Genomic DNA, 72,089 nt, shown 5'->3' with positions numbered 1-72,089 from the left:
GGTTTTCTTAAACATTTTATTTACCTACCGGAGCAGATTAAGATGAGGATGTCTCACTTAGATTGTTGTCGCTGGTTTCATCACCACCCAGTTACCCATCACATTTAGTGAAGTGGACCCAAGCTTTAGCCTGCGTTCTTTCTACCGTGCTGCTCTGTTTACAACTCGCTCTCAGCGACCGACATAACGCTCTTGCGCATGCACAGCTGTCTAGGCAAGTTCTCGTTATGAAGGACGGGTGCCGAAACGAGGCACCGTTTCAAATGACGTGAATCGGTGCTCAGTCGGTACTGTGGAATTCGGTCGGTACCTTAAAACGTACAGAGTTCGGTACCCATCGCTAGTGATGAGACCGAGGAAATACACATTAATCAGAGTATATGCAGATCTCCTACCAAGGTGCAATGTTCCAAGTAAAGTGGAACCCTTTTCAGTAGCTGCTGAGAATTTTGTTACAAAGAAGCTGACTACTTGCTGAAGGAGAAAGAGGAAATTATGATAAAATAAAGAAGTGCTGAGAGTGATTGTAGTTAATGATACCATGCTGCAGTGGTATCCGTTTTTGCTACCCTTGTCTACCCTTGTCCTTTAGCCTAATTTCTGCTGTTGGGAACACTCGGCTTGTTCAGCTGATCTAAACTACTGGTGTTGGTGCAGAGGCAGATAATGGTTCCCAGACCTGCTGTTATGATGAAACCGCTGCTGGTGTAGTTCAACTTTAACACCAACATCAAAGATGTAGCTCTTGTTGGAAGGATTATTTAGAATATGTAGCAGATATTTCTAAATTCATGCCTAACCCAATAAAACATTCCATTTAATATTTTTTTGTTTTGTTTATGTCAATGATTAATCATTAAATAAATGGTGATTTATTTTAAAAGTGCATTGTCATCACTTTGTGATAAACTAGACCTGTTTCCTTCAGGTATTCTTCTTTCAGTCATGACCTAAACATTTAAAAAACAGACAACATTTGTCGATGCCAGTGAGTAGGGATGCACCGATACGATACTGGTATCGGTATTGGTGCCGATACAGATACCGATGCCAGTATCGGTAAAAGTTAACAGATACCAGTAACTGATACCAATACAGTTGCTTGAAAGTGACTTCACTGTAACTTGTCATTTCCGTTCACCTAATATTTTAGTTTTGTGATCATTTATATCAACATAATTTACTTTTTATCTACCTCACAATCTTTTCCTATTGAAAACAGAGAAGAAAATAAAACCTGTATTCTAATTCATTGCATTTTTTTGTATGGTAGAAGTATCTTTATCGGTAATCGGCATCGGCGAGTACCCAGATCCAAGTATCGGTATCGTATCGGTTTGGAAAAAAGTGGTATCGTTGCATCCCTACCAGTGAGTCTGCGTTTTTCTTAGACTAAAATAAGAGGAACTCCAGTATCTTCAGCCACAGAGTTGCTCTTTTATGTGACGCGGCCACGCTGCAGCAAGCATCCCTTCTGTCTATGAATGCGTTACTATGTGGAGTGTCACTAGTGCAGAATAAATGTGTGCTGCGTAGGAAGTAGTGAACAGATAAGCTTTTGAAAGGTGAGTGGAAGTCGTTTGAATGTTAAGCATCGTGGCTTCTGACAGGAAACTCATCATTAGTGAAGTTAGAGAGCCAACAATATAACATAGCAGGAAATGTCTATTTTAGCTTAGTTCAAGCTTAGCTCAACTGATGGCTTGTTTACAAATCCTACCTGAACTCCATTAATGAAAAGGTTGCCCAACCAAATATCGCTGAGTTGCTAAACTCAAATAACAAAATGAGAATCTGTTTTCTATACCAACACTGTCTTTGTCATCCTAATATCTGTGGGTAAACATCACACATTTATTTAATTCTACTGTAGTTATTTATATCTCTGCGTAAACGCTCTAATTATTTTACTACTAGCACGTGTTTTGCTAAAGCAGACATCAGAGGGACGTTATGACGCCGTTGAGGTTTCCTTTGTGTTCAAGAGTGCTTGAAGAAAATTTGGTTTCAGAAAAAATAAGTTTATCATTCAATTGAAGAACAGATGAGTTTTCATCTGACTTTTAGATGTGATGGTTGGGCATAGACAGAAACGTCTCACCTTCTTCAGCATGATTAGCCAATCCTCATTTGTTTATGTTTCAGTGGAGTGAACGGCTCAACGAAACCTGTTTATTGCTGGATAAACAGAAACCTACAGGACTCGACATGTGCGACAAACTGTTAAAATCAGGAAAACAGGTTCAGCGGCAGCCTGTAGGTGTGACTGTAGTCAGATTTAGGCCTCACCCTCTTCAACTGCCTGTGTGTTGGGAGGAAGTGATGGGGTTTCTGGTGCATGTGATGAAGCATGTCACACAGAAGAGATGTTAGCGGCCATTTTCATGAACACAGAAAACCCACCTCACGCTAAAGACGACGTAGCTGTTGTTACACTGAAGGAGATGGTTGGAGAAGCTTTCTGGAATAGAGCTTACCTTACCTTCTCATCTTACCTGGTTTCTCAATCTGAGCTGAGACAAAGGTTAAACCGTCCTCTGGGGTTCCTGTCCTACCAAACAGCTGCTTTCCTCCTGATTTTAATGGATTAACAGGTGATTAAATGAGTAGATTCAGGTGTGAAGCAAGCTGAACACATCTATGTCCAAAACATGCAGAAGCGGTCTGAATGATTTCTGCTGACACCTTCACCGTTTTGTCTGTGATCGGTGTGTGGATGTAGACGCTTTAGTCCCGCACTAAACCCTGAATATAAACAGTCTCCACATGAGTTGTTCACCTACTTTCTTGCTTCCTGGGGAATGCTTTGGAGTTTGCTGAAGGTGTCTGTTATGATGTGAACTGTTTACAGAGCCGTGATGCCGGATTCATCGTGTTGTAACCTGGATCTGTCTCATGCTGCGGTCTGTGTGCTTCAAACCTCTGTATATGTTATCATTATCTAAGGGTGTATTGTGGCTGCGCAGTGGCACAGTGGTTAGAGCTGTTGCCTTGCAGCAAGAAGGTCCTGGGTTCGATTCCTGGCCTGGGATCTTTCTGCATGGAGTTTGCATGTTCTCCCTGTGCATGTGTGGGTTCTCTCCGGGTACTCCGGCTTCCTCCCACAGTCCGAAAACATGACTGTTAGGTTGATTGGTCTGTCTAAATTGTCCTTAGGTGTGAGTGTGTGTGTGTTGTTTGTCCTGTGTCTGTGTGTTGCCCTGCGATGGACTGGCTCTCTGTCCAGGGTGTACCCCGCCTGATTGCCCCCCCCCCCCCCCCCCCCCCCCCCGCGACCCTATGTGGACAAAGCGGGTTCAGACGATGGATGGATGAGGGTGTATTGTGAAAACATGATTATATAAAACTTTGCTGCAGAGGTTCCTCAGAAGGAAGTTGGGGATTTGAAGCTTCATTGCTGGGTCACTAGTACCACTGCTGTTCTGCTTTTTGTGATGTCTGCTTCCTGAAAGCAACAGGAAGCCGTTATGATTTACAGCTTAAACAGGAACTAGTACTCTAGTGTTTTATACTGCTAGACTCCCAAACTGGTGCAGAAATGTACTGAAAGCCATTTCAGAGCTTTGAAGCATTTTATTGAAATGCAGTTAGGCTTAAAGGCCCCAACTTCACATCATTTTGGTGTTTTTTCCTTCAGTAGGTCCCACTCCCACTCCCAAGTTCTTTCTTAACTTCCGCTGTAAGAATTAGATCAGCCCGTGTTATTGTTCGTCCACACATGAGTTAGTTTTTTATAAATAATGCTATTAGCTACAGACCTTAATATGAACTGCCATTAGGAGATTTAGCAGCAGGAAGGAAAGGCTGGAGGGACTCATGAGCTTGTGCTCATTGGTTACACAGTAATGTCAGGCCGTTTAGGCTGGGAGTTGGTCTTCCTCACTTTGTTTTGTTTGTGCTATGAAAGAACACCTAAATGATAAATATCTGGAGAGAAAAGCGGTTCTCTGACATCCATAAATGGAAGGAAGGAGGATTTTCCTCCTCGTGAATAAATCTGAGCAGTGAAGCATCGGAAAGTTGGCTCCAGAGAAACTCTTCATACAACTTTACAGAGTAATCTAAACCTCTTTAAATCCAGGGAGGCTTCATGTTTTCCTTATGTTGTGATGTAAGACTTTAACTCAGTGGGGAGTCCTTCAGAGCTGCCTGAGAATTCACTTAGACCTGTTCTTAGCCCGCACTTTCAGTGTTATGATATTTACTATTTATTTAATCTAACTAATTACAACCCGTCCATTGCTGCACTCCTCTACTGGCCCCGTCTAGGTGTGTAATAAAGACATGGGCCTCGGTCCCTTAGACCTCCTTTAGTTGTGCTGTCCATGTCCGACCTTTATCAAAAGAAAACATAATAAAACCAAACTTCCTTTCTGTCGTTGGCTTTATGTTTTCTACCGTCGTCATCCTGACAGAGAGTCCAGATTCGGTACTGAACAGCATGTTGAATATAGTAGAAATCACTACGTAGACCCTGTACACGAGTGCTAGATAGTGCTCCATTAGGGGACTCCATTGTCCTGCTGGGGGACTTCAATGCTCACGTGGGCAATGACAGCTTGACCTGGAGGGGTGTGATTGGGAGGAACGGCCCACCTAATCAGAACTCGAGCGGTGTTTTGTTATTGGACTTCTGTGCAAGCCGCAGTTTGGCCATAATGAACACCATGTTCGAACATAAGGATGCCCACCGGTACACTTGGTACCAAGGCAGCCTAGGTCACAGGTCGATGATAGATTTTGTAGTCGTATCATCTGACCTGCGGCCGTATGTTTTGGACACCCGAGTGAAGAGAGGGGCAGAGCTGTCAACTGATCACCACCTGGTGGTGAGTTGGATCAGATGGCAAGGGAACATGCCGCGTAGACCTGGCAGACCCAAACGCATAGTGAGGGTCTGCTGGGAATGCCTGGCAGAAGAACCTGTCAAGACGGTCTTCAACTCCCACCTCCGGCAGAGCTTTGACCACGTCCCGAGAGCAGTGGGGGACATTGAGTCCGAGTGGGCCTTGTTCCACTCTGCGATTGTCGAGGCGGCTGTTGCTAGCTGTGGTCGTAAGGTGGTCGGTGCCAGTCGTGGTGGCAACCCCCGTACCCGCTGGTGGACACCAGAGGTTCGGGGAGCCGTCAGGCTGAAGAAGGAGGCCTACAGGGCGTGGCTGGTCTGTGGGTCTCCGGAGGCAGCAGACAGGTACCGGATAGCCAAGCGGGGTGCAGCAGTGGCAGTTGCCGAGGCAAAATCTCGGGCGTGGGAGGAGTTTGGTGAGGCCATGGAGAAAGACTATCGATCAGCTCCAAAGAGGTTCTGGCAAACTGTCCGGCGCCTCAGGAGAGGAAGGCAGCAACTCGCTCACACTGTTTACAGTGGGGATGGGGAGCTGCTGACGTCAACTGAGGCTATAGTCGGACGGTGGAAGGAATACTTTGAGGAGCTCCTCAATCCCACCAATGCGCATTCCGAGGAGGAACCAGAGCTGGGAGGCCTGGGGATGGACTGTCCGATCTCGGGGGCAGAAGTTGCTGAGGTAGTCAAACAACTACACAGCGGCGGAGCCCCGGGGGCGGATGAGGTTCGTCCTGGGTATCTCAAGGCTATGGATGTAGGGCTGTCATGGTTGACACGTCTCTACAACATTGCGTGGTCATCGGGGGCAGTTCATAGGTAGTGGCAGACCGGGGTGGTGGTCCCCATCTTTAAGAAGGGTGACCTGAGGGTGTGTTCCAACTATAGGGGGATCACACTCCTCAGCCTCCCTGGAAAGGTCTACTCCAAGGTACTGGAGAGGAGGGTCCGATCGATAGTTGAATCTCAGATAGAGGAGGAGCAATGTGGTTTTCGTCCTGGCCGTGGAACTGTGGACCAGCTCTATACCCTTGCAAGGGTGATGGAGTGTGCTTTGTGGATTTGGAGAAGGCTTATGACCGTGTCCCCAGGGGCACCCTGTGGGGGACGCTCCAGGAGTATGGGGTGGGTGGCTTTCTGTTAAGGGCCATTCAGTCCCTTTACCAGAGGAGCGTGAGTTTGGTCCGCATAGCCGGTAGTAAGTCGGACCTGTTCCCAGTGAGGGTTGGACTCCGCCAGGGCTGCCCTTTGTCACCGGTTCTGTTCATCACTTTTATGGACAGAATTTCTAGACGCAGCCGTGGTGTGGAGTGTGTCGAGTTTGGTGGCAGGAGAATCTCGTCTCTGCTTTTTGCGGATGATGTGGTCCTCCTAGCTTCATCCAGCTCTGACCTTCAGCTCTTGCTGGGTAGGTTCGCGGCCGAATGTGAAGCGGCTGGGATGAGGATCAGCACCTCCAAATCTGAGACCATGGTTCTCGACCGGAAAAGGGTGGCTTGCCACCTCCGGGTCGGGGGAGAGGTCCTACCTCAAGTGGAGGAGTTTAAGTATCTCGGGGTCTTGTTCACGAGTGAGGGTAGGAGGGATCGGGAGATCGACAGGCGGATTGGTTCGGCGTCTGCAGTGATGCGGACGCTGAGCCAATCTGTCGTGGGGAAGAGGGAGCTGAGCCAGAAAGCCAGGGTCTCGATTTGATCTACGTCCCAATCCTCACCTATGGTCATGAGCTTTGGGTAATGACCGAAAGAACGAGATCGCGGATACAAGCGGCCGAAATGAGTTTCCTCTGTAGGGTGGCCGGGCTCAGCCTTAGAGATAGGGTGAGGAGCTCGGACATTCGGGAGGGACTCGGAGTAGAACCGCTGCTCCTCTGGATCGAAAGGAGCCAGTTGAGGTGGTTTGGGCATCTGTTCAGGATGCCTCCTGGACGCCTCCCTGGGGAGGTGTTTCGGGCACGTCCTGCTGGCAGGAGGCCCCCGGGTCGACCCAGGACACGTTGGAGAGGTTACATCTCCAATCTGGTCCGGGAACGCCTTGGGATCCTGCCGGAGGAGCTGGTGGACAAGGCCGGGGAGAGGACGGCCTGGAGCTCCCTAGTTGGGATGCTGCCCCCGCGACCCGGACCCGGATAAGCGGAGGAAGACGATGACCCTGTACACACAGAGCCGTGATCCCACGTGAAATTTACCAGCTGAATCCTCTGGCGCGCGCACACGCACACGTACGCACGCACACACACACACACACACACACACACGCGCGCACACACACACACACACACACACACGCGCGCACACACACACACACACACACACACACACACACACACACACACACACACACACACACACACCACTAGTTTTTGCTCTTTCTGCTAGTCGCGATCCTTTATTCCATTTTCCTGCTGAGTCTTTCTGGTAGTTTAGATGCACATCAGCCATAGCTGCGTAACTATGGGCTTAAATAAGGGCCAAAATGTTTGTGTAGTTAAAAGAAAAATTTGAAATTGAAAATATGTAAACTGAAAGCAAAAGTCACATTTTTAGAGTGAACTTTGAAAAAGAAAGACTTGGATTTAAAATAAAATCAAACGTTTGGAATATTTGTAAGAACTGAAACCCCAATGATATTTTTATTTAGAATTTTTCTGAGTAAACTTTACTAAAGAATTTTCAGTAATTTTTTTTTAATTATTGTTTTTTTAAAAATCCATTCAGTCTCAGATTAAATTTTTTCACATTCAGATCCTTTAAATTAATGTACAAAAAAATTCTTCAGGTTCAGATTTTTCTTTCAGCTTCAGATTTTTTTTTTTTTTCACTTTCGGATCTGTATTTTTCAGTTACAGACTTTTGGCCCTGTTTTGGCCTGGTGGGCGTGGCTACACAGAGAGGGGCGGGGAATCATGAGTGACAGCAGGCTGCTGGAGGCTGAAGACGGCCCATTTTTCATGTTGCCTTCAGGAAACCTGGGAATAAACACAATTTATCAAACACCTCCTGCACTGTATTATTTGATAATGGTTAGATAACATGTCATGCATAACCGCTTAAACTCAGTTACTAAAGCTCTTTCAATCAGTAATGTGTACAAATTACACAGTGACTGATCAATTATGAGAAGTTTTCCCAACCACTACGTGAGAAGTGATCATTTCCCATGCTCTCAAAGTAGCATACATGGGTGCTGCTGTTGTGCCTCAGGGAACGATGGCGTCGTCATCCAACAACACTGCTGGTGCGAACAGTCAGGTGAGTGTTTAAGTTTGGAAAAGTTACACTGCAGTCTGTGAATGCTAAGAATTTACGAAGTGGCTATTGTTACGGTTAAAAGTAAGATTCATTTTCGGCTATTCTGTTTTTTTATTTAATTTTCATGGTGAAATCAGTAGCAGTTTTAGGCACGGTCAGACAGGGCAGTTGTCCGGGGCGGCATTTTTTCATGACACAAAAGGGACGCACAAGCGCTGAGTAAAAAAATAAAAAGAAAGAAATCTGCGCCGCACCGAGGTTTATATTCAATCTGTCATATCACAGAGTCTGGATTGGAAACAGCAAGTTGGCGCCCCCTGCAGCTGCAGGCGCTCCTGCTGACTGAGAGGGTTCAGGTGGGTGCACCGTGTGTGTATGAAGAAGAGGAAGGGGAGGGGTGCGGCGGGGGAATTCACCTCTGGGTCTTTCCCAGGCCCCCACAATGCGGCTGGTGGTTTTAGCTTTTTCATGTTCATCTCTTCTGTTTGGCTCTTGACTCAATAAGTTTCCTTTAGTCAGGACTTTTTTTTATTCGGCCATTTCACACAATTCAGAAAAACCTGAAAGAATGATAGGCCTGTGTTTATGATATTATGAATGAAACGTGTGTTAAATGGAAGAACATCAAGATGTGATTGACTTTAGCCATGTTAATACAGTTGATTCAGCCCCTACCCGCTCATTTCATTTGGGAAAGACCCAGAGGTGAATTCCCCCGCCGCGCCCCTCCCCTTCCTCTTCTTCATACACACACAGTGCACCTGAACCCTCTCAGTCAGCAGGAGCGCCTGCAGCTGCAGGGGGCGCCAACTTGTTGTTTCCAATCCAGACTCTGTGATATGACAGATAGAATAGAAAACCTCGGTGCGGCACAGATTTCTTTCTTTTTAATTTTTTTACTCAGCGCTTGTGCCTCCCTTTTGTGTCATGAAAAAATGCCGCCCCGGACAACTTCCCTGTCTGTCCGTGCCTAACTTCTACTACTTCTCACGTAGTAGTTGGGAAAACTTCTCATAATTGATCAGTCACTGCGTAATTTGTACACATTACTGATTGAAAGAGCTTTAGTAACTGAGTTTAAGCAGTTATGCATGACATGTTATCTAACCATTATCAAATAATACAGTGCAGGAGGTGTTTGATAAATTGTGTTTATTCCCAGGTTTCCTGAAGGCAACATGAAAAATGGGCCGTCTTCAGCCTCCAGCGGCCTGCTGTCACTCATGATTCCCCGCCCCTCTCTGTGTAGCCACGCCCACCAGGCCAAAACAGGGCCAAAAGTCTGTAACTGAAAAATACAGATCCGAAAGTGAAAAAAAAAATCTGAAGCTGAAAGAAAAATCTGAACCTGAAGAAATTTTTTGTACATTAATTAAAAAGATCTGAATGTGAAAAAAATGGAATCTGAGACTGAATGGATTTTTAAAAAAACAATAATTAAAAAAAAATTACTAAAAATTCTTTAGTAAAGTTTACTCAGAAAAATTCTAAATAAAAATACCATTGGGGTTTCAGTTCTTACAAATATTCCAAACGTTTGATTTTATTTTAAATCCAAGTCTTTCTTTTTCAAAGTTCACTCTAAAAATGTGACTTTTGCTTTCAGTTTACATATTTTCAATTTCAAATTTTTCTTTTAACTACACAAACATTATGGCCCTTATTTAAGCCCATACGTAACCCTTTCAAAAATAAAGCTCAAAGTTTAGATTACATCAAGATGTTCAGTTCTCAGAGATACACCCCTATGCTAGCATGACCACTAGGTGGTGGTAATGCACAAAGTTGTTTCCTAACCAGCCATGTGTTGCTACCAGGTTCTGGTGGTTGTTTTATTACAGGGTATCCGCGGGTCCTTAAAAAGTCTCTAAAAGTCTTAAAAAGTCTTAAATGAGCTTTTCCAAATTTAAGGCCTTAAAAATCCTTAAAAATGACAAATAATCCTTAAATACAGTTTCCAGAGGTCTTTTATTACCAAAGACCCAATAAACAAGATTCTTTTATTTCTATAAAATTTTCGTGAATTTCTAGTTAGTGTTCAACATTTTTTGTGTACGATGTTGGCGTAAGCGGAACCGTACACGTTCAGTTGGTTGTGAAAGGGGGCTATTTTTAGATGAGCACATTAGCTGGTTGAGCTAGTGGGAGCTTGCACCATGGGCAAGTGCAAGTTTAATGGTAACTGGATGGTTAATCCCACGATTGCGGCGTGGTTAGCACCGGTTCCAGGCAATAGCTGGAAATTATAGCTTAAATTTAATTTTTTAAAAGGATAAATGATCCGCAGTTGTCAGAGTAAGGACTCCAAAGCGCTTTACACTACAGTGTATCATTGATCCATTCACACACACACACATTCACACACTGATGGTGATGAGCTACGATGTAGCCACAGCTGCCCTGGGGCGCACTTACAGAGGCGAGGCTGCCAAGGACAGGCGCCACCGGTCCCTCTGACCACCACCAGCAGGCAAGGTGGGTGAAGTGTCTTGCCCAAGGACACAACAGCAGAATTCTCTGTCCGGAGCCGGGATCGAACCTGCAACCTTCTGATTACTGGACAACCCGCTCAACCTGTTGAGCTACTGCAGCCCTGCTTAAATAGCTTAAATTTGGTCAAAGTGGCCTTAAAAAGGTCTTAAATTTGGCTCCCTTAAACCTGCAGATACCCTGAATTATTCAAAATCCGTATTTCTGAGTGATTTTTTGTTTTAAACTGCTAGAAAATCCTCGCTCACCCCTAACGTTGTCTCTGGTGTCCCGTCTAACTCTAGAACCTGCTTTGAAGACCGGCGGCAGAACTGTGAAGAGCAGGAGGAGTCCTCTGCAGACCCTCTACAAAGGAGACCAGGTGACCACAACTATTGTTTTCCAGTCTTTAGCTAAAACTGTTCAGAAAGTGAATATTTGTTTTCCCATCAAGTCTTCCAGCCCAAAGGTGCAGTGAGGAAGGTGCAGACAGCAGCTGGCGTCCGCTGACCAGCAGCAGAATATGTGGTCCACGCGGGTCCTCCAGATAAAACTACAAAATAAAAGATGATAAAAAGCTGGTTTCTCTAAATAATCTTTAGTGTTGATAGTTTAAAAGATGACATGAGTAATCCTAGAAGTCCCAGTAGATTTCCTGCCAAGGGTTCCACATTTAACGGATGTTTCTGTACATCTCGTTGGGTTCCTCTCATCCGTCCTGCTTTGTCTTCATCAAAAGCAGCTGCAGCCGTCGACGGCTCAGAAGTCCCTCCAAGGCCGCAGGGAGCTGTTGGAGCAGGCGTGTCTGAGCCACACGAGGAAGCGACGGGTGCTTTCACCTGAGGACCTGAAACACCTCATCGTGGATGACAAGCACGGCCTCATCTACTGCTACGTACCCAAGGTGGGTTAGTGCTCCTGACCCCACCACAGCTGTGACGAACTTGTTTACACTCATAAAAACAACCGAAATTAGCTGAGAAATCATCAAAATCCAACTTTTATGTTTTTCAAATAGAATAGAAAAAGTGAGTGGGTCCTTAACCAAAGCCAGAATGTTAATGCTAAAGCTAAAGCATCCATATCAGACTACAACTCTCCTGCAGGATCTTTTTATCCACTTTTATTTACAACATAGCTTCAGTTAAGTTTTACAAGCTGTGAGAACTTGAGAAGATTTTTTTGTGTTTCTCCTTTAATTTCTTAGAAGTTGCTGGTTTGGGTACATTTATACTCACGATAAGCCGGCAGATCAGGTTAAACTTCATAAACATGGTGTTACATGTTTAGGAATTCCTGAAGATGAAAATCCCCTTTCTTCCTCCCAGGTGGCCTGCACCAATTGGAAACGTGTGCTCATGGTTCTGACGAGTGACGGCCGCTACACAGACCCTCTGGCCATCCCGGCCAACGAGGCTCACGTCTCCGGAAACCTGCGAACGCTCTCCGAGTTCTCCGTCACAGAGATCAACCAGCGCCTTCGCAGCTACCTCAAGTTCATCTTTGTGCGGGACCCCTTTGAACGCATCGTGTCCGCCTACCGGAATAAATTCACAAGAAGCTACAACACGGCCTTCCACAAACGTTACGGAACCAAAATCATCCGCCGATACCGGTCGGACCCTGATCCAGAAGCCATGGAGCGAGGAAGTGACGTGAGTTTCCGGGAGTTTGTTCAGTACCTCGTAGACCCTCGGACACAACGGGAAGAACCGTTTAACGAGCACTGGGAGCGGGTTCACTCGCTGTGCCATCCCTGCCAGATCCACTATGATGTGGTGGGGAAGTATGAAACTCTGGAAGCAGACGCTAGCGCTGTGCTCAGATTAGCCACGGTGGAAGGGACGGTCCAATTCCCAACATCCGGTAAGAGCACCAGGACTGACGGCAACATGGCCGCCCACTTTTTCAAGCACATCAGTCCCTTTTATCAGAAGAAACTCTTTAACTTGTATCGGATGGACTTCTTCCTGTTTAACTACTCCACACCGGAATATCTCAGGACTCGATGACTAGATGATGACTAGACCAGAGCAGTTTTTATTTTGCACTGTTTGGATTTCACCTTTTCCTTCCTAATGTCCTCAGAAACGCCGTCACGGAGAGGGACGCGGTTTTCTGAGGAGCAAGACCGAGCATGTTCTCCTCTCAGCTTTTAAAGACGAACCAACAGATCCGTTCTGTATTTATTTCCTGTTCTGACTGGGATGTTGCTGCGTTCAACCCAGCAAATTTTCCTTTTTAACAGTGTTTGTGAAAAGTGCCTTTTATTGCATTTGTTGTTCATTAGACCTAATGAGCCGTGAGCGAGTGGATCTTCAGGAGCGGGTTCTCCTCCAAAATGTGCTGACTGTGAAACTGAACCCAGAAAATGGTTTCAGAGCCTTTTATTTATGCCTCGTCAGCAACAGAAAGTATTTATTGTTAAACAAAGAGGTTGTGAGCTTGTAAATGAGTCAAATTAATTTATATTAAAAGTTTTTCCCTCTTAACGGATATTAAACTGTAGAAAGCTGCCTAGACTTTTTCCACTTTGACCAAAGACTCATCTTCATTCCCGTTAAACACCCGCATCTGGAAGTCTTCCTCTGAGTGAAATCCCGTCGCCGTCCTTCATCTATCGCTGTCTGTCCTGAGCTCTGGGCTTGTAGGCTGAACAAACAACCACATAGCTGTGGTCGTAGCTGGGTGCAGCCCAGCACCACCCCAGTCAGAGCTGCCCTTGTTGGGGAGAGAGCGGCACACGAGGAGTTAATCCACCTACAGCCATCTGCACTGCGACGCCTTGTTCGGCAAACCTGGTGGAATTCATGAAGGGAAACTTGGAGCTTATTAAAATATTTATTAATGGCTTTTCTTATCTTCTGTCTAGGGAAAACTCACCAGATTTCACACATTTGCGTCTTTTTCAGGTCTCTGCGAGTAAAATAACTGCTGTAACTTTAATCCTTAACGTTGCATTGTGGGTAAATTAGCTGAAAGGCCTTGGCAGGGGAGAAACTTGTGGGATTCAAATGCATTTCCTGCAGGAAGACTAATATTCTACTAGCTTTTAAAGCATTGAGATTAAAGCGTGCCCCTGGAAAATCATTAAGTCAAAGATAATTATTGGTAAATGTTTAAACGTTTGCAGTTTTAGCCATGAAAAACAACTCCCAGAGGTGCAAAAAGATAAAGAAAACAAATATAGGTAAAACAAGAGCATTATGACTCAGCAATTTAAGGAAAACAAATATAAGATGATTTGTTGAAAAGGAAGTTGGCTAGCTAATGCTAATAAAAGTGGCTTTTGACTCAAAACCTTCAAACTGCAATAGCAAATCTACAGAGCAGCTAGCTTTAAACACCTTTTTCATTCCTCCTAACAACGTTCTAACAGTGTAGCTGTAAATATTTTGTAGAGATTAAAAAAAAATGAATGAAGGGGTTCGGTCACATTTGTCTAAAAACTTCCACCAAAAACACGGCTTGGTCCAAAATCAGCGATCGTCGGTGGGTTTTCCACTCGTTACACACAGACGTATTTAGAACACCGCCAAAGTTAGAGGTTCTCCTTTCAGTAAGATCAGAGGAGGAGAAACAGCCGGCTGCTACCACTTCAGCTTTAGGACAAACTACCAGAGTCCCAAAAATAATGTCACCATTTAAAGTCACGGAAAACAGGACGTTTGGATCGAAACAACTCTGACTGGTGTTTAGCTCCCTCTCGTTCCCTCTAGAAATGTGGGTTCCAGTGGACATGCAACCAGGGATGATTCCCGAGGGGAGGGGGGAATGTTCCGCGTTTGCGTTCAAAACCTAGTTTTTGTAGTTTCGCTATATTAGTTTTAACAGATGACTTTTGACAGGAGACATTTCCTGTGACAGAATCTAATCATAGTAGTCATAATTGTTTACGCCAAAATCAATTCAAACATCATATCTGAATCCTCCAAACCAGGTCCTTTGTCTGCCACGGCTATGTTTAGCGCTCTTTTGTTTATGCTGGCAACGCGGGTTCTAGCGAACGTGTCCCAAGGATGATGGCCGACAGGAAGGGTGAGAGTTTCATGACCGCGTTCGCTTTTCAAAGCTAGCATGTTCTGTAAATTTGCTATTGCAGCTTTAATTCGGTGTTAGCCGATGTTAGCCTTAGACGCTGTCCAGACCAGGATCTTCCAAGCACAAAATCTTTTTGCTGAACCTCTCTGCAAAGTTACTCGTGTTTAGGACGGGTGAGTTCTGAGGTTTTATTGTTTTTTTTTTTTTTTTTGGACTGAACTAAAATGCTGAATTTGACAACTCTTCTTTTATTGTTATTTATTTCCTTTTTCCCGTTTTTTATTACTCGTGTATAGGGCTGCACAATACATCACAAATATATCGGTATCGCGATATCAGCATGCTCAATATGCATATCGCAAAGAACAGATAAATATCGGAATGAATGGTCCGCTCAGATGTTTGCTACACAGAAGCATGATGTTTTCTTTGTTTGTTTTTTTTACAGATCAAATAGAGTTCTTCACCCATTTGGCCAGTTGGGTGGGTTCTCATGGGTTAGATGCCCACCCCCGAGGTGGACTGCACTTAATGTTGATGGTTAGCAAACACCTGAGTTAGCTTTTTCTGCTGATTCTGCTTTTCCCGGGATCCACAGATTGCCTTTTCTTGTTCATTTTCTTTTTCCCTTTCCCAGGGTATCTGCAGGTCCTTAAAGTCTTAAATTTGCTTTTCCAAATTTAAGGCCTTAAAAATCCTTAAAAATGACAAATAATCCTTAAATACAGTTTCCAAAGGTCTTAAATTACCAAAGACCCAATAAACAAGATTATTTCATTTCAATTTTCATGAATTTCTAGTTAGTGTTCAGCATTTTTTGAGTATAATATTGGCGTAAGTGGAACCGTACACATTCAGTTAGTTGTGAAAGGGGGCTTTTTTAGATGAGCACGTTAGCTGGTTAAGCTAGTGGGAGATTGCGCCATGGGGACGTGCAACTTTTATGGTAACTGGATGGCCAATCCCACGTTCGTGATGTGGTTAGCACCGGTTCCAGGCAATAGCTGGAAATTATAGTTTAATTTTAAAAATAGCTTACATTTGGTCAAAGTGGCCTTAAAAAAGGTCTTAAAAAGTCTTACATTTGGCTCCCTTAAACCTGCAGATACCCTGCTTTTCCCACATCTTTTGATTTCTCATTTTTATAATTGTCATTTTTTTATTTCTTTGTTTTTTATCATTTTTGTTCCAGAGTAGTTTTTTTTTATCGCAAGTAATATCGTCATCGCAACATTAATCACTGTTATCGCAGGTTTTCCTAATATCGTGCAGCCCTACTCGTGTACTTTTCTAATGATTCATTTGAAAAACAAAGTCACTATAAATGGTAGTTTCAGTCTTTAAAGGGAGACAAACCTGCAAATGTAATCATTTCACATCAGCAGGCAGATATTACTTTTACTTCGAGGGCTGAAAGTCGTTGGGATTTAGTCGTTTGACAGAACATTCGTCTCCACTGGTTTGTGTACATTTGAGGGCTGGATTACTTTATAACACAGAGCTTGTGTTTATGCTGGAGGGGTCTTTGCAAATGAGACACTCGGCTCACAAAATCACCTTCCTACTAAATCTTTTACCGTATGTTGAGATGAGCAAACTCGAGTCAGCCATGTTTGTTAAAGTTGTGTTTACACAGCTGGGATTACTCTCATCGTTGAACACTTAAGAGGGGTTTTTCCCAGATTCCAGCACCATCGGGTCTCACTCTGTAGCACGTTTTTCATCCTCGGTTGGTGGCATCGCTGGAATGCCACCAGTTTCCTGAAGTTGTCAGGTGTTCATCCTTTCACTCTGGTGTTCCTTGTTTACATTTATTTAAAATGAAATCAAACTGACCATCAAAACGGGTATTCCCATCGATCCCAACAAGGCTGGAGAATGCAAAAGTTGAGTTAGGCTTGGTTTATGCTTGACGTATTTCGTTTCCGCTTGGTGATGCGGCTCGCGGATGGAACGCGCTTCACAACTTGCAGCGTTTATGGTTCGTGCGGCTTGTCTCTGCGGTGAGCCAATATTCTCTCAAACTGTAGGGGGCAGCATGGAGCTCTACAGCATGCATCCAACACTACACCACAGTAGAAGTAAAAATTACTGTTGTTTACAACATGGCATTCCAGTATTTTTAACAGCGTCCTCGTCTTTTCCGACAGTGCGAACTATTTCTCTCCAAGAATTATTAACAACATGTTGATCACGGTGATCTCTGAGAGCTGAATCTTACAAATGTCTGTATTTACGAACCTCTGCCATACTAGTTCTTGCCGGTCCGCCATGTTTTTCCGCGTCCGACCGTCTGCGTGGTTAGAAAATTTCCTAAGGGTGCGTTGCGGAAAGTTTGGGCTGTGCGGAGGTGCGGTGGAGGGGTGTGGTTGTTAAAATGACGCAATTCCGCACGGACGCATCAAGCATAAACCAAGCTTAAGCCAAGACCTACTAAAACATTCATTGATCAAGCTAGATAATCACTAGAGCTCTACTGTAAGAATGATGGTTCCACAGTAACACATCCGACTTTTACATGGTTCGTTTTTATTAAAATAGAACTGTTCACATTAAGACTTTACACATTCTAGGTGTGGAAGCTCAAGTGACTGTGAACACACCACCAACAAAAGAACATTTAAAAAGCCCTAAATTCATCACGTGGCAGTGTCAACAGTACAAACTCCGACTACAGAGACCAAAGAAGCAACATTTAACACTTTTCTTTTACTAACACACACGTTAATAAATAAGATTTTAACATTCGTTTTCATTTCAAGGCAATTTTAGATGAGATATTAATCAGATGTGCAAGTCAAACATCCCATTGTTCCTATTAACAGGGCTGAATGATAAACTTGCTGTTATTTCCAGAAAAGTTGGGGTTCCTCCTTCATTTGTAACTAGCTAAACAGTTAGCCTTTACTTATAAAATATTTAATAAAAATGTGGGGCTTAACAACCCAGTTATTCACTAAATTAAAATGAGGACCATAAACAAAACTTAGAAGGTCTTGTTCCCATAGGAACCATTTAATACTTCTTTTTTTATGCAACACGATTGGTCACTGAGTTGCACATGCATGCTAACTAAACATGAAAGTTTTCTGCATCCCCAGTCGCCTGCGTTAGCCTCAGAAAGAAAACGGATGGAAAAACGAGTCTCTTCTATGTCACAGGGGAAATGACGATTTATGGCCCCGCCCACTTTAACTTGAGGCTGCCTGTGGGAAGGAGCAGAGCCGTGTCCAGGACTTTTAAAATGGGGTGGCCCATGTGGGGCACTTGTTTATGCATGGGTGGCACCAATGGTTATGCTTATTTATTTATTCACACAAATTATTTATTTACTTTCTAGTGAATTTTGGAGTTTCACATTGCACAATCACCATTTTTTTCTCTTCTTCTAGTTTTGTGGTGGTTAGCAAGTCACTTCTTGTTGCATTATTGCCACCAACTGGAGTTGAGTGGGACTCTAAGGACTATTTATGTGAATATGAATAAATAATATTAATATTACAGAAATGATCTGTAGGCCTGGGCTAGAAGACTATGTTAAAAGTGCATGCTACCACACACTATTTTGGAGTCTACAACTCAAGCCTTTTGTCGACAATGTAAAGTCAATTTAAACTGGAACTTAGTACGGTGGCCAGTCAGATTCTAAGGGTGGCATGTGCTACCCCAGGCTACTCCCTGGACACGCCCCTGGGAAGGAGCGAGCAGAGCGTCTAGTAGAAGCTAACATTAGCAGCTCCAGAACATGGCGGAACACAGTCTGGCTTGTGTTATTTGTGAAGATGACACAACTGATATTTTTAGCCAAGAAAATGTGTTTTACAGTGTTCTGAGTTGTGTTAATGTAGACAGCAGAAGAGTTGCGTTTTAGCCAATCAGAGGCAGTGTTGCCAACTTAGCAACTCTGTTCCGGTTTCCAATGACTTTTCAGACACCGGAATTACGTTTCTTCCTAAAAGCACCTAGTGACAAATCTAGAAACATGTCTGATGACCCTAGCTACGTTCTGTAGGACTACGTCACCGATATTCTCTGCAGATTAGCAAAAGAGCCAGCCTGGTTTCATCCGGACCGTTCTTCCAGAGCTTCGGAAAGAGAATGATCTGCACATATTCATGCAGCATCACATTATGACTGACCTCCTAAACCTTTCCCTGTTGATCTCACTCACTCACAAAAGTGGTTTTACAAGCAAAACAAACGTGAGATACAGTAAACCATTTCTGTACTGGACATCGAAGATCGCCACGTGACTTTTTTAGCTGCAAATTAACCCGTGTCTTCACTTGGCCACATCTAGTGACTGTCTGGCAAGTATGTTCCAAACGATCAGTACGTCCTTGGTGGCGCTACATTCGGGTCTTGAAATGTTTGTCCCAATCAGAGCGATTGGAATAACCGTAGACCGCACAGATTTTGGACATTTTAACACCCGGTCAACAGTGTTACCGTACCCCCGTCTGCAGCTGGTGACGTGGATGCAGCGTCATGTGAAACCCAGCAACACCCGGACGATCCACAAGACTACTAATACATGCCTGATTGGACTTGATGGTATGAAGGTATAATACAGAATTTAGGTTTTATCATTCAGTCCTGCTGATCAACGTGTGCTGGTACAACAAGGCATTACAGAAGTGAGTCTAGTGTGAAACGCGTCACAATAAGAGCCTCAGTGATGAAACAGCTGCTACATCAGCAGTCACAGGTTGCATTTCAGAGCTTTTAGATTTTGGTGAGATGTTTGAAATCCAAAGGCCTGAATAAAAAGATGGCCTCGCCTTTACCAGTTCTTATTCATCCTGAGCAGAACGAGAATACAGGGAATTCTACGTAGATTCAACCAGAGAAGGAAATAAAAAATAAATAAAAGGTGGAAATAATATAAATCTTCAGTTTCAGAAAGAGTTACAGTAAATAATGATAAATGCTCTCTGTTGTTAGGTTGAGGTTTCATGGTTCTGAAAACTTCAAGGTGAGTAATACGGCTCATGTAGCTTTACTAACGGGACCAGGTGGGGGTCTTCACTAGTTTAGTGAAGCACGTGTTTTTATGTTGCTACAACATATGGCTACACACACACACACACACACACACACACACACACACACACACACGTTATAACTTGGTTTGCTACTGTAGGGTGTGTTACTGGGATTTTATGTCATTTTGCTAACCTCACAGCCCCAACAGACAAAAACATGGAGCTGCTGACATGCCGGCTTCATGTCCGAGTGGGAATCCTGGTCATTTCCTAATTTTAGAAGTAAGAGGTTTGACTTTTACGTTCTTTGAGTTCTGTTTAACGGTAAAGTTAGCCACAGCTAGCTAAACATGATCCCATTTGGAGAAATCCTGATGGAACTGGTCACAGTAAACGCCGGCCTTTCTGGTGGGATTGGGCTATTGGTAACATGTTAATTTAGCAATTCAAGGGGAACATATTATTGCCTTTAAGTGGTTAATTAATACTAAACTACTAGTAATTAGGTATGAACAAAATGTGACTTTAGAATGGGGAACATATTCTTATTTACAAGTGGTTAATTGATTGTTGTTTAGGCTCTATTAACATGTGGAGTTTGGTGTTTATTTACATAATACCAGAACATAATATTATTGATTAATGAATAACTATTCTCCTTGAATTACCTCGTTAAAAGCCACATATTGATTTGAGCCAATTAGTATGTGTGTTAATCAGCAACAAATCATTTACTTTCAGTTAACAAATGATTATGAATGGCTTATTTTTGATAAAACTCTTAATTTATGGCCCGTTAATATTATAATTACAGCATTGGTAATAAGCACCTAATAATAGCTTAATAATGACTAATTCAGATTTAGTAGTCCACTAATATGCAAATTAATTGGCAGCTAATTAATGGTTCATTTGTGTTCCGTAAACTAAAGTGTTACCGAGATTATTTCCCAAATTACTAATTTGAGGTGTATGGGGGCATTCTTTTTGTTTTTTTAAAGTCCCGTTTTTCTGAATTAACATTTTCACCAAATCTCCCAAAATGCTAAATATTGGGTTTACTACGCAGTTTATTTGTGATTAAGACAATTAAAGAAAAAGTATTAATAAAATAAATTACAGATGTGGTTCACTTGTTCAGTCAATACAATTGCAGTGGTCTCTAGTGGGAATGAATGCCCTTTAAGTCAAACTCTGGAGAAAAAAGCTCCGGTGCGCCTGTTTCAGGAACTAAAAGTGAGCCACATCAGAGGAAAACGTAGCTTCAGACGACAGGATTTGGACTTTTATAGTCTAATAGGAATATTATTTAAAATCGTTAGCATATTATAATTTCAACAGACACCTGAGGAATTTCCACCTAATGAGGCGTAAATCTTAAAACCCTAACACGATTCTTTCTCATTAATTCAGAAAAACCGAGCTTTTAAAGAGCAAGTCACCCCCTACCAGAGTCTAACTCCACTCCCACTTCATGTTTGAAAAATGCAGCAAATGTTGTTGCCTGGTAGCCTAGTGAACTAGACCAAATTCTTGCTTTGCAAAGAATGGTCTAGGCATGCTCCATTGGAACCTCAGCAGCTCCTACCAGGACTCTGGCTAGCCAATCACAGCTCTCTAGAGGGGTTTCAAACACATAAACAGCTGTGATTGGTCCATAATGGTGGGCCAATCATAGTGCTCTATCTGCTTAGTGAACAAATCACAGAGCTTTATCCGCTTTGTGGGCCAATCAGGGCACTCTATATGCCTGGTGGGTGGGATGATGCAACAGAGTGAAACAAGAGTATGTCACATTCATTGTCCAGTGGCATGCGGAGATGATTTGAAAGACAACGGTAGAACCCGCCCCACAACCGAGAGCCGTCAATGGAGCATGGCCAGACTAAATAATACATTTATTTAGTCTGGCTTGCCAGGCTAGTTGCCTGGCAGACCAAGAAGGCGAAGCCGCTAACAAATACACACACACACACACACAGGCTCACAACAGCATTGTGACATCATAATGTACCAGTTTACATCATAGCATACCTCTTAGCCAATAGCAGTGGCAGGTTTAAATTCAAATGCAGTGCAGAGTTTTTACCTGACAACGGCACAACACTGCCAGTTTTAGGCAGAACATTTAAATTTTAACTCAGATGCACTGAAGTGCCAAATTATTGACTACATGTGTCTGCAGCACGATTAGAAACTCGTTTACTTAATCAGCAACAAAAAGTTGATTTGTGGGTGACTTGCTCTTTAAATATTTCTAAGTGAATGCACTGCACTATAATCAAATGAGTCATGGTGGTTCTTCGTTCGTCCTTAAATTCCAGTTAGTGTTTAATAAACAGCGTAGATCCTAGATATGTAGACCCGCTCCAAGTTAAAAACAAATGTAAAACACTATTGACAGAAACAGCTGTGAACAGATGACACAGCTAGTGCTACACACTTAAACACGGAGGAGGAATGATGGGAAACTAAAGTGTGTCGTTAGTGAAGAAGGCCAAATCTCAGATAAAATGGTGCAGTGAGAGTGTTTCGGTGTTCACGGTTGAGCGGGAACCATTCAAAGACCCAAACTCTGAACCAGCGATACGCAGTGGAAGCAGAGGGCCAGGAAACCAGTACCGAGGAGGTCCCCCAGGGCGGTCAGGTAGGGGATGGAGAAGTTGTCCGGATCCAGATTACTTCTCCACATCAAACGGACGATGAGGTCAGCGACATAAAGAAGAATGGCCACCTGAGGAGGAGAGGAGAGCTAAATGGTTAAATGGTTTGGAGTTAAACAAAAAAAGCTGCTGTCGTTGCAAGTGTGGAAATGATTCAATCCTCTGTCTGACTCTGAGGAACTTCATGGTTGACTGAGTTTAAGAGAAAACTTTGAATGCGGATTTTTCTCTTCCTGGATGTGAAAACATGGCAGCTGGATGGGTTTACCTGTAGCACAGCAGCACCCAGGTAGCAGACTGTGAAGGCTACAGACATGGGAGCCTCCTCTCCCTGCAGCAGAGAGATGGCGTAGAGGAAGACTAGGTGCCCGGGTACGACCAGCATCAGCAGCACACGAGCAGATTTGGAGTTCACCCCTGAGACACGGAGAAGAAGTTACTCTCGCTTTTTGACGCTACTTTAATTTTTTCTGATTCCAAGTCTCAAACTCAAAACGTGTCGGTAGGGAGCAGCGCACCTGAGGAGAAGAAGGTGTTGCAGGGGTTGGGCCAGTGCTGGCTCATTTTGTTGGGCAGCACACCTGGAACGCTCCAAAAGTGCAGGTATGTTGAGATCCTGCTGGCCTGGATGGCAACCAGGTTTCCTCCCACTCCTACGTACAAAAATCAATCCGATGTTAGAAACCAGATCAAAGTGGCGTACGTTTCTGTCAGATTAAGCCTTGAGGAGAACCATGAGCCGACTGCAAGGAGAGGAGACTTAGGCTCCCCATAATAGTATGGTTCTTTTTGACAAATGGGGTTGATCTTGCTTTATAAATACTGCATATATATATATATATATATATATATATATATATATATATATATATATATACACTCAACAAAAATATAAACGCAACACCTTTGTTTCTGCTCTGATTCTTCATGAGATGGACTTAAAGATCTAAAATTCATTCCAGATACACAATATTACCATTTCTCTCAAACATTGTTCACAAATCAGTCTAAATGTGTTAGTGAGCACTTCTGCTTTCCTCAGATAATCCATCCCACCTCACAGGTATGCCACATCAACATGCTGATCCGACATCATGAGTAGTGCACAGGTGTACCTTATACTGCCCACAATAAAAGGCTACCCTGGAATGTGCAGTTTTGTCTGACAGCAAAATGCCACAGATGCCACAAGCATTATTTTGATCTCAAAATAATTTCATTCATAATACACCCTGACCAAACTGGTTTCATTAAGGGTAGACAGTCATCCACAAACTCGTGTAGATTACTTAATTTGATAGATTTCTCTTACAGTAGAAACATAGAAACTAGTATATTATCTCTAGATGCAGAAAAGGCTTTTGATAGTTAACTGGAAGTTCTTATTTGCAACTTTACATAAATTTGGTTTTGGGAACTTCTTCATAAACTGGCTACAAACATTATACAGTTCACCAACAGCACATGTCAGGACAAACAACCAAATATCAGTTAGCTTCTGTCTTCAGAGGGGGACCAGGCAGGGATGCCCACTCTCCCCTCACTGTTTGCTATTTTTATTGAACCACTAGCGGCAGCAATTAGGCAAACAACAGATATTAAAGGGATAGAGTGTAAGAGAATAACATAAGATCAGTCTTTATGCAGATGATGTTTTACTCTTTCTCCAGAATTCTCAATTGTCTCTCTCTCAGGCCCTGTCCACACGTAGCCGGGGATCTGCCAAAACGTAGATATTTTTCTATGTTTTGGCCTGTCATCCACACGAAAACGGAGTTTTTTCGCACGAAAACGGATCTTTTTAAAAACTCCGGCCAAAGTGAAGATCTGCGTTTTCTCCGTTTTGGGTGTCTGCGTGTGGACAGACAAAACCGGACTTTTAAGGTCCGCAAAGTCACTTTCTGCGACAAAAAAATGCTGACATCACGTGTGCGACCTGTGTTTACACTAGCCAACAGCATAGATGCCCTCAGAGCTGCACTCGCTTCATCAATTGTCCAAGCGCTTTTTGCTTGTTTGTTTTTGCAAGCGGAATTACTGGTCCTTGCAGAAGACCACAGACGAAGAACGAGGTTAAGAACGGGGGAAGTACTGCCGCCTACAGGTCTGGCATGTCCTTAACAACGTATTTATCCGGGTATGTGTGGACAGAGTTTTTTTCTTAAAACGAGGTGGTGTGGATGCAAGTTTTTGGAGGGGCGGATATTCGTTTTTTAAAAAAAACGGCTACGTGTGGACTAGGCCTCATTCAATAGAACTCTTTTTCAAGAGTTTCAGATTACTCTATAAACTGGTTAAAATCCACAGTTCTACCAATTAATATCTCATTTGTCAATTTGCTTAATACACAACTGGAGTCAGGGAATATCACATACCTGGGAATTAATTTCTCTCCCAAGCTGGCAGATCTAACCAAACTAAACGACATCCCACTTTTAAAGAAAGTGGAAGATGATCTTGCAAGATGGAAATCCTTACCGATATCACTCATAGGGAGTGTTGCTACAATTAAAATGATGGTCTTACCCAGAATAAATTACTTATTCTCGATGATCCCAAACAAACCACCAGCTGACTGGTTTAGATCTCTGGACTCCTCAATTACTAAATTCCTTTGGCAGGATAAACCTCAACGAATTAGCTTAAAAACACTTCAGAAGACCAAAGACAGAGGAGGACTGGATTTACCCAACTTTTATTATTATTTCTTAGCCAACAGGCTGCAATATATACCAAGATGGTTGCAAGATAACCCACTAGATGAGTCCTGGTTAGATGTAGAACAGACACTTTGCAATACGATAGAGCTTTCAGACTTACCATTTATTAGCTCAAGCATAAGAAAACATGAAAGCTTCAAAAGTATTAGTATCAGCACCTCTCTGACAGCATGGTGGGAGTATCTTAAAATGACAGAGTCTTCACTAGTACCATGCAGACGCACACCTATCTGGAAAAATCCTGACATTTTGCAAAATAACCAAATGATGAACCTTCCGGACTGGAAAAAATAAAGGAATCCTATACCTGGAACACATATATGAAGGATTGGACTTCATCCCATTTAATCGAATAGTCTCCCAATTTGGAATGGATAAGAATAGCTTTTTAGAATATCACCAAATTAAATCTGTAGTCAAACAAAAATTTAAGCTCAATAAAATAGAATTACAAACACAACCAAGGGTATTCGACTACTATAATCTCAAACCCCCCAAACTACTGTCTAAAGTATATAAGACACTGTCCAAAATAGATGATAAAATTGCAATCCCTATTGAAAAATTGGAGGTGGATCTATCAGTTAGCTTTGACCAGAACTTCTGGTCCCAAAATTGTTTAAAAACTTTTAAAATGAGTAGACAGGCCAATTTACAATTAATTCAGTACAAAATTCTGCACAGAGTACACTATACAGGTCATCGGATGTTCAAGATGGGGTTTGTGTCGTCTGACACCTGTACACACTGCACAAACAACATTCCTGACCATTACATTCATGCACTGTGGTCCTGTCCACCTGTCCAGGAATTTTGGGGTAGATTATGTGAGGATCTGTCAAAATGTCTGAAATGTCATATCCCAACTTCCCCCTCCCTTTGTTTACTGGGAAACCTGGACAATGTCCCAGTTGAAACATCTTTGGTTCACGTGGTTCTGACTGACATATGCATCGCTAAGAAAACCATCCTCTTGAATTGGAAAAATAGAGAAACTCTGCATTAACCAGTATAGAAATCTTTTGTTAGATCATATTACACTTGATTTATCCTCTGCTTCCACTTCAAATCAATCTCTCTGGGCTCCTTTGATCGGTTCCATCACATAGCGATGATGGAGGGCCGTTGATGTTGTCCTGCGGGATGATGTGTGTGTGTGTGTGTGTGTGTGTGTGGGGGGGGGGGGGTCTGAGTTTGGAGTATCCAGATGTTCCCTGGAGGTGGGTTCACTGGGGATGTCTGGGACTGGGGGGCCATTGCCCCCCTCTGGAAGAGCTTGGGTTGCCTCGGGGGGTGGACTACTGGCGGTTGTGAGTGGGGCCCCTCGGAGGTCTTGGCGGCGGCCATGGGTCACTGCCTGGCAGCTGCATTGCCCCTGGGCGGGTCTGGGTGGGGGCTCGGGGTGTGGGGGTGGCCTGCCCCATGTGGGGATCTGGGCGGGGCCTTGGGGGTCAGGTCCTGACATGTATAATGCCGGGAAGAAGGCAGGAACACACAGCAGTGACTGGCCCGGGTTCAGGGGCCTCGGGTAGACCTTGGCTCCTCTGCTGTTCCATCACAGGGGAGGGGGAGGTCAAAGAGGGGGAGGACCCAACCTTACCTGGATGTCCTATGTCTTATATATTCTGGAAGTTGTGCAAATGCAAGGATGGGCATAGATATTCTGCTGGGGTAGGGCTGGGTTGGTGCCCTCGGACTCCGTGAGGCTCTGTAATGCTGCTGCTTTGGGCCCTGGCAGGATGGGCTGGGGTCTCCATGCCCTGGGTGGCAATTTGACAACAGAGGTGCCTATTGGGGCCAGTGGGGGAGCTGGCTCCCTGGAGGGCTAAGCCCAACCAGCCATTCCTCCCCATCCCCGCATATTTCTCTCCTCCTGCTCCCTCACAACATCACACAAACATGCACATAGGACCTTGGGGGGTGGACAAGTCAGGGAGTGCGGGTATGGACCCCATTTCCGCATTCCTGTGGCAACCTGCCCCCCCAATTTTATTTGCACCTTATACACTTCCACCGTTGACATTCCACGCGCACACACACATTTAGGGCCTTGGGAGTGAGCACATTCAACGGCACTTGGCAGGGGAATTTCTCAGCCTCCTCCCGAGTGCCGGTGCCCACTTCCAATTTTAAACTGCACTTAAGACACCGAGGGCTGTGGGTGCAAGTGGGGTTGTGCGGTGGCATCCGCTGGCATAGGCCAGACAATGCCCGCACTGCCCGCTCACCACAGCCATGGAATACACCTCATCAACACACAATGCTATAATGGAGCAGGCGGAGGGAGACTAGGGGTCTTAGCACACCTCTGTTGTTGCTTGGCTTCCTGGGGCTGGAGGCTAGGAGGGAGATCTGGCCATCTGGTTGGGGTCTGGGGTGGTGGGTTGCTGTGCTTAGCGTTGGGCGGGGAAGCCTGCTCATCAGCACCCCAGCAGAAAGGGTCAAACTCTGGTAACCGGTGATGGTTGTACCCAATGTGCAGCAGTACCGGGACCAGAGTGAATAGGGTGTGTATGGGGAGCATGAGTGCATGTCCGGCATGCATTTTTTGTAAGTCTTTGGTTGTATGTGCATGTGTGAGCATGAGGGAGGGAGTGTGTGACTGTGTTTGTGTATGACTCTATATGTCAGGTGGGGCCTTTGACTCCTCCCCTCTCCTGGGACTTCTTTTGATGATATAGATCTTTGTCTCCCCTCCCCCTGCCACACCTGGTGTGGGGTGTGGTGCCTTGGTCTGCCTGAGTGTTCGTGGCTCCCGGGTCAAGGGGTTTAAGATTTCTGGCGTCTGCTTGATCAATCCCGGTGGCTGCCTGGTGGGGTCTGGGTCCCTGGGCTCTGCTGGGTCCCTGGCGGGGGTGGTCGCCCCTGGGTCCCGGGCTCGGCTGGCTAGGGGGTGGGAGGCTGCGGGTGGGCCTGTGGGCTTGCCGCTGATATCTCCCGGGACTCTGCCGGCTGCTGGTTGTGGCCCCCTGGGGCGATCCTCTGTGCCTCTCAAGGGGGGCGGGGGCCTTTCTGGTTGCAGTCTCCTTGGGGTTCCTGTGTTCTGGGGCAGCGCCTGGATCTCTGGGACTTGGAGCTCCCCCCGTCTCTTACACATCTTTGGGGGGCGGATCTGAGGTCCCTCACACTCTATTGGACGCTCCTATAGAGAAACCTTACATAGACAAGCGCGTGTACACACACAGATGCTCACATGGTGCTCTCAAAAGTATGGGCTTGGGCACGTTCAACACTTGTCCGAAGGCTGTCGTTGCAACTAAATTCACTATGATTTGTTATCGTGTGACTGTTCAGTTAAACAATGTTGTTCTTATATTTCATCATCAGGCTGATGCAGTGATAGCTTGCTCCTGATGTATTGTTGTGCGTCCCATTTTTTTCTGCTCTCTCTTTCTGCAGGTCTAGAAGCAGACTCTTGTTCATTATTGTTTATTTTTGTGGAACCCCCCTTCCCCCCTCTCTTCCCACCTTTTGCCTTTTCCTTTCTCTTTCACCTCTGTCTCTGTGTCTGGTCGGAATTAAAAAGCATTCAAAAACAATAACAATTAAGTTTTAAGTATCAGGCGTGACATTAAAAGCAGATGCTTTGATGCTCCACCTGAGAGTAAATCTGTAAGGCTTGTTACCAGCATTCAGACATCAAATCTGTTTGCTTCACAGCCAGACAGGACACGGTAAAAAAAAAAAAAAGAAAAAAAAATGGATTGAGGGAGCGTGCAATTGGCATGCTGACAGCAGGAATGTCAACCAGATCTGTTGCTCGTGCATTGAATGTTAATTTCTCCACCATAAGCCGTCTCCAAAGGCGTTTCAGAGAATATGGCAGTACATCCAACCGGCCTCACAACCGCAGACGACATGTAACCACACCAGCCCAGGACCTCCACATCCATCAGGTTCACCTCCAAGATCGTCTGAGACCAGCCACTCAGACAGCTGCTGAAACAACTGGTCTTCGTCCTCATCAGGGTCTTGACCTGACTCTACCTCGTCGCCGTAACAGACTTGAGTGAGCAAATGCTCACATTCGATGGCGTCTGGCACGTAGGAGAGGTGTTCTCTTCACGGATGAATCTCGGTTTACATTGTTCAGGGCAGATGGCAGACAGCGTGCGTGGCGTCGTGTGGGTGAACGCTTTGCTGATGTCAATGTTGTGGATCGAGTGGCCCATAGTGGTGGTTACGATTAGTATCATAATCACGGGGGACGATACCGAATATCGCGATACTATAAGAAAGATAATTTTCTAAAACTTTTGAACTGAATTTAATTGGAAAACTCAGCCCAGACACGTTCAGGACATAAAGTGTTGATGCGAAATGTTGTTATGCAGTCAGAATGCAATATAAAACTGCTGCCCCCTAGCTGTCCAGGTATGAATTGCCCTACACAAAAGAAAAAAAACATTCTAGCTAGAAAAAAAATTTCAGTAAATTTTCTGTGTAAATCACAAGAAAAAAAAATGAATAGGGAACCTAACTCATGCCCATCTACTTCCGGACCATGGTTCATCGGAAGAACAAAAAATGAATGCAAGTCAACGGGGCTAAAAACATTTTTTTTTTTATTTCACTTGTCATGTGCCATGGATTTCACATTTGATGTCCACAAATTTTAAAGAAGCCTTTTGATACCAAGAAAGTGCTTATTTTTGCACAGGGGAAACACTATTTTAGGTTTCGTGTGAAAATTAGTCCAAGACTACAAATGAGGTTCACAAAGGTGACGTCATCAAACCAGACAGGGAGAAAACTGAGGGACAATGGCTGTAAATTCAGCGAACTTCAAATCCTTCCTTCAGGAGGAAATAACCACCATAAATCTGGTCATTTGGTAAGTAGCAGCTACGCTAGGGGGGAGTGTTTACGTCAGTAATGCGACGTGCCGATGTCTTGTTTGTAGTCATGCTAATTATGAACTTTTATAAGCTGCTAAATCTCAAAGTAGGCGACTGGCATGGTCGAAATACCCATCATTAGTTTTCATTTAAATATAGGTACAACATACTGTATGTGTGATCTAAAGTCTAAAGCAAAATGGGTTAGAAAAACGCGTTTTTAGCCACGTTGACTTGCTTTCATTTTTTTCGTTCTTCCGGGGACCCATAAGCTGACCGGAAAGGGCAAATTCCACTACCTCCGCTCCGCTCCGGCACGAACTCCGGAGCAAAATCGGTCCCGTTGTAGTCAATCAGAACAATTCCACGACTGCGGCCATGCTCCGGCAGTGCGCTGCCCTCTGTTCCGGCGTCCGGCAAAAATAGAATCGATCCTATTTTTGCCGGACGCTGGAGCACCTCCGCAGTCAATGGACAGGAACCACAACCGCCCAACAGGAAAAGGAGCAAGCACAACTTCCGTTTTTCACAATAAATCGATAAACAAAAGGCGTTTTTGGTTTCATATGCACAGGTTTAACAACTTTTAACAACTATCAATGGCGGCTGAACTTTAAATGCACAAAAGTAAGCCATAAATACAGTTTCTACTGTCAAAGTAGTCACACTTTGTTGATCCAAACACTGCTGATCTCTCTACACAAATGATGGGCAGATTAAACAGTTCATTTCGATGCTTCTCCCACACAACGGGTGTTTGGATCTAACTTCTGCGTTTATTGCTTGGACTGTATCACAAGATCTCGAAAATCCCGCGCATGCTTGTTTGCCCACCTCAGGTCTCCGCACCGGAGCGGAGCCGTTGTAGAGTGGGTACCAGGAAAAATTGAGTTCGGAAGCGAGCGGCTGTGGAAGGCGGGGGCGGACGGGAGCAGAGCCGAGGTAGTGGAATAATAAGTGCTTTTAAATGTTTATTTTGTATTATAACACAAAATATCACAATGTTTCAGTGTCTCCTGTTTTCAATTTACATCCTTCCCCTGGGTTTCATCCTGAGGAAATATGGCCTGGGCTATCATATTTATGCAGATGATTGCCAGATCTACCTGGCTTTGAAAAAACCAGACTCCATCTCTATTCTGGACCATTGTTTGGCTGAAGTGAGGGTTTGGCTTGCCAATAATTTCCTTAAGCTAAATGATTCTAAGTCTGAGGCACTCCTGATGACCCCTAACCAAACAACACAAGTATCTTCTGATTTGGCCACTCTCCCTTTTGACCTCAAGCAGTGTGTTACCAACCTTGGGGTGAAATTTGATACACAGTTTTCCATGGGCCCTCAGATTAACGCAGTGGTCAGATCGTGTTTTTTATCAGCTGCGCAGACTAGTCCGCTTAAAACCAATCCTGAAACGAGCACACCTGGAATCCGTAATCCATGCTTTTATCATCTCTCGACTGGATAATGCAAATTCCATTTTAATTGGGTTACCTGCCTCCGCTCTTAACAGGCTTCAGGCCGTACAAAACGCGGCAGCCAGGTTTTTAACAAACACTCCTAGGAGAGAACATATCACACCTGTACTGGCACGGCTCCACTGGCTACCCGTAAACTTTAGGGTCAAGTTTAAAATCCTGATTTTTGTTTTTAAGGCCCTGAACGGTCTGGCACCGGATTACCTGTCGGATCTTGTCACTAGATATGTGCCAAACAGGGCGTTGAGGTCTGCTGATTGCCTGCTGCTTCGTGTTCCATTAATGAAATACAAAACTCGGGGGCAGCGTGCTTTTGTCTATGCTGCTCCGACACTATGGAATGCACTTCCTCTTTCGGTGAGGCTGGCACCATCCCTCCTCCGGTTCAAATCGCTGCTGAAGGCTCACTTTTACGACCAGGCATTTTTAAATCCCTGACTTTTATTATTTTATTATGTGTCTTTTTATTGACTGTATTTATCTGCCTTGTTGTGCATTTTATTGTTGACCGTGTATTGTTTTATATTGTGTTTTTACTTTTTATTCTGTACAGCACTTTGGTCGGCTGCCATGCCGTTTTTAAATGTGCTTTATAAATAAAGATGGTATGGTATGTTGCTATTTTCTTACATCCCTATACCTGTCAGTGGCAACACATGAGCTTATGAACTGTAAAAACACCCGAGAGGATTGAAGTTGGTTTCTGATTTTACTCATTTTGACCACAGATGCTTTCCGCCACTGGGAATCAAAATTTTATTATTTCATTTTTGGCTCGAGTTGAAGATTGTTCGTACAATTCATCACAGTCGTTTAGTCTAAGACCGTTAATTTACTTTTCCAAATATCTAACCCTAAAGAAAAGACATTAACAGCTAGAGGTTTATTGAGAGATGGAAAAAAAAACTCGTGAAAACAAAAAAGCTATTTGACTTTATTTGCAGCGCTGTGAGGAGAGATGGGAAATTCGAACCAGACCGACACCATTAGAATTCAGCAGAGGGAAAAGGGAGAAACGGCAGGAAGGAAAGAGAGAACCAAATGAGAAACAGTGACGGGTAGAGAGGATGGTTATTAAAGGCCTGTCGGCTGTGCCAGGACACGGATTGTGCACCATTAGTGGTTTGCACCAACATCTGTGAAGCTGGGGAGGATCTCTACTTGCATCAGCTCACAGCCAAACCTCTCGTGTTTCTGCCTCTACTTATGTTTCTGTATGCTTGCTGACAAAAACCCTGCAGATAAAAGCTTCATCCTCTGATTTCTACAGCTGACTGGGCAATTTCCATGCAGAGTTATGAAAATCAACTAGATTACACAGCAAAAATGCTGCTTATGCTCACTGCTTCACCAATGGACTGACATGAGGAAAGGAGTCATGCAATAAAAGGATTTGAGACCCATTTACTTCTCATTTTAGAGTTTTCACACTAGTCCTAACTGGTTTTGTAGGATCTGATGGCTGCAAATGCAGAAGGTGAGTTTAACCTCTGTAAATAGTGGGTTATCACTAGCATTAGCATCCTAACACTATATTAGTATTTTTTTGTCTTACACAGACAGACTAATGAAGCTTAATCTGATCGTTTCAGACTAGCCACAACCTTAAAACTAGGGCTGCACAATATATCGTAAATATATCGTTATCGCGATATCAGCATGCACAATGAGCATATCACAAAGAACAGATAAATATCGTAATTACTGGTCAGCTCAAATGTTTGCTAAACATAATGCATTCTGTCAATCACACAGAAACATTATGCTTTTTTAACAAATAGAGCTCTTCACCCATTTGGCCAATTGGGTGGGTTCTTATAGGTCAGATGTCGGCACTTAATATTGATGGTTAGTAAACACCTGAGTTAGCTTTGTTTTGCTCTTTTTGCTGATTCTGCTTTTCCCGGGATCCACTGATTGCCTTTTCTTGTTCATTTTCTTTTTCCCTTTCCTCACATCTTTTGCTTTTCTCATTTTTATGATTTTTTATTTCTTTGTTTTTGATTTTTTTTTCCTGACTTAAGTTTTTATTTATCGCAACTAATATCGTCATCACAATATTAATCACTGTTATCGAATATCGCTGGTTTTCCTAATATCGTGCTGCCCTACTTAAAACCCATGACTGAATTGTGGTTTACCCACCAAAATCTGAGTCAGCTGAGATGAAAAATCACTTCATTTCACTTGAAATCACATTGATTTGATGGATTTAGCCACATAGTATTTTAATGCTGTGTCCATGTGTTTCATAGCGTGGCCCTCAGAGTGACGTCTCAACACAAGCACAGGAGCTGATGTTTTACTAATGTGGGATTTAAAAATGTAGAGTTAACACAGCAGACATGACCTAAAAGCTCTATTGTCTTTTACTAAATCACACATGCCTGTTTATGCCTTTTCTCTCATTTGAAAATTAGAACTTCTGTGGCCAGCAAGAACGCTCAGCTTGGTAATCTCAAAAAGGTTTGGACACCGCTGTCCTATGTTGACTTAGACCTGATGTTTTCTTTTTAATATTTAATGTTCAAAAAAATTTTGCGTATCAATAATTTATTTTAATTATTCAGAAGCCATTATTGCATTTGTTTTTTGCAGATCCTAGTTTCATTGATCTCCTCTCAAATAAACCCAGCAGACTCAGAGCGAGGCCGTGCAATTTTGAAACAAATTGGAAACTTGCTAGCAAATGGATTTTGTGATTTAGTTCTAACAGCTCTATGGTGAAAAAAAAACATGTTCCTGATGTTCTTTGCACTTAATCCCTCTCAAATAAAGCGATTTGAGCAGCTTTGTTCTTGACATTTTTTATACCTTCCAGAATGAGCCGTTTCAGGGCTCTGTCACTTTAAGAAACCAAGCTGGAGCTGTCCACCCCCACCCATCCCAGCTCAGGCTGCTACAAGATGAGAAGCTCTGAATAGATCTGATCCTCTCTCTTTCATGTGTAAGATGATTCTACTCTAATTGTCCCATTTGTGACATCACAAACAGGACTTTCTGACAAACAGCTCAAACACTGACGAAAAATGAATGGACTACTTTTTTCATGTTTGGAGTGCTTTGTAGAGACAGCAGAGACCCACATGGCAGGACAAAAGGATGCAAAATATGTCCCTTTTGATGTTTTGTTTGATGATCCAAAGGCTGTGTCAGGAATCTAATCTAACAATTAAATGAACAACGGTGTTGCTAACGAGCTGAGATGAAGTTAGACTCTAACAGGGAGCTGCTAAAACACCAGCGTGTGGAACATGAAGTGAAAATGCAGCTGGGGTATTTGTCTTGATATAAATCTGTGAATCTTGGTGCGGCTCATCCTGTTGAGACAGTGATGGAACTTCAAAGCACTGCATCACCGACATCCGACGCCTGGCGTCATCGGAAAACAGCTGCTGGTTGTCAAAATACTGCAGCGGTTTGGATGCTTTTCCTGCTGCAGATACTGGCACTTCGGAGCGTTTCAGCCAATTAACCATCAAACATCTTCCAAAACAATCACAAATAACTATTTTTCTGCCCTCTGGACAGCAGCGGGTTTCAGTTCATTTGACAATCACCATTTAAATCAACTTTGGGGGTGGGAAACGGCGGAGTCAGGACGTGAATGTAGGGGAGCATTTCCATGGTTGACTTGACTGTTCCAGAATAATTTCTGGAAATTCAGAATGTTGGTTCAACAAAGGTCTGTTGCAGAAAAAGCCCCCAAAATCATTTTATGATCATAATCTTTGATTTTTGAAATATCTGATCGAACTGACAAAGCGAGTTTTATGTTGGTAATAGCAGACGTTGGTCATCTTTGGCATGTTCTTGCTGTGTTTAGTGTCTAACTGCATTTTGGTTCTTTTTTAAAACACAGAAAATGTTTTTCTTTACCTTGCTGACAGTTTCGTTTACCGGCTGTAAACTTCCTCAGAGCTGACGCCGATGGTGGCGTCACTCCCATCAGAGGACGTTGTCGCCCTCTGCTGCCCGCTCTCCCCTCTCCGATGATGCAGTCCCATGCACGATCCAATGAGTAAACTCCATCGTCTCTGTTTATGGTCCCACATCCACGTCTCCTTATCTCGATAGTTTCTTTTAACCATCTTTTGTATTTCTGTTGTTCGGTGTTTATGATCCTTGTGTTGTCCCAGTCTATTACATGGTTTTCTCTTATGCACTGATCTGTTACGGCTGACTTCTTTATTGTACTTTCTGCTGCTTGTTTTGCTGCTCTTGTGTGTCTTCGAGTTGTTCCTTTCTCGCACTCCTTTCTATGTTCTATTGTTTGTGTGATGAGTTGGCGTCCGGTTTCTCCTATGTATGTTTTATTGCAGAGTTTGCGTGGGATTTCGTAAACGACTCCACATTTAAGTCCAGCTGATATTTTGTCTTTTGGGTGCACTAGTCTGTTTCTAACTGTTGTGTATGGTTTTGTTGGTGTGTTTATGTTGTGTTTGTTCATTGTTGCTCTTATTTTTTCCGTTATGCCTCTGATGTATGGTAGGGTTATCACTGGTTTTGGTTCTCGTCTTTCTGGGTTTCTGGTTCTTTGCTTTGGTTGTTCTTTTCTTTCTGTTGTTGTTTGTTTTCCTTTGTTTATCGCCCATGTCGGGTATCTGCAGGTCTTTAAAGCGTGCTGTATGTGTTTGTCCTCTTGTTTACGGTCTCTTTCTTCAGTTATCATGATAACAGTCAGCAAGGTAAAAAGGAAACCTTTTCTGTGTTTTATAAAAGAACCAAAAATGCAGCAGACGTTGGTGTTTTAACATCACTTTTAAAAAATGAACATTATTAATTTGATCCAAGAAGGATTTGATAGAAAAACTGTTTAAAGACCAAGTTCACTCATTTTTTGCTGTGGTCTCTAGAATAAATGGATGCCTTGTGAGTCAATCTGTATGGTTCCATCCTGCCTTGTACAACAATCAGGCTGGTGGTGGTGGTGTAATGGTGTGGGCGACATTTTCTTGGCACACTTTGGGCCCCTTACTACTAACTGATCATCATTGCAATGCAACAGCCTACCTGAGTGTTGTTGCTGACCATGTTCATCCCTTACCTTCTGATGGCTACGTCCAGCAGGATAATCCGCCGTGTCGTAAAGCTCGAATCATCTCAGACTGGTTTCTTATGATTATGTTTATTTATTTGGCGGACGCTTTTATCCAAAGCGACGTACACAGTTTAGCCTATAGGGCGTGTTGTGATCTGTGGGGGAAACCGGAGTACCCGGATGAAAACCCACGCATGCATGGGGAGAACACGCAACTCCATACAGAAAGGTCGCAGCTGAGTTTCGAACTTGCAACCTTCTTGCTGCAAGGCGAAAGTGCTAAACACTGCGCCACCATGAAGCTTGATTCCAAGGTTCGAGGTTTCTTGAACATGATAATGAGTTCACTGTACTCAAATGACCCCCACAGTCACCAGATCTCAGTCCAACAGAGCGGCTTCGGGATGTGGTGGAACGGGAGATTTGCATCACGGACGTGCAGCCGACAAATCTGCAGCAGCTGCGTGACGCGGTCATGTCAATATGGACCAAGAACTCTGAGGAATGTTTCCAGTACCTAGTTGAATCTGTGCTCTGAAGGATTAAGGCAGTTCTGCAGGCAAAACAGGGTCCAACCTGTTACTAGCAAGGTGTACCCAATAAAGTGGCCAGTGAGTGTAGATGTCAGTGGGTTTTCTAATCTGAGCATGTCCACGTCTATTTTCTGTCAGTGGCTAACGTGGGAGATAGGGTAGGAGACTATTTTCAGGTTCAGCCTGCATGTGAAACTCAGAGTGCTCTTTAAATATTCAGCTTGTTGCTTTCAAAGCAGCTAAGATGTTTACTCTTAGTTACTTTTCTTTTTCCATAAAATTCCTAATATTTTTTTATCTTTTTCTAGAAAAACACATTTTTTTTAGTTTCTCGTTTTACTGTTAAGATCATTTTGTTTGTTCACGCAACAGGATAAGGTACTTCACAAATAACCACCTCATGAGCCGATCGGCTTACCATTAATGACGGGCGTAAAGACAGCCATCCCTTGGAAGTTGGGATCGCTCACCGTCTTGTCCAGAATGAGGCCTCCAAAGCTGCAACATCACAGAGAGAGTCAGAACGGTATCCTGTCACTTTCTAACCACTGTTTACGTATTGAGTGGGTTCTTGTCGCTTCTAGGTTTTTATTTTTGGAGCAAATAAGAAAATAAATTAAAGAAATTTAAAAATAGAAGTCCTCTTTATTAAAAAGCCTGCAGAAAACAAAAGTCTGACGTTTCAACTTTCCCTAAATATAAAAGCAGCTGTGAACCATTCACAGTAAACTAGCTCGCACTAAAGAAGCTCTGACTACGGATTAAACACGGCTCTATTTTCTACTCCAGCTGATAAATGATGAGGTGAGAAACAAGTTCATGAAGTTATTTGAACTACAGGTGCTGGCCAGTAAATTAGAATATCATCAAAAGGTTGAAAATATTTCAGTAATTCCATTCAAAACGTGAAACTTGTACATTATATTCATGCAATGCACACAGACCAATGTATTTCCGATGTTTATTACGTTTAATTTTGATATTTATAGGTGACAACCAATGAAAACATCATATCTGGTATCTCAGACAATTAGAATATTCTAAAGGCCAATGAAAAAATGTTTGTTTCTCTAATGTTGGCCAACTGAAAAGAATGAACATGAAAAGAATGTGCATGTATAGCACTCAATACTTAGTCGGGGCTCCTTTTGCCTCAATAACTGCAGTAATGCGGCGTGGCATGGACTCGATCAGTCTGTGGCACTGCTCAGGTGTTATGAGAGCCCAGGTTGCTCTGATAGTCGTCTTCAGCTCCTCTGCATTGTTGGGTCTAGCGTATTGCATCCTCCGCTTCACAATACCCCATAGATTTTCTATGGGGTTAAGGTCAGGCGAGTTTGCTGGCCAATCAAGGACAGGGATACCATGGTCCTTGAACCAGGTGCTGGTGGTTTTGGCACTGTGTGCAGGTGCCAAGTCCTGTTGAAAGGTGAAGTCTGCATCCCCATAAAGTTGGTCAGCAGCAGGAAGCATGAAGTGCTCTAAAACTTCCTGGTAGACGGCTGCATTGACCCTGGACCTCAGGAAACAGAGTGGGCCAACACCGGCAGATGACATGGCACCCCACACCATCACTGACGGTGGAAACTTTACACTGGACCTCATGCAACGTGGATTCTGTGCTTCTCCGCTCTTCCTCCAGACTCTGGGTCCTTGATTTCCAAAGGAAATGCAGAACTTGCTTTCATCAGAAAACATAACTTTGGACCACTCAGCATCAGTCCAGTCCTTTTTGTCCTTGGCCCAGGCGAGACGCTTCTTGCGCTGTTTCTTGTTCAAGAGTGGCTTGACACACGGAATGCGACACCTGAATCCCATGTCTTTCATGAGTCTCCTCGTGGTGGTTCTTGAAGCGCTGACTCCAGCTGCAGTCCACTCTTTGTGGATCTCCCCCACATTTTTGAATGGGTTTGTCGTCACAATTCTCTGCAGGGTGCGGTTATCCCTAGAGCTTGTACACTTTTTTCTACCACATTTTTTCCGTCCCTTCGCCTGTCTGTTAATGTGCTTGGACACAGAGCTCTGCGAACAGCCAGCTTCTTTAGCAATCACCTTTTGTGTCTTGCCCTCCTTGTGCAAGGTGTCAATGATTGTCTTTTGGACAGCTGTTAAGTCAGAAGTCTTCCCCATGATTGTGGTGCCTTCAAAACAAGACTGAGGGACCTTTTAAAGGCCTTTGCAGGTGTTTTGAGTAAATCAGCTGATTAGAGTGGCAGCAGGTGTCTTCTATATTCAGCCTTTTCAGAATATTCTAATTTTTTGAGATACCAAATTTGGAGTTTTCATTAGTTGTCACTTATGAATATCAAATTTAAATGTAATGAACATTGGAAATACATTGGTCTGTGTGCATTGCATGAATATAATGTACAAGTTTCACGTTTTGAATGGAATTACTGAAATATTTTCAACCTTTTGATGATATTCTAATTTACTGGCCAGCACCTGTAAATCCCTCTGACATTAAGCAAACTCAGCTGTTTTATTCTTGACTGTTTCAGAACCTTCCACAATGAGCCGTTTCGGGGCTCTGTCACTTTAAGAACACAATCTATTGCTGGCCATGCCCACCCATGCCGTGATTGGCTGCTATAAGTTGATATCTGGGAGGGGCTCTGAGTAGAGCAGCTGCCCTATTGCAGTGGTCCTGAATCATAGTCCTGGAGGGCCGGTGTCCAACACGTTTTAGTTGTTTCTCTGCTCCAACACAGCTGATTCAGTGGTGTTTCGATACTAACTATCCTGTAGTGATGTCACAAATGGGGACTTTTTTAAATTACTTGTTTTAGGTACGTAATTTCTCAGATCAAACACTGACAGAAAACAGAGGGATGAACGATTTTCACATTTGGAGTCTTGACAGATGCGGCAGAAAACCAGAAGGCATCACAAAAGGATTCAAAAGAAGAGTTCTGCGTAACGGCTCTCTTTTAAACGAAAGATCTGTCTGCTCTCGCTCAATTTCTCAAGCTGCTGTCTCAATTAGTGCTTTCTGCACCTCGACACATTCTCACCATCTGCTGACCGGTCCAGATGTTTGTAACCAACAGCAGAAATATCAAATATCCAAACATCTGACTGGCATACAGAACCAGGTGTGTACCTGCTGATGGACATGGCGACTATGACAGGTTGCCACCCTGAGCGGAGAACCTCTCTGATCTGAGGACTCCGACGGGCCACCACCACCCACAGAGGGATCAGAGCGATGAAGACCAGGCACACCGCAGGGGACAGGTACCAGATGTCTGAGGGGGAGGAGATTATTAAAGGTGGAGTCGACCGCTCAGGAGCCCCTACAAGTGTCACGATGCAGAACCGACGTGACCCATGACCGTAATAAGGTCATTCAACACAACATTAACCTCCCAAAATATAAAATTCAACTCTTTTCCAGGATTTCACACCACATTTGGGACATGTTGTGCTAAACAACAACTATAAATATAAAAAAAAGTTATATGGTGGTCAGGATTTCTTTTTTAATGCTCCAAACATCAATATAAACCACAGGCTGTAGAAAATAGCACTTCAGGAAGGAGAAAAAACGTTTTTTTGTTTATGATTTTAATGACAAGGTTCAACTACTCTGTATAAACCATTGCAAATGACTCATTTCTTGTGTTTAAAATAATAAAAGATAGTTTTGCTGCCATCTTGTGGTACATAGTGGACAAGTCTGGTTTCATTCTCACCTCTGTACACATAAAGCGTGCTGCTGACCCCAGCCAGCAGAGATAAGGTGATCAGGTCCCCCAGACTGGCTGCAATGGGGGTGGCCACATTGTCCGGGTTGATCCCCACCTTCCTGGATCCAATGATGACTCCAATCATCACCAGACCTGCAGACGGACGATGGGACAAACAGGACACACGGACACAATTAGCCTCTTCCATCGAGGTTTACAGGAAGCAGAGCAGAAGCCACACAGAGTGACGGCTCGCTGGAGCAAACCGCACTACTGTGAGAAAAGCTCAACAAAAAAAAAACAACAACAACTGTGTAATAAATCTTAAATGACATTAAAAGAGGAGCAAAAGTGTAAGGAGAGACTTATTGCTACTGCTCCGACATTTTGTGATGGGTACCGAATTTGGTACTTTTTAAGGCACCGACCGAATCCCACAGTACCGACTGAGTGATTCACGTCATATGAATCGGTGCCTTGTTTAGGTACCTGTGCCGCGCCGGCGCAAGAGTCGTCAGTCACTGTGGGCGAGCAGTAAACAAAGCAGCACGGCAGACAGGAAGTGTTCTGAAGATGGGGTCCACTTCACTAAGTGGGATGGGTAACTGGGTGATGATGAAACCTGCCTCTAAGTGAGGCATCATCATCTTAATCTGCTCCGGTAGGTAAATAAAATGTTTACGATAACGTTAACTTGATATGTTAGCTTCCGTTCAGCTAACGGTGCGTTCAGTGACTGAGTTTAAGTAACTGTTGTTTAAAACAGACGTAATAAAATAGATGGGTGTCCAAACTTTTCAAGATGAGGGCCAAGTTAAGTGAAAAGTCATTTATGATAATAAATTATAAATATGTAAAAGTTTGATGAAATTCTCTATTTTAGAAATGCACTGTAAACATTAGTGTAGGTGAACATTTTATCCTAAATGGTTTGAATCATCAGGTATAAAAAAACTCTTCATTGTTTTAATAAAACATTCAAGATAATTTGATGCAGAATTTTGTGGCAAATAGAAAATTATAATTTCCAAACTTTGAACAGAAATGCAATTGAACTGTTGCAATAGTTGGTCAGCCGAGCCTTCCTGTATGAACTGTGCGTGTTGGGGTGTGCCACCTGAGGTGCCTCGCGGTGCCATTCGACTAAATGTTCGTCATGACTACCACTATTTCTGATGCACTTTATTTTCACAGTTGAGGCTTATACCCCTTTTACTTCTCTATCATATTCATGTTAAACTGAACACATACCCAACATACTTCTGCGTGAAATCTACAGGAAAACGTTAATTATGAAAAGGAAAGTAAACACGGACAGTTTTCAGCTGAGACTGGAGCGATGTGGAGATCCTGGAGCTTCTGGCTTTTAGATCTGTAGCTCAGACCACCAGAGCGCTCACGTGGGACTGTGAAGGACACCTTTTGGAGCGGCTCGTGAAAAAACCTCAGGAGCTTTGCTTCAATTGGCCTTAAACGCAATTTATGTTCAACGTAAAGGGAAGTTCATGATGGCATGAAGACCCACACCCACTTTATACCACCGCTGTGTAATCTTGGTGGAAACACATGATTGCGCCCCATTACCGCCACGGGCGGATCACTTATGAATGACCAACGGCTTGCTGGTGAACGCTGTAGTTTTATGAAAGAGGCTGGAGTTTCGGGCAAGTTTCATTGATCCTTCCTCATTTGTTGGCCAGTGAGGCGGAACAACCACCGCCTTCTTCTCTTCATCTAACCCGGAATGGAAATGTGTACGGTGCTGTCACATGTTGGTAGTGTTGCTGACAGGGCTGGATTTAGCCAGCCCTACAAAGGGGTGCTGGTAGAATATCGGGGGGCAGGTCTGGGAAATAATTTTTCGGGTGTCACATACCTCCAAATTCCTAAAATGCATAGAAAACTATGCTATCATCATTACAGATCTTCTATCCATACATCTATCTTTTCCTTTGATCTCTCTCTCTCTCTTATATTGTTTTTTATGCCTTTAATATATTTTATCTATCTTATCTGTCTATCCTTACATTTTCTATTTTACTTATATATTTTTTATTTATTTTTCAGAATTTTTGTTGTTTTTATTTCTTTATGGCTTTTATCACTCATTACAGCATCAGCCGTCTGCTTTTCTGTGCTAAAGTCCTAACAAATCCATCCATATCTAGGCCTGTTATGGTCTTCTCGTGAGCCAGAATGACAACATTTCTTTTTCTCTCGTGTAGCGTAGTACGGCGGAACGGGGTAAGAACATGAGACAAAGTGGAGAAAGAGCTCTCGCATGATGCTGCTGATATTCCAATCACAAGGGAGGTCACATACATGCGATGGAGCTGAGGAAAGGCATTCTTATACCCATTTGCAAATGATGGAGAGGTCTGCAACCTCTTCACTGTTATTATCATCAGTCTTTTTGAACTCTTTCTCCAACATTATTTTTGCAACAAGAATCTCATTGGAAAGTTTGTCACTTCCTGTCATTTTCTGCAGAGGACTTACGTCAGGATCCAGAAGAGAGGGAGACTGAGGTTGAAGGCAGTTAACTGCTTTCATGAGATCGAGAATGCTTTTGGAGAATCTTGTCTCCATCTCTACAACGACTATATCCAAAATGTTGAAGAGCTCTCTTCAGAGCCTGGCTAGGAGTTGTGGAGTCTTCTGCGTGTTCCACAGTGGACATTACAACACCACCTGTTAGCAGTGAGCTTGTTTTTCTTTGTCTTTTAGAAGCTGGTGCAGGTGTGCTGGTTAATGACTCACTTTCCTCATCTCTCATCTGCTTCAAAGCCTGCAGAGATGCACTGACTACTTCAGAAGCACAGCACAGGTCAACAGAGTGAGACTGCAGCATAGAACTTGCAGACTTCAAGGAACCCAGAACCTTTAGGAGGAATTTTCCTATTTCAAAGAAATTGTGCCTCCTTAACATCAACAGTCCTGATGCCTCTGTGCAGATATCAACAGCAGCAGCTCTGTCCTCTGTAACCTCTGACAGGATACTCATGAGTTCTGTGAAACATAATGACGGTGAAAAAATGAGTGTAGAGATCCTGAAAGATCAAAAGAGGTTTCTGCACATGGCTCTGCCTGCATTGCATGGACCACTGCCAAGTGCAGCTGGTGGTTGTAGCAGTGGATGTAGGGAACATCCTTCCCTACCTTCTTCTGCAGTAAGGCCTGAACCCCACCCCTGAGCCCACTCATGACAGAAGCTCGTCATAGCACTGACTGATCATTTCAGCTGCATCACAGCCTGAGTCAGAGAGATGCTCAAGAATTTGGGTGGTAATAAAATCAGCATCTGACTGACTGAGGTCAAGCAGACCCATCAGGTGTTCCTCTGGAATGCAATTACCGACAAATCTAACCATGACTGACCGATTCTCCACATCTGTCCCTAGTTCCATCACTTTTAATGCAAAACCAGCATAATCTGCTTTGTCATAATTATCTTTGATCTTTTTTAATACAATTTTTGCCAGTGTTGCAATAATTTGTTTTGTATGTTGTGAGATGTTTATTTAGCTTTTTCTGGGATGTGCTTGTTTATTTCATTAAATTTGGAGTCTTTGGCCAGTGTGTAGTCGACCATCTTTAAGAACAGTCCTGCAGAGAAATCATCACCACTGGAGCTTTCCACACTAGTTCATTTACTGCTAGGAACTGAACTACTTCAATAGTTTTACAAAGTATCTGTTTTTTTCGATTTATGTGGGACTTATTAAACTACCTATCGTTTCCCCTGTGGCCACTCTTTGGGACATTTCAGACCAGCTTTTTCATTTTTTATGTGGCATTGACTTGATGCATGCTTTGTGAATCCCTTGTCCTTTTCCAGTGCTGTTTTCCAATTACTAAATCCTTGTTTTGTGAAAACCAAATCCCTATCATTGTTCCCTCCAAACTTACGACACGGGAAACACAAGCACGCATCCAGCTTTACTGAATATTCCAGCCATGGGCTCTCACGATTCCAGGCAGGGCAAAATGAGCGCATATTCTTCCCAAAATGGCGCTTGGGGAAAAGAAGAGCGGTGCGTTGGGACGGTGCGCTACTGTTCAGGCCTGTCACCCACAGCGACGGGGTTAGTAGCGACGGGGACAGCTGGAGGGGCTGAGGTGCTTGTGCAACTGGTTGTTCCAGTACTGCCCTGAATACGGGGTGGGGGTTGTGGCGAGTTGAGAAGCAGCGCCCGACGAGCCGGCTTCTGCCGCTAGTTCCTTAGCACTATTGCTCGGTCTAGAAACCAGAAACCTGCGCATGTCGTCTCGGTTCACTTCAAAAACAAATTAAAGAAGAGAATGAGGCAAACTAAAACCTTGAGAAAAAGTAACCAAATTATTCCAGTGATCGACAGCAGAAGAAAATTTCAACCAGTGGCTGGTGAGCTCAGATAACAACGGTGTGTCTCTGTTCTGCTGCTGACTGTCTGGGAGCGAGTGACACAACAGAGAACCAAGTGCAGTGGCTGGCCACACCCTCCCTATGCATCTACCAATCAGCAGCAACTTTGAATGAGGGCGAGAGAGAGGAGAGCACTCTGACCCTTTTTCATCAAATCTTCTGAAATTTGGGATTTCTACATGTCATCGCATTTGGAGGGGCAGTCACTATTTTTAGGGGACCATTGCCCCTCCTTGCCCATGCCTACATTCGGACCCGGTTGCTGAAGTGTTTTATTTTAGTTTTACACAACTTTCCTTTAATCTTGACGACTAAACCCCACGCTCAGTGGCTGAAGCGGACTTAAAGCACCTAAAAATGTCCGGCCGGCACGGGCACGCACAACTTATGTTCCTTCCACGCTTTGCAGCAGTTTTCGGCATTTTTTTTAACCGTTTTTGAACACAGTGACGCACAGATTTTATGGTGAATTGGCACACCCAGTGTGTATCAAAACACGGTCATGCTTCTTGTTTTTTCATCTCTCACAGGTTCATTTTGATGCGACGTTCACCGAGTGTGCCCAGCTCCTCCAGTCACAAACCTAGAGACAGAGCAGCTACGAAGGCGGTGGTGATGCTGCTAGCACATAGAACCACAGCCTGATCCAGTTCAATGCCTCCTCTGGAAATAGCACCGAGACAAATGGCTGCCACCGCTGCCAGGAACCCCACCACCGTGGCCTGAACCTGCAGGAGACATCATTCATCAGTACGATAAATACATCTGACACAGAAGAGTGTAATGTTATTGTAGGTTAAACATGAAGGGCTCGTGAGTCCTGAGGTTACCTGTATTAGAGCCAGATTGCTGCACACCATGGTCCACTGTTTATCTGGGTCATCCATCTGGCCTGTGTTGGCCTAAGAACAAGGGAGGTCACATTAACTTAAAAAAAAAAATTGGTTACAGTGGCGTAAAAAAAACACACCAAAACATTCAGCGAGGACTCGGTTTGGACGGAAGATCAGTGCACTCGGTCGCTCTAGAAGTGGATGTTGTTCAGATAAACCGCTGTCTCATCAATGAATGACTACAAATATTCCATATGGTCGTTCATAAGTAAAAAGTTTGGATTTTTTATGGTAGAAATCTGCTCTTGATTTTCTGTTTTGAGGTAATTAACTTGTTTCTTTGTGAGAATTTCTCCACGATGATAGCGTGAGTACATGCAATGTCAGAAAACCGAAACATTGTGAGCTGAAGTTGAACCAAACTGGAATACTCCTCTTTGTGTTGCTATAAGCTAACTGGAAGAATGCCGACAGAACAGACACGTCCCCACCTACAGTCCCAGAGCGGAACGCTCTTCATTCAATAATTCGGTTTTCTAACAAACATATGAAATATGATTAAAGGCTCCCAGTCTGGTTATGGTATTAGCTCCTTTATTGCTGTAGCTTGATTTAGACGTGCATGTAACCACGGTGACTGACTCATACATACTTCACTCCTCAAAGTATGGAAACATTATTGTAGTCCAACCTTTCTTCTCTTTAAACATACCCATTTTGATGCATAGCCTGATTGTTCACCTTACAAAGCTGTGCATTTGTAAAGCGAGCCACACAGGTAAATGAGGGGGTAACGTGTCAAATTCCTCTGAAACTTTCTGCTGTTGGTTTTCACTCTTGTTTTGAGTTTCTTGGTGGATTTTGCACGGGCACAAAGAAAACAGCAGATATTTGGGCCTCAATAGCATTTGAACATTTTAGACCCTTTGCAATCAGGGTTCCGTCCCGGTCATAATACTGAGACTGCCCTTCTTAGAGTTCTTAATGATGTTCTGCGGTCCACTGATTCCGCCTCCCATGTTCTACTGGTGTTGCTGGATCTCACAGCTGCTTTTGACACCGTAGACCATGCTATACTTCTGTCCCGACTGAACCAGGTAGTGGGTATCCAGGGAACTGCCCTGAACTGGTTCAGATCGTACCTCAGCAACGGAAGTTTTTGTGTGAAGCTGGGGCATTTTGCCTCTGAAGCCTCCTCTCTGCCCTGTGGTGTTCCCCAAGGCTCTATTTTAGGACCTCTGCTTTTTAATCTTTACATTCTTCCTCTGGCAGCTATTTTTAGGCAACATGGCGTGTCTTATAATTTGTACGCTGATGACTGCCAATTTTATGTTTCATTAAACCCTCAAGAGTTGGCGCAACCAGCTGTGGATTGCCTGAATGAGGTGAAGGGCTGGCTTTATAATAACTTTTTACATTTGAACGAGTCTAAGTTGGAGGTTCATTTATTTGTTCTTCCCTCTCCCACTGCAGTTAGTCCTGTCCTGCCACCCCGTTGTTGCAGCTTAGTGAAGCCAACCATCACTAACCTGGGGGTGGTTTTGGACCCAGAGCTGCGGATGGACTCTCACATTACCCAGGTGGTTAGATCCTGCTTTTTCCAGCTTCGCCGGCTATCAAAGATGAAGTCCATCCTGACTAGACGCGACCTGCACACAGTGATCCATGCATTTGTAATCTCTCGCTTGGATTATGCGAATTCCCTTTTTTATGGATCCACATCTTCCTCGGTTGCGTGCCTACAGCTGGTGCAAAATGTGGCAGCCTGCCTTTTGACGGACACCAGACGGAGGGAGCTCATTACTCCTGTTCTGGCCCAGCTGCACTGGCTCCCGGTGCGCTACCACATCCAATTTAAAATTTTACTTCTTGTTTTTAAGTCACTCTATCTTTATTAGCCTCTGTACTTGACTCAGCTGGTTCAGCCCTACGTATCTGGTCGAATTCTTCGATCAGCAGACCACCGCCTGTTACAGGTCCCAGGTGTTCGGGTGAGGACACGAGGAGAACAAGCGTTCTCAATCTGTGCGCCTCATCTCTGGAACCAACTCCCTTTAGCAGTGAGAATGGCCCCCTCTCTTTCTGATTTTAAATCACGCCTGAAGGCTCACTTTAATTCCTTGGCTTTTGCTTCAGCCTAGTTAAAATTGTACTACGTCTCTGTTAAATTTTTATTGTTAATTTTATAGTAGTTACTGTACTACTTTTATTACTTGTTCCCGTGGGTTGATTTTTATGCTCTTTTACTGTGCAGCACTTTGGTTGGCCTCGGCCGTGTAGAAATGTGCTTTATAAATAAAATGCAATGGAATGTGGACGATCCAAACGCAGCCACAACTGCTCGGCTTCTCCTCCCCATGCCAGTCACCCGTCTGGTCGGGCTTTTCTGTGGAGTGACATCCCATTCCTCAACCAGGAGCTGGTGATGGTCAACCACACTTGTGTGCCAGAAACAAATGACTATCAACAGTAGAATATTAAAGGAGTTTTTAGTCGCTTTATTCATTCTACAGATACAACATAGTTACCTAATCACTAGTCAGGCTTTCCATGGATATGCAACACAATTAGTCTAATTAAAGGAGAGGAATCCATCCATCCATCCATTTTCATCCGCTTATTCGGAGTTGGGTCGCGGGGGCAGTAGCCTAAGGCGAGAGGCCCAAACTTCCCTCTGCCCAGCCACTTGGGCCAGCTCCTCTGGGGGAATCCCAAAGCCTTCCCTGGCCAGGTGAGAGACATAGTCCCTCCACCGTATCCTGGGTCTACCTTTAGGTCTCATCTCGGTTGGACGTGCCCGGAAAACCTCACCAGGGAGGCATCCTGACCAGATGCCAAAGCCACCTCAACTGGCTCCTCTCGATGTGGAGGAGAAACGGGTCTACTCCGAGCCCCTCCCGAATGACCGAGCTTCTCACCCTATCGCTAAGGGAGAGCCCAGCCACTCTTCGGAGAAAACTCATTTCAGCCGCTTGTATCCGCGATCTCGTTCTTTCGGTCACTACCCAAAGCTCATAACCATAGGTGAGGGTAGGAACGTAGATCGACCGGTAAATCGAGAGCTTCGCCTTCTGACTCAGCTCTCTCTTCACCACGACAGACCGGTACAACGCCCGCATCACTGCAGATGCAGCACCAATCCGCCAATCGATCTCAAGCTCCAGTTTTCCCTCACTCGTGAACAAGACCCGGAGATACTCCTCCACTTGGGGCAGGACATCATCCCTGACCCGGAGAAGGCATTCTACCCTTTTCCGAATCAAGACCATGGTCTCAGATTTAGAGGAGCTGATTCTCATCCCAGCTGCTTCACATTTGGCTGTGAACCACTCCAGCGAAAGCTGAAAATCACGTTCTGATGAAGCCAACAGGACCACATCATCTGCAAAAAGCAGAGACCTGATCCTCAGACCACCAAAACGGATGCCCTCCACACCTTGGCTGCGCCTAGAAATCCTGTCCATAAAGGTTATGAACAGAATCGGTGACAAAGGGCAGCCTTGGTGGAGTCCTATTCTCACTGGGAACGAGCCCGACTTACTGCCGGCAATGCGGACCAAGCTCTGACACCGGTCATACAGGGACCTAACAGCCCGTATCAGAGGGCCTGGTACCCCATACTCCCAGGGTACCCCCCACAGGGCCCCCCGAGAGACACGGTCAAACACCTTCTCCAAATCCACAAAACACATGTAGACTGGTTGGGCAAATTGCGTGGGAATTTGCAAACTATAACTAACTTCTCAGTAGCGCAATGGTACAGCGTCTGTGCTGGACTGAGGTTCAAATCCCGGTCGAGTCATACTAAATACTTTAAAACTGTGACCCGATGCCTCCCTGTTTGACACTCAGCACTAAGGGGCTGAATTAAAGGGTTAAATCATCCAAAAGTTTCCGAGCGCAGCCCCTGCTGCAGCTCACCGCTCCCCACGGGGATGGGTCAAATGCGAAGATGTCATTTCACCAGCATGTGATGATGACTAATGGGACTTTAACTTTGAAGAGTGTATTTGAGAACTAACCATTATACGGGCCCATCATGCATTATGTTACATGCTTTTGTGCATGTTTAGGTAGGAGAGGGCAATCACAACTTACCTTAATCATATCAAATTGCTCTCCTTTAGACAGACTCATCATTTGGAAAGCTAAGCCAATACCCAGCACATTCTGTGTGTGTTAATACGTGTATTTAAATCATTACATTTCATCTTACAGCAGTAGAGAGCCGAGCAGCTAAGGTCATCTCCAGGTTTCCTTTGAGTCCAACCAGAGCAGGAACCAGTATGAAAACCTCAGTGATCACCTTAAACACCTCCCAGTGCTGAAAAACACACACAGGAGATAAAAAAATATATATATTAGAATCAAAGGAAGGTCCTGCTCCGATGAACCCTCTGAACCTTTCTCCAATGGATGCAGTTAAATAAGCTCATCAGATATTCTAGACTAACCCAGTAGCCTACTTTTCTACTGTCCAACTGTACTGCGTAGGTTCAGTGGGTTTAGGGCTATTATAATCCAGTCAGCCTTCTTTTTTCTGACTGAAGCTCCAGCTGGCAGACTCAAGAGGGTTCAAGTATTAAACAAACAAAAAGACAATATCTGTGTGATGTCAAACAAGACGTGATGGAGAAGCAATGACACAGAGAAAGGCTAAATGTAAACTTTGACTTATGGGAAGAAAACCAGAGAAACAATACATTTAAAATATACAGTAAATAATAAACTGTTAAAGGATACAACAGATACACAAGGGGTGTAGAATTTTCTCCTTACTCTGTATATTTCTGTGTATTAATACATATTCCACTCAGGTTGTGGACTGGAGGGTCTGAAGGTTGTCACAGAGAAAGAACATCTTGGGACTTGGCCCAGTTTTACTAGCTGAGTAAGATGTACCAGAAGACAACATTTTTAATTCAAAATCTATTAAAGTAAAACATCCTTTTTTAAAGGGGTCTGTATCTGCAAGATATCAAAGTAAAGGCGGGACGATAAGATGTTTTATGATCCTAAAAGCCAAATGATTGTTGACTGAGTTTAAAGATTCAGTTCACTCGTTTAATCTGTACATTAGCAGTGGTTTCTATTAGGAATTAATGCTTGTAAGTAGGGCTGGGCGATATGGCCTCAAATCTAGATTGCGATATAATCTGAAGCATGTGCGGTAACGATATAAATTGCAATATATTTTTTCCTCTGTTTATATATGTAGAAATGACATGCTTTTAAATATCCTCATGTGGCAAATATATGTCACTTGAGGCATTTAGGCCACCTCCTCCACCCCCTCCATGCTTGCAGTCACTGCCATTTTGTTGCCCCAATGTCAGCAGGGTGCTGACATTCATGACGTCATGTGTTTTCGCGATATCGCAGCATTGCGATAGCCAAAAACTCTATCATTACCCAATTTTAGATCGTTTCTACCTTATATCATTTATACTGCCCACGCCTACTTGTAAGTCAAACTCTGGGGGATAAAAGTTCAGATGCACCTGTTTTAGGAGTTTTGAGTGAGCCAGATCAAATATCTAGACATCTCACCTCTGATTGGCTAACAGCAGCACGACTCTACCACTGACTCCATTTGCTCTGCAATTTTGATGTTTTATCTCCACAGATAACACAAGCCTGGAGGAGTTCTGCTGTGTGGTGAAGTTGCTAACGCTAACAGTTAGCTTCTACTAGCTGAGACGTTCTCTGCTGTTTCCTGGACGCTAAACCAACAACAGCCTTCCCCGTAGTGAGTCCAGATGGGTGAGTCCATGAATGTTAGTGACAATGTGATGTAGATCTGTCAGGAGTTTCTAATCTAGAGTTTCACCGTCTGTTTTCTATCAGATGCTAATGAAGGAGATAGGTGTAGGAGACTGTTTTCTTGTTCAGCCTGCATGAAAAACTCAGAGTGACCTGTTAGAATCAGAAATAATCATTAAAAATGTTTTTTTTCAGTGACTACACCTTTAACTAAAAAACTCAGGTCAGACGCTTCCAAGACACATCTGGTGTTATCGCAAGATCTCGAAATGAAGGCAGTAAAATCTGCTGCCACCCAGCAGCCGGAGTTTGAATTGTACCACACAGAAGAAATACAGTAAATGTTTTGCATGTAAATTCTGAATAAAAAAATCAATACACTGCTCTTCAATATTGACTTAATATCATAATGAAAATATTGTAATATTTCAGTGTATAGATATTTTCTCACGTCGCTACTTTTTTTTTTTTTACATTTTTCGTGACATCAGCTCAACTGTTGATAATCAGAGACCACTTTTAATGTTTGCACGACTTCTTTTTTAAGGAATTCTCTTTTAGTTTTCTAGCAACATCTAATTTCCCTGAACATTTACCCCGCCGCGCCCTCTTTCTGACGTTAGTGCTCATCTGCAGAGCTTTTATTTGATTTAACGGTCCAGTGCTCTGCCTTTGCTCTCCCACATCTAAAATTTGATTTGGGGAGATTGGAATGCTGGATGCTACAGAAGGCTTCATCTGTGGACAACAACATAAGTAGTTCTGTTCAAATTTTTGCTTTGTAGTTTGTTGCACTTAGTGTCAGGTTTGCATGAGTTCTCTTTTAAAAACAAAAAGGCACCACTAATGAAACAACGATCCCACAATAAAACAGCTGGAATTGCACCAGAGGGGAAGTTGTCTTTACAGGAATTACATTCTTCATACAAAACTACACTCTTTCACCTTTTTTGCTTTTTTTAAGTGGATGCTTAAAGAGCAAGTCACCCCCTACCAGAGTATTACTCCACTCCCACTTCCTGTTTGAAAAATGCAACAAATGATGTTGCCTAGCAGACAGAAAGGGCAGAGCTGCTAACACACACACACACACACACACACACACACACACACACACACACACACACACACAAACACACAGGCTCACAACGACATTGTGACATCATATGGTACCAGCTAACATTCTAGGGTACCTCTTAGCCAACAGCAATGGCAGATTTAAATTCAAATGCAGTGCAGAGTTTGTACCTGACAACGGCACAACACTGACAGTTTTAGGCAGAATATTTGAATTTTAACTAAAATGCACTAAAGTGCTAAACTATTGACTACACGCGTCTGCAGCACGATTAGACATGCATTTATATAGTTTATCAGGAAAAAAAGTTGATTTGGGGGTGACTTGCTCTTTAAAGATATAAACCAGTTTGCAGAATCATTTAAAGCAAATCTGCAAATAAAACCAGCTTTTATCTTTCTTTCATGCCACTTAACAACATTCTAACATATTATAGCTATAAATAAGTTGTAGAGAGTAAAAAAGTGATAAAGTGATTCGAAAGCAACCATTGGACCATCCAGTTGTCGGTTTCACCAAACCGCCGCACTTCCCTGGGTCCTCCATTCATTACGCACTCGCACATTTTGCAACAGAACACGACCGTGTGAGAGATTCTCTGCTCTATAGTGTCAGTGAAGGAGAAACAGCCAGCACCACAAAAGCTGTAGAAACAGTGACTGGTGTTTAGCACTATTTTGTGTCCTTTGGCAATGCAGGTTTGCGATTCCGGCAAATGTAGCCCAGGAATTATACCCGACGGGAGGGGCGAGCTAGCTTCTTCTGTCAATTTGCTATTGCAGCTTTAAATATAATGGATTTACAGTAAATTGATGCATAATGACGTAATCTCAAAACTAGAGCAGCTCTACTCACTTTTGTCACAATTATCAACCTGATCATCCGAATATTTTAAAACAACGCCTTTCTTTTTTTCTGTTTTTATCAACAATTTTTTCTATAATCTTTAACAAAAGTCATACGTAGTATGTATTATCTCAAAAGACCATGGATAGTCTGACCTAAATTTATACTGAATGATTATCTGAAACTGAAAGTAAAACTGTAACTTATGTATGAGAAATCAAGATTCTAGTGAAAGGTTATAATAATAAATAGCAACTGGACCTGTCATGCAAAAAAGCCTTTTCAGTCCAGAAAGGATGAATATTAGAGCAGTTAACAACTAAGGAAGCTTTGATGAATGACAAGTACACAAGTAATACGAAAGTACCCTATTCACCCTTTACCTAAGATTGGACATAAAGTTGCTAGGGTTTCACAACTACGTGTACATCATCCATCTTCTGATAAAGGTTTAAATCTGCATACTTGCATAAGGTCCATTACAATCCCAGCGGAGACCATCCCAAGTCCTGCGATCAAGTACGGCACTATGACTTGAGCTGCAATGAGCAAGGAGCTCTCTGGTAGGAAACCGTGTTCTGATCGGGTCAGCTTCCATGTCACTCCACGAAGCTTCCTGCCCTGGTAGCGTAGCTCAAGTTCCAAACGAGTCACCACCATTTTACACGATTGGTCACTTTAAACTCAACAGATATCCCATGGTAAGTGAAACTTTGGCTCAAACATATGGAGGTTATTAGGTTCCTTCAAGTCCAAATAAACTTTGTTTGCATCACTGGTACACCGATGTAAGCAGAGAGAAAATCATCCAATCAATGTTGTCCTTGGACAAAAGCCAAGCAGGAACTAAAGGTTTTCTTGAAGAACTGGGATTTGTGGATAGGTTGTTTATCCACTTTCAAAAAATAAGAATTTTTGATTTACTCATAATAACCACAATTAGAAAAATAACTCATATTTGCTGCTGTGAACCACCCAGACATTCGTCACATTTCCATTCTTTCCAATTAGCGTTCCTTTTCCCCGGACAAAACAAAGTTAGAAGCTTTAAATCTAAATTTAGAGCAATGAAGCGAGGCATTCTCAGATATGCAGTGAGTCAGCAGTGACGAGGTATCTATTTGTCAGCTCCACTGGGAAACACATTCATTAACACAGAATGGGATTTGTAGGTCACGGCGTTCAACAAGCACTACACATGTGCAGTCAGTGTTCAAGTCCTTCTTTCGAACACAAAACTTAATAACTTCAGTCTAAGAGTACCAGATAGATCCACAGAGGTCTGATTGAGCTCTTGATGCTTCAGAATCAGTTTAAGTTCAGTCTTTCAGTTGAGAAGAGAGTTTATTGGATACGGTCCTAAATCCATGTGATCCTGTATGAAAGACACTCAATCTCCGGCTTAAAGGTGCAGCTGTCTTGCCAACGAAGGATAAGATAAAATAACCAAAGATGAGCAATATTCCAAAAGGTCTTTAGAGTTAAGGAGAGAGTGAAGCTCTTTTTTCTTTGCTATTCCAGCCTAGGGTCTTTTTTGACTCACAATCAGGGTGAAAAAAATAAACCCAAAATGAGCCGTGCAAAGTCAATAAAAGATCGACTGAGATGATGTAGCAGCCGGCTTCAGGCTCCTGTCAGCATCAGGGTAGTCCTGCTCCCTCGGCTCGGCTCTGCTGTGACGTAGCAGCAAAAGAGGCAGGGCCGTCTGCACCGTGCAAACTCATGAGGGAAACGACTGGCTTTCCGCTCAGCCTCCTCTGTATATGTTGCTGCGTGTCTCGTCCTCCCTCTCCCTCGCCATGTGACATCCTCCTCTACGTCAGAAGGTCTCGTTGCATTGCTCCCTCTCTCATCCATCTTTTTCTAATCTCACTCTGTATCGTGACTCACTCCTTCCGTTAATTTATTCCTTCTTTCTCTACCTCTTGCCCACCTGCTTACAAATTATTCTGGTAATTTATCTTTATGTGGCACCAATGGACCAAATGAACCAAAGCACTGGTCAGAACAACTCAGCAGAACTAAAACAGACTCCACAAATGCTTTTAAGGTCACTGCAATGTCACATTCACCAGAAACCTAACAATTTACATTTAACGTTGAATAAAAGGACAACAAAGAAAACTTGGTTCACTAAATAATACATTAGTTAGAATGTAAATCAATTCAAAGACCAAATTTATTATTTGTCTAGGAAAACTGAAACTGCCCATGTTCCATTCCTCACCATGTGGTCAGGAATTTGGACACAAGCGACAGGAATGGGATACCCCAATAAGGTATCTGGGCTTAGCCCAAGGGAAAGTGCTTCATCATCAGAATGGATCAAAAAGAGTCCATTTTTAGAACCTCTTCATCAAGCTCAATCAGCCAGAGCCGTGCATGATACAGGGTATCTGCAGGTTTAAGGGAGCCAAATTTAAGACTTTTTAAGACATTTTTTAAGGCCACTTTGACCAAATTTAAGCTATAATTTCCAGCTATTGCCTGGAACGGGTGCTATCCACGTCGCAAATGTGGGATTAGCCATACAGTTATCATTAAACTTGCACTTCCCCATGGCGCAAGCGCCCACTAGCTTAACCAGCTAATGTGCTAATCTAAAAATAGCCACCTTTCACAACCAGCTGAATATGTACGGGTCCGCTTACGCTAACATTATACACAAAAAAACCTGAACACTAACTAGACATTCATGAAAATTTTATAGAAATTAAAGAATCTTTTTTATTGGGTCTTTGGTCACTTAAGACCTTTGTAAACTGTATTTAAGGATTATTTGTCATTTTTAATGATTTTTAAGACCTTAAATTTGGAAAAGCAAATTTAAGACTTTTTAAGACTTTTTAAGGACCCACGGATACCCTGATGATAGCTTCCCGCACCCGCTGCTTGGTGGAGGTCTACCTCCCAAACCATTCAAAAGGCCATTTTGTTCTGAGCAGTTAAACAATATTTGTGGAGGTACCAAAGTTGACCAAACCATAATCAGTGTTATTTTCCATCACACAAGCAGCTACCAAAAGACTGAGACGATAACTGATCTGATGCCAGTGGAATTAGATATCTCATTAAAGTCTCTGACAGGAACTGTTCAGAGTGGGATTGCTTTGTGTTGAAGGTGCTGAGCCTCAGTGAAGAGAAGCCGGTGCTGCTCTGTGCTCCAGCAGCCAAAGCAGTAACAAAGTTAAAGAGGTGCCTGGAAAAGAATAGCTCGGATAACAGAACACACTGCAATGCACTTTACTCCCCCACTGCTTCTTCAGAGCTACACACTTGATATGCCATCTGAAAACACACATAAGCCACTTCACATCAGCTTCAGTCAGAACGAACCAACAGTAAGAAATTTTACTGAGGTTCAGTCAGCACTGAGCTAAACAGAACATCTGGGTTTGTGTAATTTTTAGTTTTTTCCACATCTAGAGAAAGAGGTTTAAACGTGTTATTTTTATGTCAATGACTAGATCAGTGTTTCCCAACCCTAGTCCTCAAGTCACAGTGTCCTGCGTGTTTTCCATGTTGCCCTTTTAAACACCAGTGTTTCCCTGCTGCCACGCACATGACTTGAATAAGTGATTAACAGACATCTGCAGCACTTGATGTCCTCCTGAGGAGGCGATGTAAATCAGGTGTAGTGAAGCAGAGACGTGGAAAACATGCAGCTCAGTGTGCCCTGAGGACCAGGGTTGGGAAACAATGGACTAGATGATAGTGTAACAGAATGAAATGACTGTTTTCCACCAAAAGTCATTTCCCCCCTCTCCTCTGACACAGAACTAGTCTGCATGAGATATGGCCTCAAGGACTCATGCATTTGCTTCTAAACTGCTTCTTTCCAGCTCAACAGAAGAAGGAAGAATGGACTCTCTCCTTTTAATAAATCAAAGAACTCTATTTTTAATAAAGCTAATCAAACCAAGTATTAGTCAATAATAAGATGTGACCAATCTGTGAAATCAAAATATTGATTACTTTATTATAATCCTATAGAATATAATAAGTAACATGACTTTAAATGATTCCACTAGGACTGATCTCATGTAGCGTCAAGAGACAGCACATTGCTTTACTGATCCAATCAGAATCTGCCAGATCTGACGGAGGCGTGGTTTTGGTGGTGCTTGGTAAATCGGTCACCCTTTCATTTGATGATAAACCAAAAGATCCGAAGTATAAAACTATGCCCACGTCATCTTTAACGCCAGTTCAAAGCGTTCGAGAGAAGTTGTCGGGAGTGGCCAATCCGTAACTTTCCTCTTCAGCCGAAAGAACCAACGACAAGCTGGATAAACTGGTTGCTGTTCCACCTGCTGCAACGGTTCCTTTCAGAATAACAGCTGAACCAACACGACCCCGTTTTGGGTCTTGTTAGATGCCGATAAACTGTCGTGACCCGGAAGTATCTCAAGATTGGTGGTCGGCTGCCGCGGCTGCTTCTACAGGCTTCGGCTCCACAAAGGTCAAGCTGGACCTCTACACCTCCTGATCTAGACGGGGACGTCCGCTAAGGGTACGCAGACCGACAGAATGGCGTCGAATGCGTTTATGAATCTCCTAAACAAAGCTTAGTGCGAAGACATCACCTTCATTTCCCACCAGAACTAATCGTTTCTTCGGATTTGCTGGTTCTGAACAACATTCCACCAGTGTTAATTTTGTTGACAAAATATTTTCGTCTTTTTTTCGTCACGAAAATATATTTACAGACGAAAATGAAACAAAATTTCAAAATAAAAGCTTGGAAAAAGATGAAGACGATAATTAAATTGATTGAAACTTTTAGTCAATGAATGAAAGACAAGATGAAAATCCACAATGACGCTCTACATGGCGCTCTATGGTTCGGTGTGCCTATTGTGTGAGACGCGAACGTAGTAGAAGACAAGGGACATGGCGTGCCGTGAACGTGCGGGACGTGAGCGAAGACAGACCCCGAATAGTACAAAGGGGCAGGTATGCGCGGTATGCTGAACATTGTTCAGAAAACAGGAAAGATGCATGACGCAAATAAAAGGACCAATCAACAAATTGAACAGGCGGGACTAGGTGAGAAGAGAACCAATCAGAGTCCGCTTCGTTTAGAGGTAACACTAGGCCTACCATTTAATCGACGGCATAAGAAGGAGTGGAAGAAAATGTTAACTGCTGGGTGAAAAAGAAGAAAAGATGTGTGGAGTCATTTTTCTTATGATAACATTGCTACCAAAACTACATGCCGCGAGTGTGGACTGTCGTTCCGAGGAAAGAACACAACGAATCTGAAGAGGCATCTACAGAATGGCCACTTCGCCATTTTCTCCGAGGTAAATCCACTTAAATGTTGTACACGTGACGACCCGAAAAGTAATATACAGGCATATAAAAATGTATCAACACTGTCATGTTGGGATAAAAATTCGGAAGAACCGTATTTTCACGACTATAAGGCGCACGTGTAGAAATAAAAACGAACAACGTGTGTTATTAGGGAAATAGCGGGCGAGCAGTGTTGATGCATGATTGCGCATGTGCCGTGAGTGGTTCTGGTACTTTTTGGGTTGCAGCCACTCGCTGCACATGCGCTCTAAACCAGGACTAGACCAGTAAAGTGAAGCATGCTTTTGGCTGTTTAAAATTTTCACAATGTCTGGTTTGCACTGATATGATCAGAGTCCCGAGCCCGCACAGATGTTTGACCGGTACGTTTTATAACCTGGTGCAACTTTTGTATGTGTTAAAGACGCCCGTAACTGAAGCTGCGCCCTATAACACGTTGCGCCCTATGATCGTGAAAATACGGTACTGTTTTTAGGTTGGCTTTGTTAAAATCCTCTGCTAGTAGCCTATATGAATGCCTTCAGGGTAGACCCGCTGCTGTTTGTTAGAGGTGTTCTGCAGGAGAGAGAGAGAGAGAGAGAGAGAGAGCCGTGTTTACATTAGCATCAGTTTGGATAAACACTGCTGTGATGACTACTACTATTAGCTCTCCCTTACTCAGCCTGGCGAAGTGAACAGCGCAGGGGCGCCATCTAGTGTTCATATCTGTGATATATATATATATATATATATATATATATATATATATAGATATGTATGAAATCTCAAAAAGCAACAGGTAAATCATTGTTAGAAAGTCAATGTTTTAATTGTGTATTTTTATTTTTTATTTTTTGCAGTTGCAGAAAACCATTGCTGATGGTGGCCAACCAGCTACCAAAAATGCAAAAATGTCCAACCAGAACATTGAGGATGCATTTACAAGTACTACAAAGTACAAGAGTGATCCCAAAGAACAAATTAAAGAAGAGGCTATCGCTACATGGATTGGATGTACAGGATTGCCGGTCACAACAGTAGAAGATGAGGATTTTATTCTGATGATGGAAAGTTTGGATAAGAAGTTTACTGTCCCAAAGAAAACCAAGATAAGTAATCTAATTGAAAAACACTACAAAAACAAAAAAGCTACATTTAAGAAAAGACTGTCTAGTGCCAGAAAAGTATGTATTGGGACTGATCTGCGAACTAAAAGGGGACTGACGGTGTCGGTACAGGATCTGCTCGGGTGCAAGATCAGCTCGGGGTCCTTCGACTGCCGATGACGTCAAAGTACGACAAACCCACTCAGACAAAATACACTACACATCTTTATACTGTTGGAAATAATTTAGCAGTTTCGTTATTAAAATAATGTTTCTTAAGATGTAAGTTTGTGTTTATAATGGTATTTGTAAAATAAAACACTATATTGTATTCATAATGTTGAACTCCTCTTTGAGCACATCCCTTGAAGGATCATAGGTATTAGCAACACCTGTGAAATTGTATTTGCGGGAAAGAAGTGTGTCCCGTTTATTGAAATATTTTGTGTTTAGTTTTTGACGTCTTGTCCATCCGTAGTTCACTTACGCTCATAGCTGCTAGCCAAAACTCTGGAGTTAAAAGTTTTCTGGCTTTACTAAAATACCTGTCTGTACTTATTTGATTGATGGTAGTTTTACTTTCTATTAGACTCCAAATGTAATCATTTGGCACATTTTTAATTCATAATTTGTAAGAATGTAATCTGTGATATTAGCATTAGCATTCCTATGGGTTTTTCCACGTATATTAGCATTGCGCTAACCACTCGCTGCCAAATTGCAGCCTTTGCGATTAGAAAATCTCCTTTTGTCACATCGCAATTTAATTGCAAATGCAGTTAATCGTTCAGCCCTAATATACATGCAGCTCTATGCTAAAAGTGTATTTTTAAAGAGGTAACGATGGATTTCTTTGTAAAAGTTGTCCATCTTTCCAACAGAAAAATTTGCCTGGACCAACGTAACGTGATAACAACGTAACGTGATTACGTAATTCCGTAAGGTTCGTGTTCAGCCAATCAACTACTTTGACGTCACCGGCAGTCGACGGACCCCGAGCCGATCTTGCACCCGAGCGGATCTTGTACCGACAACGGCATCATTCCTTGGCATAAGTTGCTGCTTTTTCTGTGTTGAACAACAAAAACCAGAACACTTACTGTTAGCTCTTGAACAACTTGACCATCCACACACTGCCCAGTCCATTAAGGCTTGTGTGGAAAAGTGCATGCAAGAATGGGGGATCCCAAATGAGAAAGTTCTCACCGTAATAACAGACAATGGTAGCAATATGGTGGCAGCATTCAAACATAATGCTCCAGAAGATGAAGATTCCAGCTCCGATGATCCAGATGCATCCATCCTAAGTGAAAGTGATTCCAAGGAGACAGAAAACCTGCAGTGTCAAGACCTAGGCATGTACAGGATGCCATGTGTCGTCCATACGCTGCAGCTTGCTGTCCACATGATAAACAAGGAGGAAAGCATCAACAGAGTCTTGAACAAAGTCCGATCAATCGTGAAACTTTTTCGCAAGTCATCAGTCGCAACACAGAAGATTTTGGACAAGTGCGGCCTAACTGTTGTGAATGACTGCCCCACACGCTGGTCAAGTACTTATGAAATGGTTGCACGTCTCCTCAAAGTTAAAGAATCTGTTTGTGAAGTAGCAAACGAGATGGGATGGGACTGCTTGCTCTCAAGTGAGTGGCAGAAGCTGAAGTCATTGCATGAACTTTTGCAACCTTTTGCTGAGCACACACAAACTCTTCGGAGTGACACAATGTCTATGTCATTAATACTGCCTGCTCTCTTTGATTTACTCAGCCATCTGGCAGATGTGGAACAAAACACAAGTCGAGATGTTGCTGCTCTAGCACGTAAAATGGAAGGGAATGTGAACCAGCGTTTTGCCTAGGTACTTGATCCCTCAGATGACAAGTTTTCCCCACTTGTAGCAGCTGCTTGCTTTCTCAATTCTACTGTGTGTCAGACCCTCCTTAATGTGGCTGATGACAACACTCAGGAGCTGCTCAAGCAGGCAGAAGGGTAGGTTGTTCGGTGCTCTCAGACATAGGAGAACCACTCTGATCTGGAAGGAACTGAATGGACCTGAACCGGCACCACCTGCCGCCGCCTCCTCTTCATCATCTGCCTCCTCCTCCTCCAGACAACCAGTCTTTAGGTTTCTCTCCAAATTCGGAGCAAAGCCTAAACCAAAGTCTTCCAAGTGTAGTGTTAAGACAGCAGATAAGCCAGTGTTAGGAAGAGCTCTCACAGTCCATCACTTGGGAAATGGGAATGGAGTTTTGGCTTGGAAAATGTGACATATTTTATCACAGCCTGAAACCATTAGCATTAGATATATTGGCAATGCCAGCTTCTCAATCTTTTGCAGAAAGAGTGTTCAGTATCACAGGTGACCTCACTAGAGGGAAACGCAACCGAGCAAAGGTCACACTAGCACGAAGTGCTTTTCTCAAAATGAATCGCACCAAATAAATATTCACACTGTTTGGTTGAGCCTGCGTTGTAACAAGTGAATATCTACAGACTCAGGGTTAACATGTTTAAATTTGCTGTTCTTGTAAATTATTCTTGTGCAATTGCTAAAAAGAGCACCTTTGTAATTTACAGTGTGCTTTTTGTCTTTTATCAAACACATAAGTGTTAAACATGTGAAGTTTTTTTTTATTCAAATATTCTATGTTCTTAGCTGTGTGTGCTATATCTGATCAGTGGTGGTTAATAGTTTGGACCCTGTGTATTAAATTACACTAGTTTTTCCGTGCTCTATACCGTAATAAAAAATATATGCATTTTGTTGACTAAAATAACTTGTTATTTTCATAGACTAAAATGGGACTAAAACTAAAATAAATCTAATGATTAAAATTGGACTAAGACTAAAATTAATTTCTAGCCAAAAGACTAAGACTAAAATAAAATTAAAATTTCCTGTCAAAATTAACACTGCATTCCACACTACACCATTCTCCGTCTCATTCACCTTAGTTACATCATACATTTAGTGTTAAAGTTAGTCTAGTTTTAATTTGTTTAGTAATAAATCTTTAAACTTTTAAAACTTGACTCTCTCTTCTGTTTTCTCTGAATTAATACGAAGTGGTTACATAATCCCTGCAATAAAAAGTTCCAATCTTCTGGTTAAAAAGTACCCACAGATCCATAAGGTTGATTTCATATTTACTATGGAATCTTATATCTTATGGCTCATTAAATAACATGTAAATTAAACCATTACAATAGCAATCAATAACACACATACCGTAAATCCTCTAATACAGGCCCGGGCCTGTATTTGACTCCAGCTCATCAAGCTCTAGGCCTTTATTGGAAGGAGGGCCAGTAGTAGAGGCAGGCCTCAATTTCTATTTGAGCAAAATGAACTAATGGTTCGCTGGAGTTTTTGACAATTAAAATTGCGCCCACATTTTCAAAGTTAAATACATTTCTTTTAACAACGGTAGTTTCTGCTTCAGTCCTCTCCCCCCTCCCCCTGCTTCAGCCCTCTCCCCCCTCCCCCTGCGCAGTGGCCGCAAACTCACTGATGCACCTGCAGCCTCTCAGTTTTCCTGCTGCTCTAAACATTAAAATAATTATTTCATTTTCTGTTCCTCACTTCTGATTACCTTCAATGGTGTCTGTTTGTTGCAACCAGCAGGTACAAAAACTAACTTGTTTTTATTTGACTATTTTTCTGTCCTGCCTGTTTATTATCTTCCTGCATCTCCTCTCAATCCTGAAGGGAAACTGCTACATGGGTTCATATATATTCACCTTATGAGTTACCTTTGAACAGCAGTTCTAAAAGATCTACTGACTGCAAAAACAGCGGAGTGCTCGCTGCTTGCCGGCCGCATCAGCGATCGGTGCGTCACCGGATAACAAGGTGATGCGCCCCGCTCCACAGCAAACGCATCGGGCGCAAATAAAAGACAGAAAACATCAAAGGAAATGAACCGACATGAACGATCGCGTGTTAAATAATTTTTTGAGGTGGTGACACCTGATTGTTACTGTGGCCGTGCTCAGGAGGCAGATCTACCGACCGCAAAAACAGCGGAGTGCTCCCTGCTTGGCGGCCGCATCAGTGATCGGTGCGTCGGAGGACAAGGTGATGTGCCCCGCTCCACAGCAGCGATACACATCAGGCTCAAATAAAAGACAGAAAACATTAAAGGAAATGAACCGACATGAACGATCGTTTGTCAGTACCGACGCTCTGGCACAGCGCGTTGACCCCCCACCCCCCACCCCCCGAGTGCAGGAGCTTGTCACCTGCTGACAGCAGGCTACTGTCTTTTCCGAGGGCTGCATCTTGCTGGTCATTATCACGTGACAGCGACTAGTCGATGACAGGCATAAAAAGTCACCATGGTGAAGTCGACTAGTTCATACAACCCCTATTGCTCCCCAGTGTTCTGCAGCGCACGTTCTCTTTGAACTTGATATCAAATTTTCGCCTCCTCTTCGTCTCCGCACGGTTAAAGTTGCCCTCGCGGTCTATCACTGGCAAATCAAAAGTGAGACGATGACACAACCGCCCCCGTACTTGCTTGTTACCACATTCCACCCGGCCACAATACGAGACCGGCCATTATTCACCTCCGCCGACTCCGACGCCGGCCAAAATATGAGACCCGGCCTTTAATTGAATACCGGCCTGTATTGGAGGATTTACGGTATATAGATGAGCTCTTGTCTGACACTCCCATCATGATGGTGGACTCATGTCGCTTCCTGGCAGTGGGCGCCACCATCACCTCCATCATAAAAAAAGAAGAAATTCAACCTGCCAGCACAGTCGATGAGGAAGTTCTATATTGCAGTCATCGAGTCTATCCTCGCCTCTTCAATCACCGTGTGGTATGCTGGAGCTACCATCAGGGACAAGGGGCTGCAGCGTGTTGTACGCTCTGCTGAAAAGGTCATTGGCTGCAAACTCCCCTCTACACAGGACCTGTACATCTCCAGGTCATCGAGGAATGCAGGTCGGAAAACAGCTGACCCGTGTCACCCTGGACACAGTCTCTTTGACTCGCTCCCATCTGGCAGGAGGCTCTTATCCATTCAGACCACAACCTCTCGTGACAAGAACAGTTTTATCCCCTCTGCTGTTTTGTTAATGAATGACAATCCTAGGGCTGCCCATTCCAGTCGCTTGTTTGCACCTGAACAGATCTGCTCTGATCAGTAGCTAGCTACACTGTCTTCTCTGATTATTGCTTCTTTTTATTATTATTTATTCTTAATTCCTATATTTGCTCATCTCTTATTTTTTAATCTTTCATTTTGCATCAAGTACCACAGCTATTTCCTAATGCTGTGATCTCTCTCACATGGCAATAAACTCTTCTGACTCTGATGGAAAGGGAAAGGTGATATTTACACGTACAGAACCAAGGAATTCCATGTTGTCGTTCTTTTTTAAAACACACAAACGGTTTTGTTACCTGTTATTGACGCTACAGTTTCGCCGACGGCTGCCGGCTTCTTCAGGCTGACGCTGATGATGGCGCGTCAGCCTGAAGAAGCCGGCAGCCGTCGGCAAAACTGTAGCGTCAATAACAGGTAACAAAACCGTTTGTGTTTAAAAAAAGAACGACAACATGGAATTAGAAATAACGCACAGCAAGAACACACCTAAGAAGAACCAAGGAATGTCTGAGTCATTTGACAGAAATAAAAAAATCCATTAAAAACCAAGTTCACTCATTTGTTTACCACATTTGCAGTGGTCTTATTATAGATGAATGCCTTTTAAGTCGATCTCGGTGGGAAACAAGTTCTGGCGCTCTTGTTTCAGGAGCCCAAAGTTAGCCAAAGCAGAGGTGAGCGCTGCAGTCTTATTTCCTGATATTCGGACATCTCGCCTCTGATTGGCTAACAGCAGCGCGACTGTTTGCTCTGCAACATAGGTGTTTTATCTCCACAAATAGCACAAGCCTGCAGGAGTTCTGCCGTGTCGTGGAGTTGCTAATGCTAATGGTTAGCTTCTACTAGACGAGACATTCTCTGCTCTCTTGAACGCTAGAACAACAGCAGCATTCCCAGTTGTGAGCCTAGATGGGTGAGTCCTAGCCTGGCAAGCCAGACTAAATAAATGTATTATTTAGTCTGGCCACGCTCCATTGACGGCTCTCAGTTGTGGGGTGGGTTCTACCGTTGTCTTTCAAATGATCTCCGCATTCCACTGGACAATGAATGTGACATACTCTTGTTTCACTCTCTGTCGCATCATCCCACCCACCAGGCATATAGAGTGCCCTCATTGGCCCACAAAGCGGATAAAGCTCTGTGATTTGTTCACTAAGCAGATAGAGCACTATGATTGGCCCAACATTATGGACCAATCACAGCTCTTTATGTGTTTGAAACCCCTCTAGAGAGCTGTGATTGGCTAGCCAGAGTCCTGGTAGGAGCTGCTGAGGTTCCAATGGAGCATGCCTAGACCAAACTTTGCAAAGCAAGGATTTGGTCTAGTTCACTAGGCTAGGTGAGTCCATGAATGCTGACTTACAGTGTGATGTAGATCTGACTGGCGTTTCTAATCCAAGCATTTCCTCGTCTATTTTCTATTAGAAGCTAATGTAGGAAATGGGGTAGAAGGTATGGCAGGACAATGTAGAAAATTAGCATTTCTATTAAATTTTCTGGGGATTGAATGATATCAATGATTATGGATGACTTAACAAGTACTGGCCATTTAATGTCAGTACTTTATGATAAAACAAGTTGGTTGTGTTCCCAGAATATGTTTTAATAAATTTTCTGCTAATTTAGCAAACAAACGTTTGTTTTGGGGTCAGAATTGTAAAAATCTAAATGTTGCTATGCTGGTGAACTATTGCAACCTTTTTTTCTGAACAATTTCCTCTGCTTCTTCTTGCTGAGACATTTTGTTTATGTCACATGCTTTCTGTTTAGGGTTGAGAGAGGGGGCGCTTGGCGGCGAAACATGCCTGAGGCTGTGTTTTTGATTGGCAGGGAGTAAGTAATAACTTTAGTATCAAGCTACCTGAACGTGTACATTGGAAAAAAAATAGAAGATGTAAATCTTGATTTAATTACTCTCCATCCGAAGACTATTTTCATGTTTAGCCTGCATGTGAAACTCGAACTGGCCGATGATATTTCTAAAACAACAAATTAAACCGTTTCCCAGAAAACATGGTCTATGAACTCATATATTGACTTACCCCCAAATTCCACTACCTCCGCTCCGCTCCGCCCCCGCCTTCCGCAGCCGCTCGCTTCCGAACTCAATGTTTACTGCTACCCGCTCTACAACGGCTCCGCTCCGGTGCGGAGACCTGAGGTGGGCAAACAAGCATGCGCGGGATTTTCGAGATCTTGCAATACAGTCCGAGCAATAAACGCGGAAGTTAGATCCAAACACCCGTTGTGTGGGAAAAACATCGGCATGAACTGTTTAATCCGCCCATCATTTGTGTTGAGAGATCAGCAGTGTTTGGATCAACAAAGTGTGACTACTTTGATAGTGGAAACTGTATTTATGGCTTATTTTTGTGCATTTAAACTTCAGCCGCCATTGATAGTTGTTAAAAGTTGTTAAACCTGTGCAAAACAAACAAAAAACGCCTTTTGTTTACCGATTTATTGTGAAAAACGGAAGTTGTGCTTGCTCCATTTCCTGTTGGATGGTGGTGATTTCTGTCCATTGACTGCGGAGGTGCTCCGGCGTCCGGCGAAAATAGGATCGATTCTATTTTTGCCGGACGCCGGAACAGAGGGCGGCGCGCTGCGCCGCACTGCCGGAGCACGGCCGCAGTAGTGGAATTGCTCTGATTGACTACAACGGGACCGATTTTGCTCCGGCGTTCGTGTCGGAGCGGAGCGGAGCGGAGGTAGTGGAATTTGGGGGTTAGTTTTTCAGTCTAAAAACGGGCTACATGGGTGCTTCAGATCTCAGAGAAACGCAAATAAGTTTGACCCTTTTGCACAGCAGCTGATGGTACACTCCTAGTGAGAGACATTGTCTTTCTTGAGAGTTTAGGAACTCACCTGTACACTGTCCAGCACCATGCCGGCCATCACCATACCCATCCCAGCCAGCAGGTAGGGGAAAAGCACCTGGAGACAAATCGCTATGGACGACTCCTCCTCCACTTTGGTGAACGATGCTTTAGGCCTCTTCTCTGCCAACTTTTTAGGAGATGGCTGAAGCGTTGGGGGTAACAGGAGGTCATCTCCTGCGTCCAAGGAGTCTCCCAGGTGGACGACGGGACTCCCACCAGGACTCTTCCCCTTGGAACGTGACTTCTTGTTCTTTCTCCTGTGGCGAGGCTGTGGTGGGGATTTTTCCTCACTGGGCATGATGGCTGCTGTGGTTTTGATGGTCTGTGTTGGCTAAAAATGAGGATGAAGGATACAGAAAGATTTGCAAATGGCTGAAAAAACAACTTTTGATTGTTCTGTTAGGCTAATGTTTACATCCAATAATGTGATAAAGTCTCCATGAAGAACATCTATTTTTAAAACATGTTTTATTTAAAATGTTGCTTTGAATTTAACTCAGCTGCTTATAAATTATGCTTTGGGAAATTTAATATAGCAAGCTTGTCTTTTAATTATAATACATTACATAAAAACAACATTTGGATTAAAAACATTGAAAAATTGAGTGCTTTTTAAATAAAAGACTGTAAAATAAAATGTAAGTATTATTTGTTATTTTTACTGCATTTTTAACATTGAACGGTAGAAGGATTTTGCACTACAGGGTATTTTAATGTGATTAATAACATAATAGCTGGCTCGAAAGTAAATAGTCTTATTACAGTTGTCAGCTTCACATTAAATGAAGAGCCGATAAGTGGCTGAAATAAATTAAAAGTTGTACAGCCTCTCCATTCATTTCCGCTGTTATCTGTCAGCGTTTAACTCATTAAATAACATGTAAATCCGTGTATTCAAATTATTCTCAGTAATGTGACATTAATGGAGTCACAAGACGTGGATTTATCTAATTTTACACACGTAATAACATTACTGTTCGTTCATTTTTACAAACGGGCAGAGCTTTTGGCGCTTAGCGGATTTGTTTTGCGTTTAATTCAAACAAGCTAACTACAAAAACAAGCTAGTTTTGGTGTAAAAAGCGAAAGTAAAGCATTGGTGGTACACACACGCTCCACACGGAGTCCTCACGGTGTCGCACAGAGACCAAAATCATCTGCAAGTCTCAAGATCTCGACGCATTCAAGCAGAAAATCATTCCGTCTGTGTACATTCCGTCACAGGAAGCTGCCACGAGTACACCCCATAATGCTGCTGCTGCAGTAACCACGGAAACGTAAAGTAGCGCGCGGTGATTGGATCGAATCTAAGCAAAACAGTGGGTTCGCATCATTTTCATCGGCGCACTCAGCGGCTCACTGAGAAGGCGGAGCCTGAAAGGTTTTTTAATAGAATCCTAACCGGTTTAACCCCCATTTCATTAAAAAAGAGCGTACCCTGTGTGGCTTCCCATCTGCTGAAGATTTTTAAAGATGTTTAAAGTTTTCCGGTCAAATGACCCAACTTTAACATCACACAAATGTTAGAAAGCATATAATGCCTTTTACTAACTAAAATCATGCAAGTCAGCCAATGTCTGTAGGACCCATGTCAGTCAGTAAAACGCATGATAAATCCCCTTGAATTATGTGAACATAAGTTAATTGACAGTGGAGTGCACATTTGCTCATCTGTTGGACCAAGTTACACATGGAGGACATAGTAAATTGAAATTCAGAAACATTCCTTGACATTGTAATCTTCAAAGTTTCAACACACTTGCTGATGTTACTTTTAAATGGTATCATAAAAGGTGTTTATTTTAACTTAGATCACACAATTTCTGTCTATAAAGTACCTCTAAAAGACACTCCAGGTTACTTTCTGTAGTGGTTTACCTTTGTCTTCAGCCCGAGCCTGTGAATCTGAGTCTGTGCAAAGCCAAATGCAAGCTCCGGAAAATAACCATGTATGTTTGCTATGCTGTCTATATGTGTTGTGTTTCTAAATTAAGACTACATATATGATCTGATTTCCATTTCAGCATGCACGTCTGTGCATTAAGCTTTTCTCGATAGCATGTGAGGGGTATGAGCTATTGCGCATGCATCATGGGTCACTGACCGTCTTGAATTACATGGTATTAGCAGATAGGGTTATCCCCCTCCTGTCTCCTTCCATCTCATCTATGCTGGCTGACAGCAGCAGGCAGCTTGAACATTTCTGGGTTTCATTCACAAAACAAATAAAAGCTGCTACAAGGTGCACACATAAGAACACTGAGACTCACATGATGCAAAACGTATTCAATAGAATACATTCATTTAAAGTGGCAGCTTTATCAAATAAAGTTGTTTCCATTTAAACACGTTTTTGTAAAGTCAGTCATGACTAAACAGTAATATTATTTAGCTGATCGTAAGAAAGAAAAACAATGGGAGTTAATTTTTCTAAGTCATATTTTCACCATGTTATTCATACATTTAAACATGTTAAATTCCCATCTAAATATTTAGTTAGCAAGCTAAATATTTCATTTAGAGATAGATATTTATTTTACAAACTAAATATTTAGGTCAGACCTAAATATTGTTTGCAAAATAAATATTTATTAACTAAATATTTAATTTGGAGCTAAATATTTAGTTTACAAACTAAATATTTAGGTCCAAATTAAATATTTATTTTCCAAAATAAATATATTTAGGTTTAGCCCGCAAATAAATATTTATTAACTAAATATTTAATTTGGAGCTAATTAAGCTTCAAATTAAATATTTAGTTAATAAATATTTATTTTGGGGGCTAAACCTAAATATTTTAGCTGGGATATAAATATTTATTTTGGAAACTAAATAAAATTTACAAACTAAATATTTAGGTCCAAATTAAATATTTATTTTTCCAAAATAAACATTTATATCCCAGCAAAAATATTTAGGTTTAGCCCCCAAAATAAATATTTAGGTGGGATCTAAATATTTATTTTGGAAAATAAGTATTTAATTTGGAACTAAATATTTAGTTTACAAGGTGTTTTTACTGAAAAACCAGGTCTGATGTTTTGCTGAGCTGTGATTCCTTCCCAGAGGGGGCCATCATCTGGAGCGCCACTGCCAACCACAGAACAGTCTCTTTCTCCTCACATTAACTTTTTACTTTCTTTAACATAAAAAATGCTACTACTAGTTTATCTGTTTATTTTTGTGCATGTCTGCTTGCTTGAAATGATGAACTGAGCTGAATGCACTCATAAGTACAGTCGGTACAGAAAGTATGCAGACCCCTGTCAATTTTTCACTCTTTGTTATATTGCAGCCACTTGCTAAAATCAATTAAATTCATTTTTTCCTCATTAATGTACACACAGCACCCCATATCGACAGAAACACAGAATTTTAGAAATGTATGCTAATTTATTTTTAAGAAAGACTGACTGAAATATCACATGCTCCTAAGTATTCAGACCCTTTGCTCAGTATTTAGTAGAAACACCCTTTTGAGCTAATACAGTCATGAGTTTTCTTAGGATAGATGAATCAAGCTATGTTTATTTTTGGGAATCCTTTGCCAGTTCTGTCAGGAGGGAAGGTGAATGTTGGTGGACAGCCATTTTTAGGTGAGATGCTCAGTTGGGTTTAAGTCAGGGCTCTGCCTGGGCCATTCAGGAACAGCCATGGGTGTCATGAAGTCACTCCTTTGTCATTTTAGCTGTATGCTGCAGATTCAATTGGAATGACAATTCACAACTCAACCACTTGGTGACAGCACAGATTTAAGATTGGAGAAACTCAGAAAAGGTCAAAGATGCATGCTGTAAATATCCCTCATGAGAAATTCTGATTTCATAAGCTGGCTGATCATTTCTCCCATCAAACCAATGGAAACTGTGAATATTCACAAAAAATATCAGCTGAGTGGAATGATGAAAAGTTTCCCACCATCACGAAGGGAAAGAAATCCCTTCCGGTGGGGATGTTGGCAGCATGAAGTCACATGGTGGCCCTCTTGGTTGGTCTGCTTCTTACAGGGTTTAAATCTGGGGCCTATTTTATAGTAACGTAATCCCTGCTCTGGTTACAGAATCCTTCATCTGTCTTTATGGAGCCGGAAAGCTCCTGGAGGTTATAGAAACCTGGCCAAATGTTGCTCACGGTTTATTTTTAACTCGTTACCTGTAATCAAAAGCAGAAATGATGTATATGTTCGTATAGATTATGCTTCTTGT

At 43.0% G+C, this 72,089-nt stretch overlaps 2 protein-coding genes across 6 annotated transcripts in view; one reads left to right on the top strand and one right to left on the bottom strand.

Moving 5' to 3' along the window:
• LOC107391330 (carbohydrate sulfotransferase 11) overlaps positions 1 to 12,786 on the top strand; it is a 19,987-nt gene extending 7,201 nt beyond the window's left edge. Inside the window, exons 2-4 of one of the 2 annotated variants that reach the window (XM_015968596.3) lie at positions 10,869 to 10,945; positions 11,306 to 11,467; positions 11,892 to 12,786. In XM_015968596.3, coding sequence (XP_015824082.1) covers positions 10,869 to 10,945; positions 11,306 to 11,467; positions 11,892 to 12,575 — 923 coding nt within the window. In that variant the 3' untranslated portion in view covers positions 12,576 to 12,786. Of the gene's footprint in view, positions 1 to 10,868; positions 10,946 to 11,302; positions 11,468 to 11,891 lie in introns of both variants that reach the window. The other variant, XM_015968595.3, reaches the window with a different exon arrangement.
• A 9,130-nt stretch (positions 12,787 to 21,916) lies between these two features.
• LOC107391331 (solute carrier family 41 member 3) lies at positions 21,917 to 69,940 on the bottom strand. Of its 4 annotated transcripts, none has more exons than XM_015968598.3 (11): positions 69,760 to 69,940; positions 67,868 to 68,212; positions 50,004 to 50,111; positions 45,785 to 45,856; positions 45,538 to 45,682; positions 40,556 to 40,702; positions 39,964 to 40,108; positions 37,279 to 37,358; positions 22,771 to 22,905; positions 22,521 to 22,669; positions 21,917 to 22,323 (listed from the first exon to the last, which is right to left on the bottom strand). In XM_015968598.3, the coding sequence occupies exons 2-11, from the start codon at positions 68,177 to 68,179 to the stop codon at positions 22,150 to 22,152; spliced, it is 1,467 nt and encodes a 488-aa protein (XP_015824084.3). In that variant the 5' UTR covers positions 68,180 to 68,212; positions 69,760 to 69,940; the 3' UTR covers positions 21,917 to 22,149. The 4 variants fall into 4 exon arrangements, with proteins under 4 accessions (XP_015824084.3, XP_015824085.3, XP_015824083.3 ...); XM_015968599.3 differs by having other exon boundaries at positions 69,720 to 69,925; XM_015968597.3 differs by lacking the exon at positions 69,760 to 69,940 and adding an exon at positions 68,992 to 69,127.
• Positions 69,941 to 72,089: the final 2,149 nt, after the last annotated feature.

This window comes from Nothobranchius furzeri, chromosome 15 (genome assembly GCF_043380555.1).
Source record: "Nothobranchius furzeri strain GRZ-AD chromosome 15, NfurGRZ-RIMD1, whole genome shotgun sequence".
Classification (NCBI taxonomy): Eukaryota; Metazoa; Chordata; class Actinopteri; order Cyprinodontiformes; family Nothobranchiidae; genus Nothobranchius; species Nothobranchius furzeri.
This window is presented reverse-complemented; position numbering and strand designations above follow the sequence as displayed.

Coding starts and splice junctions, on each gene's coding strand:
- LOC107391331 (XM_015968598.3), bottom strand. CDS start 68,179: ATGCCCAGTGAGGAAAAATCCCCACCACAGCCTCGCCACAGGAGAAAG. Junction 40,109..40,555: donor CACGCTTTATGTGTACAGAG/GTGAGAATGAAA, acceptor CCTCCCCCTCAG/ACATCTGGTACCTGTCCCCT. Junction 22,324..22,520: donor TGGGTGCTGCTGTGCTACAG/GTAAACCCATCC, acceptor TCTCCTCCTCAG/GTGGCCATTCTTCTTTATGT.